This window comes from Patagioenas fasciata, chromosome 1 (assembly GCF_037038585.1).
Source record: "Patagioenas fasciata isolate bPatFas1 chromosome 1, bPatFas1.hap1, whole genome shotgun sequence".
Taxonomy (NCBI): Eukaryota; Metazoa; Chordata; class Aves; order Columbiformes; family Columbidae; genus Patagioenas; species Patagioenas fasciata.
This window is the reverse complement of record NC_092520.1, coordinates 33,943,739-34,015,827: the sequence shown is the minus strand read 5'-3', so window position 1 is coordinate 34,015,827 and position 72,089 is coordinate 33,943,739. Positions and strand designations below refer to the sequence as shown.

The following is a 72,089-nucleotide window of genomic DNA, read 5'->3' as shown; positions in this document are numbered from 1 at the left end:
TTTCTCAAATCAAATATGCATATTTCTTGTTCTATTCATCTGCATTCGGAAGCATCACGTCATTTCACTTTGCCAAAATAAGAAAACAAAGGAGAATTGAGTGACCTGGCATACCTATATTGGCAAAGTAGTAACATATTCTAAAAATGAAAAGAAACCTGTTCCAAAGTCAGCACCTGCTGCTTTGGTATTATTGTTTTTGCTGGTACTTCCATTTCTCATGGTTTGTAGAAGCAGATGTTGCTATTTGGGAATGTGTCTAGTTAACAAGACCACTCGTAATCAATCACAGCATTTTCCAACAGATTTATTCCTTATGGTAAGGTATGCACTTGCACAGAAAACTCAGTATGTGCAGGATATGAGCTGAGCGAGTATAATGTAGTTCCCCAGCCCTTCAAGCAATAATAGCAAATGACACAGTTAATGCAGCTCCTCATTAAGGGAATGCAATGACTGATTAACACTTCACTCCTTTCACATCTGAGACCAAGACATCCACATTCCCCCAGGACATAAGAATATTTCCTTTTATCCTTGTTAGACTGTACAGTCAGAATGTAATATGGCTGCCTCCCACGGGCTACTCCGCTACGTTGGCAATGTTTTTACAAGAGAAGCCATGCTATGATGACTCAGCCTGCAGAACTGGTCTGTTCGTATTGTGGGATTGTGCTGCTCATTTTTGCCTGGACAAAGCGAGCTGGAGTACTCACTGTTTACAAACAGCACATCAAATCCACGCTTTTACCAATGGAGGCTGAAATTGAGGGAGCTCACGATGTCAAACAGTGTTGTGGGATTTTAGGACAGCTTGAACAGGCTGCAGACAAAGCTGCTGAGCTTGTCTGGAAAATCTATCACTACATGGAGGAAATTAAACCCAAAGAGTTATTTGTGGTTCTCACTGCTCTAGTTAAGCATGGCATTCAATTAATTTATTAAAAATTGTGCTTTGCCCTAATAATCGCTATTCAGGCATGACATTCATCAGACTAGATTCATGGCCAGATAATGTACTCTGAGGCAGTGATCCAGGTACTCTATGTCTTCTCCCATAGCCAAGCTCTTACACTACGGTTTTGTAGTAGCTAAATCTCACGTAAGGTGAAGATGATGTGCCCCGAATGTCCATTGCCGTTCTTTTCCAGTGCTGCTACTAGTGAGTGTAAACATGTAGCAAGTAATTCAGGAAGCTGATATAGCTAAAATTTGAGCTGTAAAACAAACAAACAAAACCCCAATAAACCAACCCCAAATTTATTTGTCTTAGACAGATACATCTCATGAACCAGCACACCCTGTGATCACAGAGATCGCAGCCTGGGACACAGCAGGGAAAGCTTGTGGGGAGTCAGTCCCAGAATGGAATCTCCAAAACAAGGCGGAGAGGCAATTGCCCATGAGTCTAATCAATAAGAACATTTGGGATATGCTGTTTGATTCCTTTTGTGATTCCAGCTATTTCCAGTATAGCAGGATGGGCCTGATTTTACATGTAGGCAGAGAAGACAACTGTCTTGGGCAGTTTTCTCCCTATTTTTGTCTCTGATAGGGTCCTGGAATGGTAGATATGCTGCTGAGGCGTGTTGTGTGGCAACTTCTGCTGGTGCTGAACTCCCTACATGTTATTACTTTATGGCTTGTTTCTCCTAAGCAGTAGCACAAGCCACAGACTTGTGCAAGACTATGCCAGACTTCACCCACCTCTGCCTCTTCAACACGAGTCCTCCTTGCCCTTGGGGTGACTGGACTGTCATGACAATATCCTGGTCCTAGTTTTAGCCACATTATCATCTCACAACTCCCAAACCTCAATTTTCCCTATTCTGCTGAAAGACTTAAGTTGACATTGAAGTAAATGTGTGGCCATCCTAAAAAGGAGCATAAAAACAAGAAAATAAAAATTATCTTGATGAATGCAAGGACATGAGAGACAGTGGTAAGTTGCTTGTGATAACTGTCTATATCAAATTAGTTTCTTCTTACTGAACCTATCAATTTCAAATTACTCTTCTTTGTATGGTGGTAGGAAACCTGCGCTTTTCCCGTTGATTCTAACTTTTCACAACCACTCTTCTTTCTTTCTTTTTTTTTTTTTAATATTATTTTATTCAAGACAACACTGTCCATCTTAAACCCAAAGTTAAAATCAAATGTTCTAAAACAGTTTGCTACCTTTGGCCATCCTTCACCAGACATTAGCATGATCTAACTGTAGGACAAGGAATAACTCTTCACTGAGAGGGTGGTAGGTCACTGGAACAGGCTCCCCAGGGAAGTGGTCATGGCACCAGCCTGTCAGAATTCAAGGAGTGTCTGGATGATGCTCTCAGTCATACCATTTAGTAATTTCATCTGAATATGAGGAGAAACTTCTTTACTTTGAGGGTGCCAGAGCACTGGCACAGGCTACCCAGACAGGCTGTGGAGTCTCCTTCTCTGGAGACATTCAAAACCCACTTGGACACCTTCCTGTGTGATCTGCTCTCGTGAACCTGCTCTAGCAGGTGGGTTGGACTAGGTGATCTCCAGAGGCCCCTTCCAACCCCAGCCATTCTGTGATTCTGTGATTTAGTTTTAGACAGTCCTGTGAGGAGCAGGGAGTTGAACTCTATGCTCCTTCGGGATCCCTTCTATCTAGAGATATTTTATGGACTTTGGTTCGGGATTTTGTGGACAAAGTTGGAAAATATTAAAAACCAGACAATCAAATACAGTTTTAAATAACTAAGGGATGGACACATATTATGCTGATGGGAACAAATGGTCCTCATGGACAGAGACAGACCAACAAAGAGCACTCTGCCAACCTGTATTGACAGGACTGCTGGGCTGGATCAACATTTTTTTCTGTTGAAAGGATGCATTTCCCCCCACCCTCATTTTGTTACCTGACAACTTTCAATCTCAGCCCTGGACAAAACAAGTCAGACTTTGTCTTGTTCTGGTTTATGCATTCCCATCAAGACTGAAGACTGCATGCCTGGGACTTGGCAATAACAGTATCCAGCAAGAGGAGAAGCAATAAACTAATTATGTATGTCAATAAAGTCAGCAAGTAAAACTTGGAACACACACATGGAGCAAAACTGCTGAGTAAGGGAGAGTGACTTTTCCAATTACAACAACCCATTAACATGCAGGTCAGAGGTTGAAATATTAAAAAGTAGTTAACAGGTCTCTTGAGAAGCACTGGTAATGCACAGCAGCTCTGCATACTTGCAGACAATGTAAAAAGCCACAACATTATCCCTTAAAACCAAACACTTATGTGCAAATCTCTGTTCATATAAGCTGTTCAGTAACTGAAATGTTGGTTCTGCTGGGAGATGCCCTACGCAGGAGCAGAACTAACAGCACTGTGACACCCTTTGGGACCCAAAAGTGCCCTGCAAGGCAAGGAGCCTGCTGAAGGCTGAAGTAATATCTGTCAGAAAGTCATCAGCTGAAGAAAAAATTAATGGTGATGATGCCTTTTAACACAGACAACCAACCTTTTTATGACTGGCCTTTGCTTTTTTATTGCAACAACAGCTTGAAGTAGCAACACTTTGGTCTTGAGAATCTTGAACCCGATTTCAAGCATGTTGTGCACCTCCAATTACACCTAGGTTTTGTTTTTTTTTTTTTTCTTCTATAGGGTTTTACTTTCATTTATTTATTAAAAGTGAGTATCTCTTATGGCTCTGATGTAATTCATTACTCTCTTTTAATTTACAGACAGCTGGACTGAGCGTCACTGGGAAACACAGTATGTGTCCTTCACAACCTATAGCTGACGGGTTCTTATGAAATATGTTTCGTAACACAGATGATTTGGTGTAACGGGGTGCAGGAGCTGTAAAATTATCCCAGGGTCCATGCATGACCTGCCTGTGTTCAGGTGTCCCATCTATCTCACAGCCCCATAGCCAGCTTCTCTGCCCTATATTGTTTTATGATTTTGACATCTGCCCTAGGAGACACATGCTTATGGACTAAGGTCAGTATGGAAATCTGTGATTGTTTCCAGTTTATTCAATCTGCTGTCCACATAGAGGAAGAAGGAGCTCAAATTTTCTGCGTTGTGCTCTGAAATTGTTTGAGTAGCGGCTTAATTTCAGTGAGTCTGAACACAGACTGACTTTGAGATCACTGCTGTACTGCATCCATGCTTGGCCTGCACTTAGGCACACATGTGAAGTCACAGTCTTCCTAGCTATGCCCTCCCTGCCTTAGGAGAGGAACTAAGTCCCTGTTAAAACATGTTTGGTTGCTTAGCATTATACTATAACTGCATCTAAGCCACTGAAGAAGAGGCTTTAGTTCATCTGTGAACTTCGTGGTTTTTGTGAGTTTGTTATGATGATTTCATGTCTTGAATGTAAATAAATTAGGAAACAAGAGTCTGTTCTACAGCCTACCCAAAAGACTGGTGGTCTTCGCAGAGCTCTGATCAGGCAACACAAAGGGAATGCAAAACCTACATATGATCAGATCAATATGTAACCAAAGTTTCTGTATGCACAGTGCCAAACAAGCAAATGCTGAGCCTAGTTATGTTTGCAGTCTATATGCTCCATCATACACATGATAACCAGGTAGATGCAGTTAGATCAAAGGTTTCCTTTCAGTCCCAAAGCAGCGGATGTTCTATTGTGAAATCATGACAATTGTTTCTGCTAAGCAAAAGCACTGCCTGGCCCTGTTTGAGATAAAGCTCTGTCTCTTGGAAGGAAAATCTCAGTCACTCTGTGGCTATGTTACCCTTGCTCTGGGTGGAAGCTGTTTTGATGGGTAACATTTGTTATTTTCACTGAAATCTGAAAGACCTGTCTGCATGTTTTGGTGTTTTTTTTTTTCTTCCTCAGTATAGGATGTGAGGGAGGGAAAAATAACTAAATTGACCTTTCAGTTGACTGAGATGCAGTGTAAAAAGTCTCAAAGAAATGAATATCCTTACAATTATGCATAGTAAGGCATTCTTACTCAGTTTTTCTCATGTAAAGAAAACCAAGAAAAACAGAGCTATTATGACTTTACCCACCTACAGACAGAGCCTGAGAAGATCCTATTTCTCAGACCTTTGTCAATTTTTCAGTCTATCTAGTGGGAATTCTTTTTCCTCCCTTAAAAGATAAATATGTTAAGAAGTCTGAAAGGATAACAACTTTTCATCTGAGAAAACAAATGTCGTCACTCTTTCTCATTCCCCAATCTTGTCTTCCTTCCCCTTCTCCATCTTTTATCCCTATCTCTCTGGCCATGGGAATATATATTCTCTTTCGCCATTAATTTCTCTTTTCATGGGATCTTATAACATTTCGAAACAATATATACTGAGACAAAAATTGCACTTTTGGAAAATTGGTACAAATGTAACCTATCTTTGTATTTGATTTTAAGTAAAATGTAGGAGAAAACATAAAAAGAATGAGGTACTTGTAGACATTTAAATAAAGAAGGCACTGACATTGAAAAAGTATTTACATTTGTCATTGCAACCTCCTGAGTCTGCCAACAAATTCACATTTGACCCTGAACGGGGTCATGGGGAGGAGAAAAGAAAGGAAAGAAAGGGAAAGGTAAGGCGAATTACATTTCAAAGTGATGCTTAAAATTATGAAAATTAATATTACAACCCCAAATTTCTGCTCATAGAAATTGTACAGCAGGTAGTTAGTATCTTCAGTCCCTGGCATGGGAGCTAGTGTTTGCTTTAAGACTCTGCTATTAGTACCAGAAACCATCTTACAGTCCTTATACATAAGCATTCCCATCTATTGGTTCACTACCTCTTGCTTTTTGATGACCCATAGCAGGGCTGGATCATGAGTCTTCTGCTGGGATTTTAGGCCATGAGATCAGCAGCTGCTGGTAACCCAAATCCCCACCTCTGGGGAAAAAGCAACCTGGCAGGGGCTGTTATTGACTGATGGTCACCCTGTTTCAAGGGTGCAGCCCCAGCCTGACTGATCCCCCAGTGTTGTAGCTGGGAAGTCATTTCACCTCTCGCCTGTGAATGACTCCTGCAACCATCTATGGTTCATATACTGTGGCTCTTGTGCATATGATGTTGGTGTATGGCAGATAACGTCAGGCACATTGGCCAGTTTGCTTGGTCCTATGCACCATATGAATGGCTCCTACAGCTCATTTGCAAGCTGATGGGCTTGCCATCTTCACAAGCAGGTACTGGGGCAAGAGCATAAAAGTGTGAAAGTTTCTACTGTAGCCAGCTGTGTCACAAAACTGTGGCAGCAGGTTGTCCTTGATTGCTGCTGCAGATGCACAACCACTACAGTTGGGATTGATAATACTCCTGACCCTGTGTAGAACCACACAGCAAAATCTTCGTCATGTTGATAGCCACAGGAGGTTTACCACAGATGTTGGAGTGACAGATACAACAGGACATCTAGGAGTTCAAAGCCAGGAGATATTAATGGATCTCTCATCACACTATAAATCGGACTCAGTGCACAGCTGAGTCCCACTGGTTTTGGGCTAAAAAAGTTCAGGGATGTATATTTCTGCCCGCTTCCATGGGGGGTCACACAGCACTTTTTTGTTGTGGGAGCCATTCTTTAATTGCTTGAGGCTTTAGAGAGTTTGTCCAGCTCTGCAGGGAACTCTATATTTTGATGCCTTCCCCCAAACACTGATATCTCCAAATATGGCTTGCCAGGAAATAAACAACTAAAAAATGCTCAAACAATGAAAATAGTGTATGATTCTGAAATGTACAGAAAGTGCTATAATATGCATACAAGTGACATGTTTCCTAACTCCCTTTGCAATGTTTTTTATACTCATCAGATTTCTGTATCTCCTTTCTAGATTTTCAAAAAAGGAAACAGAAAGGATAGAAATCCCAGTGCTCAGCAGCATTGTGCAACATGAATTTGAGAGACTGGAACATTTCGATCCAGTACATGGGGTTCTGCCATTTGAACTAAGGGAGAAACTGAGTTCGTGGGTAATTTAACATAATTGAGGGAAAATCCCTTCAAAGCCAGATACTGCAACATCTGTAGTGGCAAAAGACGACTTCTCTGTCAGCTGTCAGTATCTGACTAGCCATGTCCAAAATAAATAGTTTTGGCTAGATTTTTTTATTTTCAAGTTACCCTTAAGTTGAGGTATCCAATATCAACAATTTCAACCTGGAGAATGAAAGATCTGCTGACCAACAAGAAGCTAAATCAGCATGTTATAACAAAAAGTGTTAAGCAAGACTGGAGATAGGCAGAACCACTTTCAGCATCCAGCTAGGTGAGAAAACAAACCCCAATACACTTCCAAATTCAGAATTAAGTCACAAGGATGTTGCTTTGTGCAAAATCTCAATGAGCCTGTTTATTTTTCCTCTCCTGACCTTTCTCCCTTCTGTTCTCTTGGATTCTTTGGTATTCGTTGCAAGGTCTCTAGAACTGGATTCCAAAGCTGGTGTTGGTGAGGCTGGAGCATATTCAGATCTCTTGCTATAGCTGCCTTACTTTGGTGTTGCAGTTTACGAGTTCAGGACAATGAGATTTATGGCCTCACGTTGTGCCAGGGAAAGTTCAGATTCGATATTAGAAAAAATTTATCCACAGAAAGGGTTGTGAAGCACTGGAACAGGCTGCCCAGGGAAGTGCTCGAATCACCATCCCTGGAGGTGTTTAAAAGATGTATAGATGAGGTTCTTATGGACATGGTTTAGTGCTAGAGTTAGGTCATGGTTGGACTTGATGATCTTAGGGGTCTCTTCCAATCAAAATGATTCTATGAGATTTGACTTAGGCTACCCGTTACCTGAGAAAGACAAAATATGACTTTGTATTCAAGAAACAGAGAGAAGGTGCTAATGATGCACAGACCCCAGCTGGCATTGACTTCACACTGAGAGTCAGAAAAATGCAAGCCAGACTTCATGTATCGTTCTTTGGCTCTTAGTGTGTGCTTGCACGCTCTGCTATAGACAAAGCTGATTTCTCCCTGCTGCCTTATAAACCAGCAAGCTCAACGAGAGATTGAGAAGAAAAGCTACATATGAGTATTCTAGGTAATCAGCTCTCCTCCCACCATCCCTTCTTTGCCCTCTGGCTTGTGCTTGGAAAATGGGAGCTTTCCTCCACACAGTTACACAGAATCACAGAATGGCTGGGGTTGGAAGGGGCCTCTGGAGATCATCCAGTCCAACCCACCTGCTAGAGCAGGTTCACCAGAGCAGATCACACAGGAAGGTGTCCAGGTGGGTTTTGAATGTCTCCAGAGAAGGAGGTTCCACAGCCTCTCTGGGCAGCCTGTTCCAGTGCTCTGGCACCCTCAAAGTAAAGAAGTTTCTCCTCATATTCAGATGGAACCTTCTGTACTTCAGTCGGTGACCATTGCCCCTCATCCTAGTGCTGGGCACCACTGAGAAGAGTCTGGTCACATCCTCTTGACACCCACCCTTGAGATATTTATAACCATTGATGAGATCCCCTCTCAGCCTTCTCTTCTCCAGGCTGAACAGACCCAGCTCTCTCTGTCTCTCCTCATAAGAAAGATGTTTCAGGCCCTTCATCATCTTTGTAGCCCACCACTGCACTCCCTCCAGTAATTCCTTGTCCTTCTTAAACTGGGGAGCCCAGAACTGGACACAGTGCTCCAGATGCAGCCTCACCAGGGCAGAGTAGTCCTCCCCATTGTCAACTGTCTCTAAACTGACTCCTGCAACTGTACTGCGAGACACGCTGGGTTGCAGACTCATCGAAACTATGCAAATTTAAGCAGAATACCTGTTACTGTGGGAACTGACTAACCTGCATCTGCCACATTGCTTTCACTTTTACTGGACCAGGTCAATTATGAAAATAAGGTTAATCTAGTAGAAGGTTAAGCAATTAGTTACAGAATAGGAACTTGAGTTATAAAGAACTAAAACAATAAAACATTATGCTATTGTCTTTATTTATGTTGTTCTGTCAGGTTTGTTGCTCAGCATTTTAAATTTCGTTACCACTTGGTGCTTCAGGAAAGTTATCTTTCCTCACATTAAAATAATATCTCCTCTTATTGACAGATGGATATTCAGTACTAGTGAAAAAGGTTGGGTTCTGTGATAAGTGTCAGTATGTTTAACATGGAAAAATAAATATCTTCAAAGCAGGCATTTGGTATCTAACCCTATATATTCTTGGCCAAATTAATTGACTTCTCAATACTAACAAAAGGATGGAGAGCAAACATTCATTTGCCACTATAAACTAGCTATGCACAGGACTTTACAAATATCAGAAGGTAAATCCTGCAAAAAAGTACTTTCTTTTTTTGCCTTCAAACTTGTCTGGTTTGAAGATTTCTAAAATGTCTCCTGGGGATTACCAGTTATCTGCAACCTGGTGATTAAAAATGTGTCAGAGAATGTGAATTGCCCACTCTTCCTCGTGTGGTGTGATGTATATATATTTGTTTTTAAATACATTGATTTTACCTTGCAAAACTACTTTCAGGTTAATTTAAGGCTTGACTCACCTCTTCCCCCCAAAATTTCAACCAATAGTGACACCCATCCAGACCATATAATGCAACCTTTAAAAATCATACCTGAAACTTAAATTATAGCACAGTTTCAGAGTGAACAACACTAGACCTTTGGGAAACTCTTGCCAGAATGGAGAGCTACACTTGTTTTGTGATAACTAACTCCGCAGGTATTGAGGTCTAATACTGAAAATGGTGTATTGCAAGCAAGCGAAAAGAGCAAATGGAAACTGCACAAACCAATTTGCTGTTTTCACTTATGCTTCAGAGCTCCGAATGTCATCTTGGGTAGAAAATGCCTTAGCAGTTTTCTCTAGCCATCTGAAACCACTCTAATATATTGAAAAATGGCAGTGACATTTCCCCAGTATATTTTTATGTGCAATACTTGGTCAGTCCTAAGTGAGAAGAGAAAAAAAGGCTCTGATTATAAACAACTGAAACAGTGTCCTCAGTAGAACTGCTCTTCCCCCCTGCCCCCATATATAGTGTGTTGGTTTTTTTTTTCTAGAAGAATTCTAATTTTCATTAAAATGCTGTATTTTTAATCTAGAAATATAACTCTGAAGTAAAATAACCTCTCCTCTCCTGTTTTCCTTATAAAATGTAGACAAAACACCAGCCACACTTATAATCCATTCAATTGCTATTCTCCAAATACAAGCTCTTCAATATCAGCAAAGGCATTTGGACTGGCAGGTGAAGAGTCGCATGACTTTTAAATCGATATTTCCTCTCTCCCCGTATGGTGGTGACTTAGCCGCAAACAAGCTAGTGCACTTCAGGTGAATTATAAACTTTAGGTGCATATAGAAACTGGGAAATAGATCCAAATCAGCCCTGGAGTAGAAGTTTCCACATATATCAGGTTTTATAATATCTTATGGGTGTTGCCTTGCAGGAACTGTGGAAGGATTTTTTACCTAGCACCAGATTTGACTAAGAAAAGCCTCTTTTTCAGGTTTGGGCTTCTCCTGGAGTAGCTGGAGCAATGCTGGATATATCAGAATATGCTGTTCATGTTGTCACAGTTAAACAAGCAACAGATAGTGACACAAGGTGCAATAAATATTTTTCAAGCTGTAAAGATCCACACATGTCCCTTAGAATCAAGGTAGATTTAGAGTAAAACATGTCCTGGAGGAGCCGGAGGCAAAGATGCATCTCTTCTGGTAGAGTAAGATGACTCCACAGTCCCACTGGCACCACGTGCCAACTCCCTCATTTCTGAAGACAGAAACGATTTAGGATGAAACATTGACTAACTCAGTAAGAATTTTTGTCACTACTTCTCAGGTGATGTAAGCTAACACGTTTGCTGAATTAAACTACAACCCTTGTGCCTTTTTCTGTGCATATATTCTAAGACAATAAAGGAATCATTTCTACTGTCAAAAGGAGTCTTCAAGGATTATCTTCCAAATGATATTTTATTTTGGACTGGGATCAAGTGGGAGTTACTATTATTTGTGCATTTCTCACATAGAATCAGAGATAGGCTTGGACCTTTACTGAACAAGTCAGAGGATTTACTACATAGCCAGGAAAGCCTGTGATCTACAACCAGCAGTGCTGCTCATGGATGTCCCATTTCTCATGTGTGTTTATGAGTCCAACTCTGCAATGGGCAGAAAAGCAGGTGTGAGAGGAGCAGGATGAAGAAAAATCTGTTGTTTATCACTTCAGAGGGTGAATTAGTGCCTTGATGGTTTATTAATAACTGTATACATATTCTCGATGCATTGTATTGAGGTAGCATTGGCTTGGCTCTCAAATGCTTACATGGGCAGAGGGCACTGCCAAATGGGATGGCAGTGGAAATCTCATTTCCTTTCATTTAATTTCTCAACTTCTTGGTAGCAATGGTGTCCCAGCCATCCCTCAAGTGACCATGCCTCAGTTTCCCTGTCTGTTAGATGACTACAGTGACTCTGATGCATTTATAAATGTACTTGAAGATTCATGGGAGACAGAAGAGTGCCAGCTAAGAAATGGGAACCAACATCTTTAGTGTTTTTATTACCTGTATTACCTTATATACATTATGTCCTGGCACCATATTGTCTGTAGGATGAAGTAATCATGGATACAAAGTGATGTCAGCAGGAAGGAGAATGCAAAAAAAACCCAGTTCAGGCACAGAAGTACCCAAATATAAGTTATGTGCAGCCTTGTCTGAAAGTACCAGTGAGAGCTGTGAGGCCAAGCAGCCTTCTTTGAAAAACTTAGATGAGAGGTTGTTGCCTTTTATTTTTATATTTTTTTTCCTTCAGAGATGTGCATGATGGCTGGTGTTTATTCAGATAATCAGCTTCACAAACAAGATTGGGAACGTGAGCTGGATTTTATCCCAGCTGGCACATTTTCAAGAGAGTCACTAAAGTAATTGTAAGAAAGCACTGGAAACACGATTTCTGGAAGTAATCCCCTGCTGTCATGTTGAATTATAGAGAGACTTAGAGCTGGTAAGTTTTCCATGTCTCTGTTTAATCCTCTGTAAATTGAGTAAAGTAAAACATATCTCAGAAGGATGTAGTGAGTTACCAAAATGATATTGTGAAAGATTTTCTGCCTCTTCGGAAGAGGTGAGCTGTCTAGTTCAAGGTGTTAGTGTTCTGCTGTGATGAAGCAATTATCTGTTCTAGATAAAATGAGCCCAAATCCTGTAACTTGGTGCTTCATTACTGATGGCTGACAGCTCACTTTGAATTCATAATTATAGTCAAAACCCACATCCATTTCTTCATAAGTGTTTGGATTTGTGTAATTGTGATGTAAGAAGAAAATGTTTAGACCACTTCTTTAATTTCTGTAAAGAGGAATAAGGGAAGAGCAAGAGAAAATGCTTTGGCTTCAAAAAAGCACCTTAAAAAAAAAAGTATTTTGCTTTCCTATATGTTACACATTTTCCAGGTTATGTTAGAAATACATATTCACTTCATATGTAATGTATTTGTTATTTTCTGGTTTTCCTCCAAGACATTTTGCCATTATCCTGCCAGGACTGTATGTTGTCTGACCACTTCCCCATTGCAATTAAGGATTGAAACCACTTGCTTACGCACAACGGAGACCATCATACCTAACCCCAAAGGAGGCCAGAAACTCCTAGAACACTGCATTTCCCAGACCAACCAGGAGGCCCAGGGCACAGAAGGACAGTGTGCTATTTGCAACAAGGGCTGGCACACTGACAATCCACATGAGTTGAACACTTCGAAATAAAGAAAAAACAAAACAAAACAACAACCAAAAACTATGTGGGGGGGATTTAATGTATCTCAAAGGGAGGTGCTCACTGAAGTTTGACAATAAAATTAGATAAACTACTTCGAAATAAGTTTTTAAGAGCATGCTACTAAAGAGCCTGCCTCAAGGAGTGATGTTTAATCAGAAGCTTTTTGACAAATCATGCAGTATATATTAGACAGCTACTGTGAAGAATCACGGGCTTGATCTGAACAGACATCAGAACATGAAACTTGCATGAGTGACAGCCTTCCCCAGGAATTTCACTTTGTCCCTCCTCCACTTCCCTGCTATTCCTCCCTTTTTTCTCCAGTGACAGAGCCAAAGAAGGAGGAGAGACAATGCTGTGGAGCGTAAAAGAGAAGGAGGCAGACTCTGACTGTAATCAGAAATATTTCTTTGGCTTCAGTGTGTTTTGAATCAGTCCTGTTACACTTAACAAACTTAAAAGTGACCAGCATACAATAAAGTAGGACTCAGAATCATACAGTCAGGAAGATGAAAGTGATCGCTGAGTCCAGACTACAATTTTCATATGTGTGTGCATGCATGGGTTGGGGACAGTACAAATCAATCATGATTATCAACCTATTGAATTCATCTTTAGTTTATTATAAGGCAAATCTTGTCATATTACAGAGCTGCAGCTGATCTGTGTGAATCTGGTAACCTGTGCTGAAAACAACCTTTGCAGTCATTCATTCCTTTTCTTCCTCAAGGCTGATGTTTAAGGACTTTAAACTGAAAATCAGCTTGTATTGCCAGATAATATAAAAAAAACCTGAGCAGGATCAAATTGTATTGGATATCTAAGAAGTCCACGTGGCAAAACTTTGAAATGCTCTTATGCAGTTATAACATGAGGACATGATGTTTTCTTAGGATGAAGAAACACTGAGAGAGGAAGAAGCCTCTCAAATGACACACTGGCACAGACACGCGTACATATGTACAGAGAACTTAGGTGTGGGGGTGCTCTGTCTACGTGCATATTTAATTTGAAAGTGGTTCTGTCAGAAAGATCCAATTCGATAGTTAAGAGGAAAGAAATGACTAGGTTACCTTTTTTTCCCTCTAAATTTTCGTATCAGTTTGAAGCGAGCCACGTTTCAAAAATAAGCAGCTGCTTGGATTTATTGTGTTCTGGAGCCATTAATTACAGTGTGTCCCGTTTCTGTTTGTTTGTCTTAGTTCTTCTTGGTGTTGAAAGACTGACCCTCATGGACATGAAAAAGATCATCCAGCTTCATCTGTCTCACCATCCTCTGTGGCTCAAGTCCTTGTGGTAGGGCACTTCCCCAGACTACATGACACAGCCAGATGTAGCAACTGGATACCAGGGGATGAAACAGAACTAATTTCAGATGTCAGCCTTCACACTTCATAAAACAGAGAGCTCATTACAGCGTATGTTAAAATCTAGAACAAATAATACCAAACGTCTATGCGGATGTGTTGTAGATTCGAATAATCTGGCAGACTGTATTTGGAAATATTCTCTAAATTTCCTCAGTCCCTGCCCTGAGACTGTGGTAAGTAGCACAGAGACCAGCTGTCCAGCCTTGTTTTTCTAAGCCATTGACTAAACAGTGAGTTCATGTTCAAGATAGCTGTGGGGAACCAGTTCATGAACTTCTTGAACTCTGCTGTCCATAAGTGTGGCGATGAGATTGAAAAAGTACCATTTAATTAATGGTGAGTCTTGTAACTAGAAATGAACCTTGGACCAAGTGTTTTGTTTTGTTTTTTTAAATTTAAAAATGTCTGAAGAGCAAAAATAAGTAAAAGTGCTAAGCTGGCAAAGTTGTTGCCTTTTGCCAGAGAAAGATGTTGCTTTATCAAAGGGGAGATAACCATATACATATGCATATACAGTCCAAGACTTGCAGTGCATATTGGCTCCAATGCCAGAGCACTTGCACGGAACAGATTTGTCCCTGTGCTCCTTTCCAGATTCACTTCCCAATTTGCAGAATGATTAACCTGGAGGTCTTTCCGCCAGTGGTGTTTATTTTACTGCAAGAGTCTTAAACTTCTCCATTTCTTCGTGGGATTCAGTTCTGTGCCATTTATAGGCAGATTAGGGACTGATCTCTGAGGAAAAAAAGCTGCATAGAGCTCGAAGTTGCAGTCTTGTATTGCCATTTCAGCCTCCAAACCTCTCCATTCATATTGATAACAATGCTTAGATGTTGAGCCTTTGTCCAATACAAACTCTTTCCTATTATACTTTTTAAAATCACAAGAAACACAGTTGTTGTGTAAATCCACATACTCTGCTCCCCTAAGCTAGAAACCATATGATTCCACTGTGCTTCAAGGTGTGTGCACCTCGCACAAATATGACAGCATCTTCCCTTTAGTATTAGAAAGTGTTTAACATACATATGCAGAACTCAACACAGAAGAAGGACCTTCTTAGATAGACCCCCGCTAGTGCAAGATTTATAAACTACTTAAACAATCTCTTTCACAGACAAAGTCTATCTAGTGAGGTTTCAGAGAGGTTCCCTGCCCTCTCTACCTGGAAGTTTAGTCCAGAACTTCACTCTTTACGCGGATAAAAGAAGAACAATGAAGCTGGTGAAGGGTCTAGAGAACAAGTCTGATGAGGAGCAGCTGAGGCAACTGGGGCTGTTTAGTCTGAAAAAAAGGAGGCTTAGGGGAGACCTTATTGCTCTCTACAACTACCTAAAAGGAGGTTGTAATAAGGTGGATGTTGGTCAGTTTTTCCAAATAACAGGTGACAGAACAAGATGAAATGGACTCAAGTTGCACCAGGGGAGGTTTAGATTGTATATCAGGAAAAATTTCTTCACTGAAAGCGTTGTCAAGCACTGGAACAGGCTTCCCAGGGAAGTGGTGGAGTTACCATCCCTGGAGGTGTTTAAAAGATGTGTAGATGTGGCACTTAGGGACACAATTTGGTGATGGAGCTGGTCGTGTTAGTTTTACAGCTGGACTAAATGATCTTAAGAGTGTTCTTCAATCTAAATGTTTCTGTGATTCTATAACAGCCTTTTTCTGATTTCCTGCTTAAATATATTCCTTGCCAGTTTATATTCATCTGCCTGTAGACCTTTAATTTAAATAAGCTCTTTTTCCTCTCTTATTCCCCACTGTATTTATGGCTAGCAATTATACACCTTCAGCCTTGACTTCGAAAGCTCTTTGTTCCTCTCGTATTCTGGTAGCATTTCTCTGTTCTGCTTCCAGTTTGAAATTGTCTGTCTTGAATGTGTATACCAGACTGAGAAAGATTGTGAGATGTCACTAGGGCCCTAACCGTGCAAATAGTTATTAGGGAAGAAATGATCCTGTTTCTTTAGGCTCCATGCTATATGATGCTGAGGGAGTTGGTTTCTACTTCCATTGCTCCTGAAACCATGATTGATTCTGTGCACTCTTGGTACACTTGTTGAAGAGGTTATACAAGTTTTAACACTACTGACCTACTGATAATTAATTATTACAAATAATAGGTAACAAGTATAAATGTTTTTCTTTGCTATTGACTATGCTAGAGTGTTAGGTGGTCTCATTCTGTAAATCCTGCTGCTTTGTAGTGCTCCTGAGCAGACTTTGCCATGGTCTTTATTTGACCTGGCAAGTGGCACTGGTTGCAGGATCAAATGAAGTGATGAAGGAGGAAAAAAGCAGTGGATGTATTTTTCGGCACATTACTCTGGCTACCACATGGGCTTTGATCATCCACAGTGCATTGGGGCTGCCATGTTGAGCAATGTGACATGAAACTTCATGTGATCCTTGCCAAAGCACTGGCAGATACTGTCAAACTGAGTCTGTAGCCTGTGTTCTCCACAGCAGGTACTTGGAATAAAACTTTCATGGACTGGTGCTGAGTGGCGAGTTCCCTTGTGTTGTGGGGGAAAAGCAGAAAAAGAGAGAGAGGCTGATAATATGGGCAAGCATCTACGAAGAAGAGACACTTCAGCCCTGCATCCCTGCTTTCAGGATGTACATTCAACATCACGTCATGACTCCGTTTTGCACTGAGCATCCTACCTAGTCAGAAAGCCCCAATTTTCTTTCCCTCGAATTATCCCAAGTGATGTGGAATGGCTCTGACAGGTGGTCTTAAAGCAAATCCCTTAGCTCCCACGTCAGAAGAACAGATGATTGTACCACGTTCCAGGGAAGTGGGACATGCTACTGTGCCTTTCTTCATGGAGACAGAATTGAATCCAGATGCTCTTGTCCCTTGCTTTAACCACTGAAATATGTGGAGACAAGAGGAAGTGAGAGATGAAGATGGATGCTTTAGATAGATAGATATTATCTGTAAGGCAGATTGTGCTATTTATGGGAACACACCACACCCACACACACACATACACACACATATTCTCCTCCCTGTTCCTTTCCTCTTTGAAATCTCTAAACTGCCACACAAACTGGGAGATCCCATCCTTCAGTCAGCACACAGATGTGTGGTTAGGATTTCTTCTCTATGGTCCTGGAATATGTGTGGGCTTGAATCCCACTGGCAAAAGAGGAATGTGAAGGCAGACCTCCCACATCCTGTGGAGGGCTCTAATCCATGACCTAGTAGATAAAACCGTGTGCCTGCGGGAGAGTCCAGCATCTCCTCCCCAGGGGCTGTTCTGTGCCAAGCTCAATCCAGTGCTCTGAGAGCACCTACCAATATGACTGGTGCCAGCGTGATGAATGGAAAAAACATAATTTCTGGAATTTGATGAGAGCACTGTCAAAATTTAAATGAGAAGAACCGAGGCACAGCCATTTCTCTTCCAAAAGATCCTCTTACCTCCTCTTACATGCCCTGGGAATGCCATGTCCTGTTCGTAAGATAAAGATTTGTTTACATCAAGTGGACAGTTAATTTATCTCAATCAGCCTCCTTTCAAATATCACTTTGTACTTAGTACTAACAATGGCAGACATATTTGCAGATGTCACTTTTAAAGAAGAAGCTTCTCTATTGTGTTGGTCTCCAATGTTTCAGTCTTGTTCTGTTCCCATAGGTCTTCATCCACTACTCAATGTTTCCAGGTCCACTATTTAATGTTTCCAGATCTTCCCTGTCCAGTATTGTCTCTAAGGAATATTTGCCACATCATCTGGTACTCTGTGTCCCCTCCTGTGAGCCACAAGCACTGCTGGGGATGTCTGACAGCTTCTGACTCATACTCTCTGTTGTAATCACTGCTGTGTTGTGTCTTTTTTTGTGTCACATTCACTTGCCTGTGTCCCATTCAAGACTCAGCTCCCACTGAGGCTCCATCACATGTACACACACCATTAGAATCCTCAAGCATCTTCAAGCATAGTCCTACACACAAAAAATACCACCGCTGGCTTAGGACACAGTTGCTAGAGTGTACTGGGAAGTCTAATTACATGCTTGCCCTGTTCTTTTATTTTTTCCTGGGCATAGACTATTGGCCACTTCTACTTCTGAAATCAGAACATTATTCTCTTGTCATAGTTGGGTTTACTCACTATTGATTTTGCGGCTATTGGTTTCTTGGGCAGCAAGAGAGCCTGGATGTCGAATGAGCATGCAACCGTTTTATGCCCTGTTACTCTGGATGGTGAACTGCAGGTTCTAGGGCATGATCCTGGGACTGTTTGGTTTTTTGTTGTTGTTTTTTTTTTTTTTTTTTGGCTTGAACCACTTTTCCAGCAAGGTCGAGAGTCTCAGACCCAAAAATTCCAGCGTGGTGGCTGGAGTTTCCAGACTCCACTTGATTAACAAAGCTGTCCCTGTGAAAAACAGTCCCCAGAGAAGCTGCAGTCTGGTTTCCAAGGAGCAGGGCTTGGGCTAGCCACACTGCTTGCCACAGCTGGACATGGCTACTCCTATTCTGCAGCAGCTGCCACCCACACAGGCGAGAGGGAGCTGGATGGATCTCCATCTGACTCAGTACCGTGCTTCTTATCCTCCTGTGTGAGAAAACTGCTTCTGCACAAACGCTATCAACAAGTTATTTGGTTTCAATTGTATGTATCTGAACTAAATCTGACTAGTAATAAGGTTCTTCCTTGGCATCAAAGCAATTCCACTACTTCCATGCAGTGCTGAAAGCAGTGGACATGTAGCAGTTGCTCGGAAGATGGACACAATAAGGTGAAGTTATACAGCTCCTAACTGGATTGCAATTTCAATAAATTCTAGGCAGATGACCTTACTAAAATGTGTCTCCAATATCCAATATTACTCTCCCGATCAAAGTGCTTCAGTGCCTGTGCTCCTGGGATGGATTATAATCACCAGGATGGACTCTTGCCTGGGGTCCTCCATGGGCTGCAGGTGGACATCTGCTTCACTGTGGACCTCCCTGAGCTGCAGAGGACAGCTGGCCTCACCATGGTCTGTACCATGGGCTGCAGGGGAATCTCTGCTCCAGCACCTCCTGCCTCACCTTCACTGACCTTGGTGTCTGCAGAGATGTTTCTCTCACATATTCTCACTCCTCTCTTCTGGCTGCTCCTGCATCACAGATTTTTCTCCTCCTTAACCATGTTATCACAGAGGCACTTCCATTTTTGCTGATGGGCTCAGCCTTGGCCAGGGATGGGTCTGTCTTGGAGGTGGCTGGTATTGGCTCTATGGGACAGAAGCCACCCCAGTAGCCTCCCTGCCACCAAAACTTTCCCATGCAAACGTAACACAGGATGCTTGGAACTTCAGCACTATAAGGAGATGCAATATGATGATCAAGTAATGCTAAAGAAATCTTTTCTGTTCAGAAATGTTTCAGCATATCTGGCTTAAAGAAATATCCAGAAAGTCCCTCTTCTGCAAGAGGCTGGTTTCCAAGGAGCAGGCCTTGAGCCCAATGTGTTAAGCCTGTACAATGCAGAAATAAATTGTACAAATTCATATAAGGTGACTTCGAGCCTCCCAACCACAGAAACCTGATCCAAAACCTATTAAAATCCTCAAAAATACATTCAACAACTCCTCTGAGCTTTTTAACAGGTCCTGAGGACTCTAATTACTAATAAGCAATGTGGGGGTTTCTCGAGGTTTTGAATGCAGGGTGACAATAAAACTGTGGCAGATGTATTGTTAACTCCCTCTCCCCACTCTTCCCCCTTCAGCCCCTCCCTCTCCCCCCTTCCCACAGGCGATCAGGAGGGAAAGAAGGACAGAGAGAAGAGAGTTAGAAAAATTAAAAATGTTTTACTAATGCTACTGATAAGAATAGAGGAAATAATACAAAATATACAAAACCAATCTTGAAAGTCCCAGCAACTGCAGAGCTGGCATCTGAAGTTCTAGACTCTGCAGCCGACCAGAGCTGGATTCAGTCTCTCACTAGGCCTCAGTTCGCAGGGATGACTCACAAGGTCCTCTCCTAATGTTGGCCATAAGGAAAAAGGGACAAGAATCTCGTGATCTCCCACTTTTATGTGAAGTGTTCACACGAATGGGATGTTATACTCAGTTGGTCAGTTTCTTGGTCACCTGTTTCTCGTTGCCCCTCTCACGAGATATGCATCAATTCATTATCAGTAACCTCGCATTCCATTGCTATGTTTACCAAAACATGACAGGCAAATTCACTAAAAGAGAAACTTGGTTTTAACAAAACCAGGACAGGGTTTTTTTGGTTTTAACTAATGTAGACAGACATAAGCTGTTCTCTTATTGCCTACTATTTTTCCCCAAATCCCATTGCTGACTTCAGTTCTAAAACAATGTAAGAATATTCCTACAATTTTGTTTCAAGTAATTTTTTCCTGAACAGGGAAAAAACCTATTTCTACAAGCTTGATTTAAGAGTTTTTACAGAATTATGAAAGACTTTAATATACTAATTATTTCTGTCAAGATTTCAAAATCAGCTTCATTGTTTTGACCTCCATCATACCCACTAGACTAGAAAGAAGCTGAATGGCAGTTCACTGGGAAATTTAAGTGACATATTAATGCGTTTTTCCACTATTTTCAAATATAGCAATTATTTCCTGGTATATCAATTGCTGTTTCCCAGCCTTTTCTAGAACACTATTTAAAAAAAAAATAAAATGTAAGTTTTCAGTGAGGCATTCTGTGGTATTGGCCATATTTTGCCACCCTTCTTTTTACACTTACAAATTTACTTAATCACTGTATAATGTGTGGAGAAGTGAAAAGAATGGTAAGTCCATTTCATGACAATTTTGGAGGCTGTAGAATTTCATTTCCTCTTAACATGCATGGAAAAGAGCTCTCTGCATATTTTCATCGATTGCATTGAAATGTTCCTATTCATACTCAGTAGATCAGTTTCAGTACAGGATTCTCTTTACATCCCTTAAAGAGTCTGTTCTGTTCCTTGGAAACATTACTGTCCAAAATATGCTCAAAACAGATACATCTCAATGAAATATTTGCACGAGGTGTGAATCAACCTTTTGTTGATAAAATAAATTTGCCAACAATATTCCAATCAATAGTAATAGCAGAAGAGTTAGTTATGAACATATTTCCACAGAATAAAATCTTGCTGATGTAAGAATACCATGCTTGTTCAGTGAAGCATGATAAAAAAAGATGCAGTTGGAAGGATGCACTTACTGCTTTACTGAAATGGAATATTTCAGCTGCATTATCTCTCTTGAGTTAATAAATTGCTGTCTCAGTTGAAGTGTAGGTCAGAAGAAGAACTTTTAGTGATTTTCTCTATTTTGAAGAACAAACTAAAATAAAAAAGGGACTTTTCCCCCTCATGTTTTACTTTGAACTGCAGCCTTGCTGCTCTTTGACATTTTCAGATTTTTCAAGACTTTCGACTTTGCAATGAGAATTGACTTTGCAGTGAGAACTTACTTTCAACACAGTCTTTTATGTAAACACAATGTTTCCTGTTTTGCTTCAAAGCAAAATGATGAAAAAATCCTTGCAGTTAAGCAGTCTTATCACAACAGGTACTACATTCATGAGCAAGTCTCCTGCAACACAAATATTTTGTAGACAATAGCAAAGAGCCATTTTCCTCTCGGGGGCTGAGAGTTCACATCACAGAGCCAGGACTTTGTTCACAGGAACTGCTACCTATGTTATTAGTCCTTACATAATCCAAAGAAAGCCACATTTTTTAGGAAGAGAATATCTTTTATTAGGCCAACAGATACAGCTGGCTAAGGCGGTTATTAGATGAGTCAGATTCACTTCCAGGTAGATAAACTACTCTTTGGGTCCAAAGCATAGAGAGAATATGAAGGTACTTGTAATTAATTGCTCTGAATTGCACTTTAACCGTTTCAGTCAGATATTTGAGAGAAAGTGTTTGCTACTTCGGGAGCAGAGTGTGATCTTGATCCTGCAAAAAGCATAAGAGGTGACAGAAGCTAAAAGATCAGAGGAAACAGTAATTCCCAACAAAGATCAGCAAGACTTGAGATGTGGGGAAACTCAGAGGTCTGTCTCGAATCCGTCTGGTATAGTGTCTGGTGTCTGAAAGAGTTACACTTTTTAGTTTTCTGGCTCATCTTTGATCTTGCAGTGTCAGGACTGCAAGATTAGAGATGGAGGGGATGTTTGCAAAATACAGTTTTCCAACTGGTAACTGGGTGTCTCTGTTCTTTCCTAATTAGGTAGCACATGCCAGTTGGTCGGTTTCACCCACAAAGATCCCTAAGAGCAGCGAATGTATCCTGTGATTCCTGTGACATTTTGGGATGCACATGTGTAGGATCTGTGGATTTTGGTGGTTCTGGTGTAGCAGGCATTTATCATGAGGGTTGTGGCAAGACTCGGATGTGATTTTCTTGAGCTATCTGGTTCTAGCCAGCATATGCTGGTCTGATGGAAATTTGCTTTCAATGATGTAGCTAATGATGACGAGTGTTGTTTGAAGGGAAGGAGGGGTGTTTCTAGGAAAAATAATTACAAGGTATGATTTTCTTCCAATATAAGTTGCAACTTGTTAACATTTTCCAGTATACATTTCTTGCATATTGTGGTACATGACACCCACTACGGGATTTTCTCCCTGTATTGTATTAAGTTTGTACAAGGTTTAGGAGGCTTCTTCAACTATGCAATCTGACAGGCGTGTCACTGTTGGATGAACATCATCTGTAGCTTTGTGAGAGCGTGTCATGAATGTTCTCCTCAGAGCAAATGAGGTGATGTCTGTGGGCTGGTTGCATATCAGTTTTTCTGCTGTGTTTTGGATAGCTGATGGTTTGTGGAAGGAGGTGTGTTGGTCTGTGGATTTTCTGCATATGGTAGTTTGAAGGTTGCTATTTTTTATGTTGACCTTGGTGTCTAGAAAGTTGATGCTGATGTAAGTTTTCCAGAGATAGTTTGATGGACAATTCCGGTTGCTGAATTGGTGGTAGAAATTAGTGAGGGAATCCAAATTTTCGGTACAGATGTCATCTATGTATCCTTGTGTATCCTAGGAACCCAAGCTGGCTTTGTTTTGTGGGAAGGTTAAAGTCTTCGGGTTTTTTTGAGGTAACTCCTGAAAAGCCTGATATCCTGGTGCTTGGATACAAGTACCTGGCTGCTCATAGTTGCATCTGTGATTTTGTGAGGATGAAATTGTTGTGGACAAAGATGAAATAGATGAGTTTGAAATATATAAGATGCCAGTTAGAGGCTGGTAACACTTAGGCATGCAAGTCAGGTGTAATGCTTGCCCAGTGTGGCATAGTGATGATAACATGAAAGAAGGTGCCAGCCAGAAGATAGTTTATGAAGCAGTGCTCCTGGAGGAAGGATGTTTTCCTGGAGAAAGCAGCTTTCGTATATAACACAGTACTTAGAGATGGTGTCTGCAGATCCTTATAGCTCTTCAGCGATAGTCTCCTTGGGTTTCTCTCTGTAAGAATCTAAAAGAGCACATTAAAGCCTTAAGGTGGCAAAAGAGTTTACACTTTTTTTTTTTTTTTTCTTCTTCTTTAGGAGATTCGAACTCCAAGGTGAAAAGAACAGATGTCTTTCCTGAGTTCCTTCTCATATGAAAGCATCAAAAATAATCTGCTAGCATCACTGATGTGATCTGAACTTCTTTATCAGTTGTTTAATAACTAATTATTGACTGGATTTTAAAAACTATGTAGACTCTTAAAAATAAACAGTTGTATCTTTCAAAAAATATTTCACTGTTACTTCTGTTCTTAAAAAAATTGTTATTGTAGATCAATGTAAAATTCATTTAGGGATGTCCAGCTAAGTATAATGTGAGATTATTTTCATAGTTATTTTACAGAAAACGGCGGCTACCTTACTTTCATTTTGTTTTCATAAAAGTTGAGACACACTTAGAGAAACGATTCCTCCAACTCTCTACAGATCACATTACCCATCTTTGCAAGCATAAATGTAAGCATTTGGACAGAAGAGACAGATTGCCATTCAAGATCAGGGTATTGCTCCATGACTTCCTGGTGGGTAATGTTGGGAAGCAGGTGCTCTCATCATCATTTCTCAGATATGTCTCATTGTTGGTGAAGTAATTGTTATTTCACTATTTGAGTCTAGTGTTAAATGATATCAGCTTATTTTGATAGTAATTTGTTGCATGGTGGTTTGGCGTATTTCAGACAGTTTCCTTTAATTTGCTGGAGCACGTAATCATGTCTGGGTCAGTCAACCTCTTTGGGAGGTAAAGTTACTCAGTTTCTTACCTTAGGCAGACCTAAACAGGATATTCTGTCATGTATGAAGAGTTAAAAATCAGACTGTTTTTCTACAGTCAAAATTATCTACATGGATCTGTGCCATTCTCCAATGTTCTTCAAAGTCTGAGCTCAACTTCAACTCACTTGCTTTTATATCTTGACCATTTCCCCCACTGCATTTTACCAGGTTGCAGATGTGTAGAAGATGCCTTTGCAACAAGCACTTTCATAGGATTTAGGAGAATGCTTTCCACACAGTGGACAGGTCAGGCCCATAAGATGGACCTACCGAAGAGATAGTCACATCTCCAAAAGTGTAGATAATCTGATGAGCGAAACTCCAGAGAGAAGAAAGGCTACATGGAGGCAGGAAAGGTTATAAACAGACAAACACTACATGAGCAAATATACAAAGGGGAGATTTGATCTAAACGAGACCTCCAGAGGACCATGCAAAATAAAGTACCTACAAACTGTGGCATGACTTTACAAGCAAGAGGTTTCTGTGTTGAATGCACACTGAGGCATGGGGAGTGCAAGAAGATGCTGCTCCTAACCAAGTGTTGGGAAATGCCTCTGTAGCAGATCGGCTGTGTGAGGGGAGATGGGGAGGCTCTGATCTGGTTTCAGCAGCAGCTGTCAACACAGCTTTCTGCTACTTCTTGACCCCAGTCCTTTAAAAAGACTCTGAACTGTGTTGCCTGTTTTGAACAGTGCAAGTCAACACCATTTGTGCTCATTTTAAACTGGCCTGAGCGAAGAGAGACCTCATTAATGTTTATAAATATATAAAGAGTGAGTGTAATGAGGATGGAGCCAGGTTCTTCTCGGTGACGACCAATGATAGGACAAGGGGCAATGGGTACAAACTGGAACACAAGAGGTTCCATTTAAATTTGAGAAGAAACTTCTTCACAGTGAGGGTGCCAGAGCACTGGAACAGGCTGCCCAGGGAGGTTGTGGAGTCTCCTCTGCAGACATTCAAGAGCCACCTGGACGCCTTCCTGTGTAACCTCATCTGGGTGTTCCTGCTCTGGCGGGGGGATTGGACTGGATGATTTTTCGAGGTCCCTTCCAATCCCTGACATCCTGTGATTCTGTGAAGACACTGATGGGTTGACATTCCCTCCGTCCGCTGTGGCCCTGGACTCGCCAAAGCGCCCAGGGGATGACCGAGAGGTCCCACTGCTTCCAGGTACCCCGGGATCTGGGGGACAAGGACCCTCCAGACACGACCACCTCTCAGAGAGGCTTTGGTTGCCCGGGTGCACCGCAAACGTGAGCGGGGGCAAGGGCGAGCAAGGGGCAAGAAGGTGACGGCGGCCGGCAAGAGCCAGCCGAGGCAGGGCTGCCCATGCCCTGTTCCCTTATGGTGGAGGGGAGGGGAAGAGTTTCGCTCCGCCAGGAGGAGCAGCCCTGACCGCGACCGCTGGGCGGGCGGCCTGGTGTTGGAGGCCGGGGCTCCGGGGGCAGGGGCGGGCCCGACCCGACCCCAACCGACCCGGCCCGACCCTCCCGCCGCGGGCCGGCGGGGGCCGGTCCCTGCTCGGAGAGGGAAGGCGAGGAGGGGGCGGTGGTGATGTGTGTGGCGGCGGCGGGGAGGGGGGGCAGAGGCACGCCGCCTGGGGCTGATTGGCCGCCCAGTTTATAAGGGGTGCCCCGGCCGGGGCGGCGGGGTTGTTTGTCGAGGCCGGGGAGCTGCTCGGAGCCGCTTGGCCGCCTGTGGAGCCGTCCGAGCGGAGCGGTGCCCCCAGCTTGCCCGCGGCGCGATGCGACGCGCCAGCCGAGACTACACCAAGTACTTGCGCGGCTCCGAGGAGCTGGGCAGCGGCGCCGCCCACGAGAGCGCCCCGCCGCCGCCGCCACCGCCGCCGCTGCCAGCCCACCCGCACCCGCCCGCCGCCTCCCGCTCCCTCCTCGCCGCCCTCGTCCTCCTGGGGCTGGGGCAGGTGGTCTGCAGCGTCGCTCTCTTCCTCTACTTCCGAGCTCAGGTAAGCGGCGCCTCCGCCCGCGCCCGGAGGCGGTGGCGGGGTGAGGGAGGCAGTGCGGCCCCTTCGCTCCTTGGTGGCGGGCGCAGTGAGGGAGCGGCCGGGCCGCCGCCTCGCACCTTTCAGGAGCGGGAAAGGCCCTCGCGTCTGTGGGATTGAGGCGATTAATTAAAAAAAAAAAAAAAGTGAGAGAACACCTTTATTTGGCTCTGAAGCTGACCCAGCTTCGAGAGGGGGTCGGGCTGGATGCTCCCCGTGCCCTGTCTGGCCTGTGCTGCCCGCTGGAGCTGCTCAGTCCGAGGTGCTGCAGGTGCTGCTCTGGCCTGCGGGTGCATAATGGGGTGCAGGGTTTCTCAGCGAGGTCGGACATGAGGGGTCTCTGACTCGGGGGGCAGCTTAGTGATCCTTCACCCCAAGTCTTGCAGGGCTTTGGGTTTCAGTGATCAGTTTTTGGTTATTCACTGGAGGGGGTTTTTACGTGGCTGAGGTCTTTGGCTGCCATGAATGTCTCAGCAGTGCGAGAAACGTCTTTAAGGAGGAAACAAAAAGCCGCCACATGTCGCCACTTGGGACTGTTTGCCCTTCAGAGTGCGCAGGGGCACTGCGGAGCACGGCATGGGCTATGGTGCCCGCTGTGCCTCAGGAGCTGGGTTCTGAGAGCTGCTCCTCACCTGCCCGGGCATGCTTCAGGAGGCCAGGGTGTGCGCAGAAAGGAACACGGCGAGGTATCGCTGTGAGGGAGAGGAGGTGACGAGTGGTTAGGCTTTCGGAGAGAAGAGGAGCCTGCTTCTTGGAAATGGCTCATCTGGCTGGCTGGATTCACTCGCTACTGTGTTTCTCACCCCACACGGCTGAGCCTTCTTGGAGGAAGTGGGGGGCTGTGGGCTGGTGGCTTCTTGGCGCTCAGTGTTGGCTTTCATCAGATGCCGATCAGTTCTGTTAACATGGGTCTCACTGCCGTCATGGCAGTGGTACTTCTGTTGTGTGCACTTTTCATTTGAAGTCAGCAGGGAGTGGAAACACGTTTCTTTCGGTTTGCTTTCTAGGCAGATGCACTTGATCTTGAGGTAGCAGACTGGATTTCTTAACAAAGTGCACTCTGAAACCAGATGTTGCACAAATGTATACCCACTTAAACAGATGAATGCCTGTCAAATATACAGTAATGCTGCCGATGGTTTATTATGCAGACTGATAAGTATTTTCTCACCGACAGTGGCTTTGTGTTTGCCATTTTTAGAAAAATAAAATGGAGCAGCAATACAGTACTTAGGTGATCATATCCTGTATGCTTCCAAAGAGTGACATTTAATTTCTGGGGCTCACTGTAGAGTAGCTTAAAGCTACTTGTTTGCCTGACAGTGAAATAAATTAATGCCTACTTCAGCTTGTGGCAGAGAAATGTTTTTCACTCCAGATCTGCATGAGCTTGAGAAGACATCCTTGTCAAAACAAAATTCATAGAAATGCATAGTTATACATTGGTTAGTAGGCTAGAGAGCCATTGCAATCAAAACAACTAATCGAAGTATACTTTGTGGAAAAGCTATTTTTGCATTCTCTTTACCTTCCTCCGCCGTTATTAACGGTTCTTTCTGATAGGTTTGTGTCAGTGCTTTACACATGCCTAACAAACGGTAAGAAGAGCTTTCTTACCATAATGACTACTTTTCTTCTTCCTTGATTTAAAAAATTATAGGCCGGGTCTAATTTGGCATTTGGCAGCTTAATTCTCTTGCCAGTTTCCTGTTCCTGTAGATTTGGAATAATGCTGTTGGATGGAGTCCTTTCTAACCTTGAACTTCTGAAACATCTAGAAGAGGCAATGTAGCCAGATGTAGACTTGACTGAAGTCATTGCCTGAAAAATTTCTGATGGAGAAAATGCCTTTTTTTGCTATCACTGAAAAATCGAGTAATAAGTATATTTTGGAAATAGGGACGTAATTCACAATAATAAGATTTAGTAGTCCATATTTGTTTACCAATTTCTTATTGTGAATAAGACAGATGGAAAAATATAATAGTTCCTGGAGAAGTTAAGTCTCATTTAACTGTCTTGCAAATTGTTTTTATTTGTAGGGGACATGATCCAACATCTTTCCTTTGAAAAGACTGCTGCCCAATTTAGTTGTATTATATTAAGCTATCTCAATTTCTACTCTTCAGTACAAATTTCAGCTAAATTTGTACTTTAATAACAGAACTTAAATATTGTGGTGTATTTCAATAAATAATGAAACGTTAGTAGCAGAAGCTGTGCATCAAAATATTTGAATTGTTTTGTTGGTGAACTAGCAAGACTGACTATATAGGCTGATATTAAGAAATTATATGTTTTACAAGGTCTTTAAAAGTTTACATAAGAGATCAAGTAAACTCTGACTCAGTTTTACCATACACATTTTATCTGTATTTGCATAAAATCATTTGGGCTGGATTATGACACAGTATGAGCTGAGACAATAGTTGAGGTTTTGGTTTTTCCTTAGTCTTGTTTATTTTGTGGCTTGAGCATTTGGAATTTCACAAGACACATAACTAAGACTGACACTAGATTTTCATAGATAAACATATGTTGTGGCCGAGAAATAATGCAGCACAATGCAAATGAGACAATGAACTGGTATATCTGAAAGGAAAGAAAAAGCTAAAAATTGAATTTTACCAATATTCTGGTAATATTGTTCTGACATGTAAAAACATTAAAATGTGCTGGCTTTTCTTTCTGGACTGTCTTGTGCAATGTACTGAATCCAAGAAAGAAAACAATAACAAAATGTATTGGTCTTATGTGTTTATTTTACTTATCCTTCATGAGGAATATTTGCTCATGGTCAATGAAAATGCCATGAAAATGTAGTTAGATACTTGAGCAGCTGGAGATCATCATGTAATAGCACAAGGTGACAGAGTGAATTATTTTATGTAACTTTCACTGGTAAGTGCTGAAGTACAGTCTCCAAAAGCTTTGCTTTTAAAGTTTTATTTTGGACTAATTTCCTTAATGTAGTTTGATCGTAAAAGAGTAGGAATTTGGTGCAACACTGACTGGAGGGCAGTAGAACAAAATGTAAGTGCTCAAATCCAGATGTGGGGGTTGGATGTCTAACTCTCATAGTTCAACCTGGAGCTCCAAGCTCCATTTTTCCCATTTAAAAAAATGTTTGTACAAATGTTAAGTATTCTACCACACTGAAGAATTCACACTTGGATAAATGGACACCTGGAAGACAGATTTTTGTCATAATTTCATGCATTTGGGGAACTCTGACTTTAATGAAAATATGTGTTTAAACAAGTGCCTTTCAGACTTAATGTAAAGTTTTGCGAGTGTGCTAGAGCAGTGATTAATAGAAAACTCTTTGCTGGGGTCATTAGCACTTTTTGGAAGCCTGGAAGAAGCCCTTGGAGGTTAAGAAAGATTGTGGAGTGCAAAGTGGTGTTTGATAATCTGGAAGTTCGTTTAAGTTTGAAAACAAGTACAACCATAAATGGGAAACATTTATTGTAAAGAGTAAGTACAAAATATTATATTGTAACACTGCATAACTGAGATAACATTTAATGGGTAAAGTTGGCTGGAATGTGTTGTATCTTTTAAAATCAAAATGTATCTTTTTAAAATCAGAAAATTGTCTCATAATTCTGTGAATTCAGCTGGTCTCACCCACAATGCTGGAGTTAGCTCATTTTGACTGCCCTGATTTAGGTGAAAGGAGTCTGGAGATGCAACTAAATGATTAGATGTGCTGAAAATCACAGGCGACCAAAATATTTCATCTGATTACAAGGTCAGAAACAATGGGTGTATATACAACAGTAACAGAGGAAAAATAAGATAGACATCCCTCTATTTAAATAGGTTAATTCCTCTAGGATATTTAGCTTTCTTAATGTGTTATGAAGTTTTCACCAATATTTTTGGTTGCATTTCGATGTTTCTTCCAGGTATTAAATATGCAGGATTTCATGCTGAAGGTCTCTGTTTATTCAAAGGCTCACCCTCTGTGCTTTGCAAGTTAGCAAGCTGATTCCGGTAGACCATTCTGGTATTTCATCTGGCTCTTTAGAAGTTCTTCTCAAAACACTTCAAAGTTTTTCTGTGCATCACTTCTTGTTCTCAGGTTTGGTCTCAGTACTCAGTAATATCGGTTTACAACCATGGCAGTTCAGTGCATGTTCTTTATAAAGAAGATCTGAGATGCAGGATTTCTGAGAATGTCTTTTCAGACAAGTGAGCTTATTTCCATGGTTAAATGTGGTGAAGACTAGGTATGCTGTGGAAAAGGCAAGGGCAATCAAGTAGCTTAGCTAGCCCAAAGATCAGAGCTTTACCTTATCAAATGCTAGATCTCTAGAGACCTGCAGTTTCTCAGGATGAGCTGCACAGCTCTAAGTTGCTGAAGCTACCAGTTACAGTGTTTCCATTAAGCCTTCAATCTTTTAACTGTAGGTGTAGACACTTCAGTTTTCTGTCTTAAGCCTTCAGCAGATAAACTGTAATCCGAGTAAGTGCTTCTGTACAATCGGCTGCTACTGTTCTAGCAGAGTGTTCTGTGACACATTTGACTGATTGCTGATGGGTGATAGCTCAAAGTCTATGCTGTGGATAATCTGTCATGCTGGATGCCCAGGCTTTTATAAATGTTATGATCTTTATGTTGTAAAACCTTGATTTCTTGTCTACTTTTCAGAAGATATGTTTAAAGAAATCCCAAACTGAGGTAATAGTCTCTCACTAGTAGAATTACTGATAAAAAATTAGTATTTACTGGCAATTATTTGCTGTGGCTTTCTATCTTCCATCTTGTGATATGTGTGGAGGGGGCAGAGACATCCAGATCCTATTGAAGACCCTAGTTGCCTCAGGTCTCTGATAATCCCAATTTAAGAGGCTGCATCTGGAATTATGTGTCCTGTTGTGGATCCCTCAGTGCCAGAAGCATATCAACAAACTGGAGAGAATCCAGCAGAAGTCTCCAGTGATAGGTAGGGACTATAGTGTGTTGGAGATGGAGAACTGGATCTTTGGAACCTAAAGAAGAACAGACTAAGGTGAGGGCATCAAATCACCATTTTTAGCTACCTAAAGATGGAGCCAGGCTCTTCAGGAGTGTCCAGTAAAAACAAGAGGCGCAGTCATAAATTGCAGCAAGAACTGCATCTGGACATCAAAACCAGTGTTTTTACACAATAAAGGTGGTTAAGTTGTAGACCAGTTTGCCTGGAGAGGTTGAAACTTTCCATTGATGGAAATTCCACAAAGCTAGCCTAGATGAGGTCTTGACCAACCTGACTTAAGTTACAAGTTGGCCCTGCTTTAAGCAGGGGTCTGGACCAGAAACATCCAACCTAGGTTATTCTGTATTAACTGCTGTTTGGCAGCTCTTGGTAAATTTTTTGTGCTTTCAGTTTACAGTTGATTTTCTGAGTTCTGGATACTAGTGAAAGATACTGGAAGAGATGCTTTTAGGATGCAGTTTTACAGTCATTAAAGCTAGTGCTGCCTTCCTGCTCTTTCATTCCTGTGCCTGTCCCTGTACTGGCTCTGCTTATCTGGTACCTGAAGTGAGTTGATTTCAGGGGGCTAATTTTTCAGGAAACTAGATCAGCAAAAATTCCTCCCAGGGTATTGATTTAGAAGGGGAGATTGAGAACCAGAGATGACGTTTTGTGGTGAGAAGGTGAGAGCACAGAGATGCTAGTTTAGATCAGCTTAAACAGTTAATGGGGCTACACTGCTCTACCTGACTTCAGAAGTCATTAGAGTAGTTTTAAGTACTTAATTCATAGAGCTGTAGTGGCTATACACAGGTAATTTTGGATTCACCTGTGTCAGGCCACCCTAGGAAGATGTTACTTCCTCCAAGCTATTCTGTAACTCATCTCTACCCCTCTGCTCAAAGCTGTGACATCTTTTGATCTTCAGGTGAACCTTTTTTGACCTGTTCCATTCCAAATGTTCAGGGATAACTGAGGCAGCTAAACCAGGTCACAGGGTCTGGCGTTGGTCTGAATGAACTGGGCAAACAGGTCTCATCTGGAGACTCCAGCAGAAGGATGGTGATGGAGGAGCAGCATCTGGTGTTGCTGTCTGTGCAACAAATGTTCTCTGCAGTGTGTGATTGTTGGATGGCTGCCTGGCTGGTGTGGACTTAAATTCACCTTTGTAATCTTAACCTTATGCTTTTAAGTTAACTCAGTTCTTTCTTGGGGTTATGGAGTCAAGTTTATGTTAATGTGAACAAACGATATAACATATTTGATTCACTCTGGCTGTTTTGTGTTCTGCAAAAATTCCTTTTTATGATCTGTTTTGTTCAGTGCTATGTTAAAGGAAGCTGAACATGGTCAGGCGCTATTCACAACGTCTTGGCATTCCCTCATTGTGATTACGAATGATGTATTACCTTTTGTAATTCTCAGATAAAATGGTTCCTTCCATCTTATGCAGAAAAATAGATGTAAATGTATTTTATTAGACCAGCTGATACAGTTAGAGAATTTAAACAAGGTTTTGAGTGCACAAGCCCTTCTCCAAGCCTGAATAAAAGTGGAATAAATACAAGTTGGGAACAATCACTGAGACTCTTAAGCCATCTCTGAAAGAAAGTGTAAAGTGTGGGGAGAGAGGGTGAAATGGTTTAAATAATGTTTATGCAATTAACTCTGCCAAGGCACAATCCTAATTCTTGTAATATCCTTCCAATTTATCTAACTGATGAGATTCAGGAGTGTTCTAAACTTACAGTTTAACAGTATATTTGATTCAATCACGAAGACTGCTAAAAATATCTTGCAGATATTCTAAATTTTCCAGTCTTTGTCCCATGAAGTAAAGGAATTTATGGTATGGTTTTATCATCTTTTTGTTATTCTGAATTTGTGCTGTCTTACTTAATGACTGTTACACATAGCAATATGTCTTGCCCACAAAATAATTTCAGTGATAACTGGCTTCTGTTCCTTGGTGTCTCCTCTTGGAAATAATGTGCTAGATGTTGTACAAACTTTTCCCAAGTTCCTCTACTTGGCATTTGTGTGTCAACTTGAAAACCATAGTTTTTACAGATATGATGGCTGTGTATGTTGCCTGCTAAAATAATTGTGATATTGCACAGACTGATCAAACAATTGAATAAAGGATTATTGATTTTACCATAAGAGTGGGGTTTATCTTTAACTTTTGAAAGTCAGATATCCAGTCTAAGCTAATATACTGGCCAGTTCCAGAAGATAATTCGTTCTCCTATCTCATACACTTGTTGGATGAAATAAACCTCCATGTGGGTAACTTTTTCTCCTCATCATTTACAATGAATATTTAGATAATAAACTTAGCTAGGTGCCAGACATTTAGGTGGTTGAAAATTCTTCCCTGACTTAAATGCTTGTAATGTCTCTTGGACAGACGCTTAAAACTATGATTGTACTTTTATATTTGTTTCAGATGGACCCTACTAGAATTTCAAAAGAACATGCACACTGTGTCAGAACACTTTTTGGACATCAAGAAGATACGGATTTGCATGAGGCATCCTTTGAAAATCAAGAAGTGAAGTTAATGCCAGAATCATGTAGAAGCATGAAACAGGCTCTCCAAAGAGCTGTGCAGAAGGTAAGTGGCAAACAGACTGTGTGTTCCTCTGTTTTGTGCTACTGTTGAACTTGCAACAGTTTTTCCAACATCTATATTCAGAGGTAAGTTCTAGAAAGTATTTTATAGTGTTTGAATAATACCTGAAGTTGCGTCCAAGATCGTATTGTGCTTGTTCATGAACCTGGTAGTGGTTAACCAGTTCTGTATTCAAATACTTTTTTTTTCCTCTTTTTAGCTCACTGTCCCAGTTCTCTGTTCTGTGCAGACCATTCCCATCCTGGCAGAAGAGCTGCTTTGCCAGGTGATAACCAGGCAGTCTTTGCCAAGCAGTTGAGAATGACAGCTTGTTCGCAAACACAAATAACAAAAGTAGTCAGATGAAGAAGTCTGCCATAATGAAGAAGTGTAGGCAAGCTGGATGTATGTCATAATCACCTCTAACAGCAGTTACTGCCTTTGATCTTTTTGCATGTTCATGATAGTGTTTAGTGCTAATTATGGGCTATTTAAAAGCTGAATGTCTGCTGTGGTATTTTTCCTGGCTTACTAGGTCCATTACTGCCTCTTCACATCTGCATAAGACTGTCAGTTTTTGATAAAGGATACTGTATTAGATTAGAGCTGAACTTGTGTAGACTTTACAGAGTTAATTGTACTTGAGTTAATTATAGGGTAGTTTAATTCTGCTAATGCTTGCTTTTGATGGAGTACCCTGAGTGACAGATCTTTTTGTGAACAAAACATGAAGAAACCTAGAAGTACATGTCTTGTCCCGTTTGCTATCCACCTCCTTGAACAGCTTAAAAAAAAGAAAAATAAAAAGGTTAACTCTGTAGGATTAGTTCCATCTTCCAGCATTTTATAGGCATTACACCTCTTTCTGTGTTCTGAGTTCTGTGTGCTGGTGCTAGACTGCTTGTTCATACAGCTCCCATGACAGGGTAAGGAGCTGGTTACAGTAAGTGAATGGGAAGCCCTGTATTCTGGTCACTTGCTGCTGGTTACTCAACAAAGGCATTGGCTGAAGTTGAGGCTGCATATCCTGCCATTCTGGATGGAGGTTAAATGCTGCAATGTCCGTGGCCAAGATAAGTAGTGAGTAGGGATAACTTTTTTGCCTGATGACCGTTAGTTTGAGAACAATAAAATTTCCCTTGCCAAAGTAATCAGAATCTGAATTTCCTTTGGATGCAACAGAATGTATTAAGCAGCTGGATCAGTGTTCTGGATGCTTTGTCATCATATATTGATGACACAGAGAAAAAGAGAAAAATAGAAAAATGCTTTTGCATTTGCATCTTTCTGGTATATCAGAGATGTGAAATAAACAGTGTAAAGGCAAAAATATACTTCTGCAAGCTCTGCCTTTCATCGGCTTTGGTACAATGGAGGGCAGAGATGCATCTGAATTTACTTTTAGTTGTGCTAATTCTTTATGTGTGGGAATGCAGCTAATGGGACTTGAAAGAGGTTTTCCATCTTCTGTATGTTCTTTGCTTTTCTGAAGGAGATTCTAACCTGTGTGTTTTAAGAACCAGTATCCTTATTTGAATTGGCAGCATACTAAGTGGCTGAAGTGAAACACTAAAATACCGTTTAAGTTTAATGATTTTTCAATATTTTGTCTTTTGCAAAACAAGCCATTCAGGAAGTGAAAATAGACAAGTTGTTTTTGCTCAAGTGTATGGTCTGGTTACAGCTTTTAGCTTACTGCACTGGTTCTCATCTGTTTTCTTTGCACACCTGTAGACCTAGTGCTTAAATCTAAAACAGGGATTAATGTTGAAAGTGAAAGTGCTCTTACGAAAACCAGAGTAGTAGGGCTGCAAAGTCAGTTGTAGAAACATTTGTCTTCTGGAAAAATAGTAATTAAAGATTTTCTTTTCATCAAAATCTAATAGTGAACTCCTTAACATATTCCAGGATAAAAATACTGCTTAGGGAGCAGCTTACTCAGTAGAAAGCACATTTTCAATGTTATTGCATATAAACTTTCAAACAGACAAATAATATACTTTCCTAGCCTGTCTGTTTGCTTAATTTTTTTGCATGTAACCCTAAAAACCTTTTGGCAGTCCAGATGCACTAACCACAGTTTTTATGAAGTCTGTTATGAGCCTGAAGTAGAAAGGACTTGGGTCAATTCATAAGCAACTTTCCTTGGCAATACTCCCAGCTTCTAGCAGCTTGTGGAGTTCAGGCGTAAACTAGTTTCCCACATGGCAACAGAGTACTTTTCTAGACCTCCAGGAAAGTGCTTATAAAGAGATCTATATACTTAGCAGACATTTCAAGTTGACACAGTTATGGACAAAGTCAAGGTTTCATGGATGATTGCTGTAAGCGGTTAAAATTTCACAGTTTCCATCCTACAACCTTGCATACTTATTTTTTTTTTCTGCAAACAATAGACTACTCATTTGAGCAGAGATTGTAGTGCTGTCTCTAAACCGTCTTCTGATGAATATTGGTTCATGTACTTTTTATTTCACTTCCTTCCTGATTGGCATTCTTCAAATTGCTGAATTTCCGGCAAGATAATCAGATACTTCTTCCTGGTATTAGTTGGACTTAAAGCACACAGATAGTAGAAACAACTGCATAAAGGACCTTTAAGGTCACAGCTGAAGCAACACATGAATGTCCAGAGGAGTTATCTTCTAATTGGTCTCAAAAGGCTGCTTATAGCTGCTCCAAGTAGATACTGAGATATTGTAAAGCCAAAGGAGAGGAAAAACTGTTCACAAATGTCACATGTTCAAATGTAGCCTTGTCTCTGCATCCTCAACATTGAACATAACTTGAAGAGCAAGAGTTGTTTTTGTTTTGAAGGTGCTGAGATACTAAGGGTTAAAACCTGCAGCCTGCTGTGGATGAGGAAAGAGCAGTTCCCAACTTTTCAGGCACTTAAAGCATGATATTAGCTTTTAAAATGTGTAAGTTTTTCAGCTTCCTAATGGGCTCTTAAGTATTTTGGATGAAGGAAGACACATTTTTCATTTTTGTGACTGGCTGCTTGTCTGTTGTTTAAACAGTGACTGTATGAAGGAGGTTGGAATGTGGGAAGCAGACCAGCAGAGTTGAGTTGGTGGGCAGGGTGCAAATGATGCAAAGGTGTAGAAGTGCAGCTTGTAAGACTAACAGAGTGGTGTGATTTTTGGTGTACAGTTTTTCTAAAAATAACTCAACAACTTGGTAGCACATGTTTCTGTGAGTGAAAGTAGTAAGAGAAGTGATTGATAATATTTTGTCAGCAGTTCTCATGCCATTATAGCAGTGTCTTAGTGACAGGCTCTGTTGAGCTGTTTCTGCTTTCTTAATGATAGTGTACATTGTGGTTAAGTATGAGATAATTGAAGACATTCAGGTGCTAAAGGGTGCAGTTGATACTTTAAAGATTTGGAAAATCCTAGCTCTTAATCCCTTATCTTAAAAGATACCAGGGGGTTTTATAATCCCAATAAGAGGCCATCTTTAGACATTTGGATATCTTCAGACATCCACTGAAAAATGTGGTCCTTGAGTACAAGTACATGCTAAAATGCTTTTCTAAGGTAGGTCGTGTATCACCAGCACCTTGGAGCTGTAGAAACATGAAGTAAAAAAAAAATCAAGAGAAGTGTTGAAATACTCTTCAGGAGGAGACTTACAGCTCCATCTCTGTTATCTAGGGACTAGTTCATGTATTTCAGCTTCCTTTTGGAAGCCTGGGCAACAGAGCAGAAAAGAATGTAAAAGTTTTGTGGGGCTTGTCAAAATCAAGTAAAGAACTTGACACTAGTCCAGTGTTTGAAGAGCTCTGCTGATGTTTTCCGGCCACAGGCTAGCCACTTCTAATTCAGTGACAAGCACGCAGAAGAGTCAATGAACATAAGCCAGCCTCCAGCTTTTCTCAGTGTGTTAGTGTTGGGGTCATGCTTATTATCTCTTTTGTTGTAATGACCCTTGCATTCCTAATTGCATAGTAGCATAGCTTGAAGAGGCGTACAAGAAAGTGGTTGTGTCAGACAGATGCTCCTAGGAAACAGGAAAGTAGGCTTAAGACTATTAGGACAAAGGAGAGCTGGGGACCAGAGTATTCCTGGGTAGCTGTTCTGCTTACCAAGCGGTGACGTTGCAGATGAACAGCACCACCAAGGGTTAGAAAGAAAGCAGCTCAGACTGCATTTCGTGAGGACCACAGCCTTTCTGCATGGAAGGTGAGCTGAGTCAGGCTGCTAGTTCTCAGAAGGGGAGGTACCCAGCTGCTCAAGCTAGAGCATCTTTGTAAATGTGCAGAAGCAGAACACCATACGCCTAAAAAAAATGTAGGTTAAGAGGAGGATAACGATTTACCAGTTCAGAGACTTCAAGGGCTGCACAGTTAGCAACCATGGGATATTTTTTTAGTATAAGTTTAGACAATAGACAGATTAAAATGTACATTAAAATGCTCTTTATGGATCTGCCCAGTAGGCTCTCCAGGAAAGTACTGTATCGCATCCTCCAGAAGGAAAGGATCTGAAAACAGGCTCTACCTCTGAGAGGTTTCCATTAAGAAAGCAAGAAAATAAGAGTTGCCCCTTTCTAAGGAAAGGGTTGGGAGTAGATATGGTGCAGTAATCTCTGAGAGTGGTCCATCCCCCAGTTTCTTTCACCTTATGTGCTCTTCTCTTCAGAGGCTTTTGCCACTTTTTGCAGTATCTAGTACTTGCGATTGTTTTTTTTTTCATCTTCCTACTTCTGGTGAAGTTAAAAGAGCTCAAGTGTGGCTAGAGGCTGATGTTGGTGTGCAGCTCCTAGAATTGAGCTTCGTTTTCATGCTCTTAGAACTGATGTTGAAGTAGGAAGATCAGAGAGGGGAAGTGAATGTAAAGGGGGGAGGTGGACATGAGTTTTACTTCTTCTGAAGTTGCAATTCTTCTGCTTTTCTTCTCGTCTCTACAGCAGAAAGCACCTTAATGATTCTTATCTACAAAATCAGCATATCTCTGCTAAGTATTATGCTTTGATAGTCATACTACAACTTCCATACTGCTGTGGCTTTTCATTTTAGTTTAACATTTAAACACCTACTGAAAGAGGAAAGTGAGAGTAATAAATGCACCAACTGAGGCGTTACAGATTTCACTGTGACTGCAAAATTGCATAAAAGCAGGACTTCAGGTGTTTGCAAAGCAGGTTTTCACATTCTAAAACACCGCAGTGATTGAAAACACAGTGGAACATTGCTGATCTGGCCAAATCTGAAGCATATTGTATATACACGGTATTGAACCAGATGACCAGCAATATGTATGACATAAAGACAAAACAAAGGACCACTGTTAGGTTTCAAAGATGAGATAGGATTTTCTATCTTCAACAACATGATCTGTTTTACTAAATGTCTTCTTGATGGCTCCATGGTATGAGATATTCTGAATAGCAAGTAGAATATTAGCCCTGTGTTTTAGAAAACAGAGATGAAGAGAGTCACAGGGGAAGAGGAGACAGAACAGAAGATTGAACCTAACATTACCAAGATTAAGTCCAGGCTTGTAAAAGGAACAGGCTGCTTAGGTTTTTGAAAACTGCTGTTTGTATGTTTTCTCAACAAAACATGAGTGGATTATTAAAGGCAAGGATTTTTGTGGTGCCTGATGTCTGTTACTTGTGGTGTTCTTGGTTTTGGGTAACATGGGGTTTCAATCATGTTAAAATCAATCTGCAGTTTAAAGAATGCATACTTCCAGACTCTGGTACCCAGTCCATTTGGCCCAGTACAGATGTGGAAAATGCTTAATTCTTCAGCTCCTGCGTACATGTTAGAAGTAAGCCATGATTATAAAGTTTTGTAGTCTTGCAACCTCTCCCTGTTAGTGGTCAAGTGTGAAGGTAGAGGTTTTTATTTACATCATCATGAATGAAATTCAGGGTTTAACTTTCCTTAGTGTTAAGTGTGATTACACACTAGTCCCTTTGTACAACTGCCTCTTTCATAACCTTTTAACTCCAAGCAGTTAAATCAGTTTACAAACTCTATTGTTTTATGTGATGTGTTTTTAGCAGTCATTGTTCCTTTATACTTAAACAAATATTCCAAGTGCTATAAGTAGGCGAGGTTGTAAATGTCCTGTTACCACCTCTTCAATAAATAGTGCAGTGCTCATACACACTATCATTCCTATCCACCCTTACCTGAAGTATTGGACAGAGGAAGTAATTTGATTGTGGCAGCTAAACTGTGTGATCATATTAAACATCATGTAAATAAGAGAACATGTGTCCCAGGCACCTGAATATGCTGTAAATAGAACAACTCCCACATATACACAAAATGTTGTAATTGTGCAAACTACCTGCAATACGTAATATTACAAAAACACGACAACATCAGAGCAATGGCTCTTTCTCATTTTAGGAAGTCCAGCGTGTCATGGGAAGAACACCGCCAAGACCAGAAAAAGGTAGGTGCTGGTTTATGATTAAGAAATATTTTAGTTCTGCTAAACTTTTGTCTTTCTGAGGTAACGTGATTGTTTTATCTCTAGCTGCACTGGAGGCATTAGGAATGGATCTGTATAGGAGAAACAAACCTGAGAAGCAGCCTTTTGCCCATCTCATTATTGACGATAGGAATATTCCATCTGGTAAGTTCAGTTTTAAGTGAATACTTTCACAGAATCACAGAATCACAGAATGTTAGGGATTGGAAGGGACCTCGAAAGATCAATGCAACTATAAATATATTAAACAGTGAAGTATATGAAAATAGTTCAGCAATACCAGCAACAGACTGGGATTTCAGAAGTGGCTTTTTTTTAATGAGAATAAATGGGATGCATTAAAGGATTTGAGAGGCAGCAGGGGTAATGTTAAGAAGACGATAGCTCCCTTTTGTCTTAGGTAGCTTACATCTGTCTGTTATGGGCTGAATAGGTGCCATTTCAAATTACCAGTTTTTGTGATGAAGCTCTGAGGGCTTGGTCTGCCTCTTCATGGTGTCTTCAGGTGAGAAATGATGATGAGCATTAAATACTCTCCTCTGGAGTTTCTTATTTTCTTTGACTGATAGGGCCCATCTGGAGTTCTTCACTCATACTGGACATAACTATAGATATACATACACACAGATGTATGCATACATACATACAAAGATATACAAGCACAAAGATTGGCCAGAATCCAGATCTCGCAGGCTGGAAGATGTTTCCCTTCCACTGAGTCTAGTATTTTTTTTGTTCTGTTGTCAGATGAAGAAATGTGTTGGTTTTCCTTTGTAAAGTTCAAGAATATCTTATGTCCACCTATTCAACCCTTCACACCAGCACTTCCTTTGTGTGCTGAAGTGTAATTGAGTCTGTACTGGGTGACACAGTATTTGTCTTCAGAGTGGATCTGGGAGCTGAGAATTTTATATGGATACACAACACATGTCAGGTGCCCATCAGTGTAAGAACTTGCCGTAAAGGAAGGGCATCTTTCATTTTGAGGTGTCAAAAACCTAGCACTGCAGTCCCAATGTCACCATTGTAACTTGCCCACTAGTTCCCTGCCCTCTTTGGGTGTATTGCACTCTCATAGCATAGGGCTGAATTTATAGCAAGAGTTTCCTTTTGCGAATGTAATGTTGAAAAGTGTTTGTCTTATTCCATTCATTATTATGCTGCAGGACTGGTACAGACTTTTTCACAACAAGGCTCCCAGGACCTTCCTGACGTTCAAACATGCCAAAGCTTCACAAGGATCTGTCTTAATCCATCTAGTTCAGTTGCAGGAAGATCAACGATCATAACATTGTACTTTGAGTCACAAGGTTTCTGGTCAGTGTGTGGACTGGGATGCAGTGTGTTTCTGAGCTACTGAGTAGGGGAAAAAATGTTCCTGTGGCTTTTATCTGCCACTGTTGTAAGAGGATGGGATTCTTTTATCAGAGCTCTTATTCTCTACCCATGAGTATCTTTGGATGCCTTTGGGGATATCCACACTAGTACAATATGAGGGAATAAAATATGAGTCTGCCTTGGAACACTCTCCAGAGGAAAAGATTCACTCTTACAGTTTTAAGATATCTTAGTGCTGTTTCCTTTTTTTTTGCCCTGGGGTGCTGTCAGTTGAGATTTTTCTCTCTGTATTCTCAACACAACAATCATCATTGGTGTGGTAGAAGTAAAGCAGAATTTATTCTGAAAATATCAGATGGAGGATCTTGAGATAGGAGGGGACAGTGATCACCACTGTTTTCCTCTGAAGATCTATATGTTCTGCAGTGCTGAACTCCTTGCTAATTAAGCTATCTGCATTGCTTTTCTGTTTTATATAACCAAACCAAAAGGGGATGCTGTGTTGAGGCTTGAAATCTGAGATTTCAGCAGCCTGCATAGTAATACCTTGCTCTTACTCTATTTAAAGACAAAGCACTTCTGTACACAAGAGATTAGCTTCTTGCCTGGAGGAATAAGATGCTTTCTCCCTTCAAATGCATTGGCACTGCCGAGCTACAAAACTTTATAAGCAGAGAGTTAAAGCAGTTTGTCCAATGACAGTCAGAACTTTTACAGGCTTACTTATTAGCTCAGATGCCTCCTGACAAGCTTCTATTTCAATCATATTTTGGCTTTCGACATAGGTCAGTAGTAGAAGATGCAATATCAGTAAATTTGTCTTAGCATTTTGTCTTTGGAAAGATTCAATTAATTTACTAATCGTAGAGACAAATAACTTACATCTACAGAAGTGTAGCGTGTTAGTGTCACACTTTGTGAAATCCACCTTTTCCTTTGGGGAATTTATTTTCTGTGTGCCTGGTGTTGCTGTAAACTGGATATTTATCAGGGCTGAAGCTGATAATGTTTACTGTTGTGCATCACTGCATTAACCTTCTAGGGTGTGATGTAGCACATCTGTGGGTAATGGCAAGGGAGACATTGTTCTTGCTTGCTCTCTTCACTTTTTGTTTTTAATAGTACAGGCTACGGGAACTCTCAGAAATACAGTGCCTGGGACAAAAAGCTGCTTTGTTTCTCCTTGGAGTAGATCAACCCCTTTCCAATGCAATGAGTTGGACCTAGTGTCTCCTGATCTGGCACATGTGCCTTCTGCCTCCTTTGGAAGAGCGTTGCAGGATGTTAATCATGAGCTCAGTGTTTGCAGTCCTTGAGGGCATTGCAGTGAGGGGCTACATCCTTATGGGTAGCTGGAAGCATCAGCCTACTGCTTGTGAGGCACTCCAGTATCATACTCACTGGTTTGAAGCAGTATTCCTCTTGGTTGGGTGACACAAAGGTTAATGACAGGCATAAAGGATTAAGAATTTACCTGAAGGTCACTGACAATTTTTCTCTCCTATCCTGTTTCTTCTGACTGCAAATGGCAATTTCTCTTTTCTGGTTCCTCACCCTGCATGCCTGAAATCCTTTTAAATTGTTTTATGCCATCCATGAGTCTGGACAGATCTGTTCTTAGTATTTTAAGGTTCTCTACTGTCATCGCTCTGACCCAGAATAAACAATGTCAGGATAAAAACATCTGTCTTCATCACTGTCAAACAGGATTTTATTTTAAGTAGTTTGCCACTGAGCACCCTTCATGAAGGGGCACTGAGCAGTGTCTGTGAGGGAATATTTTCCTTTTACCTGGTTCACAATAATATCAAGCCCCAAATGGACTTTTGCAGCTGGGGGCAGTGCAATGGAGGGGGAAAATAACCCTTCCCAGATCTTGGTGTCCCCACCCATCATTTGGCTACAGAAGCCATAGTGGTTTGGCTTGCTGTGTGTAATTTTTAGGTTTGCTGCCTTAGGTTAAAAGCTGGATGCTTACTGGTTGGTTTTTACCAGAGCTCACTATAAATGCTACCTAGGTTTTAAATGAAAACAGTGAATTTTGGTTTATAAATTGATTATAGAAATTACTCACAGTTTAAAGGAGAAAATCACTAACAGAAATAAGTATAAATGTTAAATATATCGTTTGGGATGTGAATTGATACCTTTAGCTGTCTAACGAAACACTGTAGCATTCTGAGCTATTTACAGCTGCAGGTTCAGCTTAGTTGCCCTTTTCCTCTAGAAACAGTTTTTCAGAGCGAACAGTGCTTTGGTTCTTCCCCCAGGTCTATTTTTTAATACCTGAAAGCTATGAGGATGCAAAAAAATTGTCAATACAGGGCTACTTTCTCCTCTGTTTCCCTCCTATCATATTCCTTCTTAATAATTAATTTTATTGAAACTCATTTGTATTAGTCTTAGTTCATGCTCACAAATATCCAAGACATTGTTTTGGTTTGTTTTCGCTTACCAGAAAGACTGTGTATTTTCTTGGCGCTTTTTTTTATAATGCTTTTTACCTTATCTGGAAGGTTGTCATACTCATTATCTCTCTGACCTCTTCCTTCTCTGTCAGTGTGACTTGTGCTATTTTTTTCATATCTCCATAGTAAATTTTATCACAGCATTTTGACTCTCCTATGGCTTGGGTGATGTTTGAGTTTCTTATATATGTATGGCTGATTTGGCACTTATGCTCTAGTTTTCTCCTCTGCCTTTGTTTTTGGGCTACTGATTGTTTTGGTGCCTCCCCATTTGAATGTGTTACCACCAGAAGTGCTGAAAGCCTCCCGGTTTGCATGGCATAACTCCTAGCAATGCATCTTTGTGCCATGCTGCTGGCTGGGGCATGCCCATCTGCCTCAGTTAATACAATCACAGCACTATAATTTAGGTTGGAAGGGCCTTCCAGAAGTTATCTAGGCTAATCCCCTGCTCAAAACAGATCTGATCATCTTCCATAATCTCTTGGCCTCTCCTTCCATCTGACCATGGCTGAATGATGCATATTCCCTTCAACACCAAAACAGTGTGAACAAACTTCACCCACAGTGCCTCTCAGCATCTCAATTAGAAGAAACTGTGGCACCTATTTTCTCTCTTCCCCCTTCTTCAACAGACAATCATGCATTCCCAGTAAGGATTTCTTCAAAATTGCTACTTGATTAAGAATGGGAACTAAAAAGTTTACTCACCAGGTAAATAAAATCTGCCTAGCAACTACCCAGTGTGCTGTCAGTCAGTCACAGCACACCAGTATGCCTTTCTTTTCTGTCATGTGTATATATTCCTGTCCCATATCTCGGATGTGCCTCTCCTCCAATCCAGGCAGTGATTTCTTGCCTATCGTCCTCATCCTGAAGGTAGCCAAGCCTCCCTGGGCAGTATTTCTGGCAGACTTAATACCGTGCATGAGAAGTTCTACAACTTTCTTAGCTATCCCCAGTGCTTCAGAGATGCACTCTGGTACCCAATCTCAGCATCTCTTGCAGGTGAATAATTGCAGGCTAAGAGACTTAAGATCTTAGTATTACTTCACTTAATTTATGTTTTCCAGAAGGTTTTTTTGAGGCACTGCGCAGAAGATGGCTTCTCTGTATGATTTTGCTTGTATAATATCTGGCTGTACTGGAGCCATAGGGGAGCAACTATTCATGATCTGCCTTTGACAGCCTGTGGTTTGCACAGGTCTTTGTGCAAGAACACCAGAAGCTTTTTTGTTCTGGACTATTAAAGTATTCCTCTCACATGCAGAAGCTGCTTGCCCTTGGCAGTTAGGGAAGACTCATAGCTCTCAAGTTCCCTTGTCCCTACTTCCCCTCACATCTTTCTGCACTAACAAATCCAGGAAGTGTTCTTTTAACTAATCCAATATACCTGTGGCTCTCCCCAAGCATACTTGTGAGCATTGGTGGTTCTCAGGCATGCCTTGATACGTGCTTGGAGGAGGGGGAAGTGGGCCCTGCCATGTGCCGTGGAAGTTTTGGTGGGGATAGACTTTTGATCTGATGTTGGGAGAATAAGGTACTGAACATTCCAAGCAGGCGTTTAGATGCACTGGAAGCCCAAGGTGTAAGGTCTTCTGGTGGCTGTGTGGACCCACTGCCCTGAGTGCCTCCAAGAGAGCAAATTGAGTGAGTCTTGTGTGCTGAAGATGGCTAGTGGTTAGGAGGACAAGTTGGCCAACTCTCCTCGGTTGTGCTGTGCCCTGCGTATTACACTGAAAAAATGGTAGAGTGTTAGTGTCTTGGGCCCACCAGGAGGGGTCAGGGCCTGTGTGGATTTCTCAGGACGGTGCTCTTTCCTCTGTGTGGGCATTCTCGTGGGCCTTGGCTGGACCTTCTCTTCCCACTGTTGCCTATTCCTCTATGTTTGCAGGCAGAGGCTGCAAAATGAGGTGGGTGCTGTAGTGGGATGGTGGTGAAGCTGGGGGGTGGGTCTGCAGGATGTGTGCTGCAGGGCATTCCCCTCAACAAAAATGCTGTTGATAAACCTCTACACAATACATGTGCTGTAGTAGCAACGCGATCTGGGCTGGTGTTGCAGGCTGCTTCTTGACACTGTGCCACCAAAACAAAATGGAGGTGTCAAATGTGACCAGGTTTGGAAGGAAGACTTAAATGCTCTCTCTCACTGCCTTTCTGACCTCCTGCCAGGCCATCTCTTAGCACAGCCTCAATAGTAGAATCATAAAACATGTCGAGCTGGAAGGGACCCATAAGGATCATGGAGTCCAACTCCCTGCTTCTCACAGGACTACCTAAAACTAACCCATATAACTAAGAACGTTATACAGACACTCCTTGAACTCTGACAGGCTGGTGCCATGACCACTTCACTGAAACAGTCTCCCCGGGGACTGACCATCCTCTCAGTGAAGAACTTTTTTCTTATCTCCACAAAACCCAATTTTTCTAATGTCCAGGATCTACATGAAACGACATCTTGAGATTTGACCAGCTTGAAACATCCAAGAGATGATACGATGTGGCTATTCGATGGTAGCACCCAGGAGGTGCCTTTCAGGCCAGAGTTCCTGGAGGACATTTATAGCTATTTCTGTGGTTAGATTTCAGTGACAGCACTGAGCTGACAAACTAATCAAAACATCTCCAGTCTCTCAGTTCCTTTTTGTTCTCTTCACAGAGCATTCAGTCACCTTAGCAGATAAGGGACAGCTTCCTGTTTACCAGGCCACCGTCATGCAGGCAGAGCTGAAAAGGCTTATATCTAACTGTTAGAAGGAATTTAATAATGCTTGTTTACATCTGTTAATTCTATTAATGCATCCTTTTTGGTAGTGAGAGTTGGTAACTGTTATACATGTATTTTGATTCCTATGGAGAGACAGAGACAATGTTATAATTTTCTTTCATAATTTGTGGATCTCCAGCTTAAGACAACTTGAGGGTGACTGTTCTCCTTCCAGCATGGGATATCAGCTCGTTGTTTCTTGTTTGAAACTTAGGATCCTTTAAAATAAATAATTAAAAATAGGAAAAGGAGAAAATATAACAATGCATTGAGAATTATGTGTCTTCCTAAAGCTCTTTTTCCAAGACCTTCCACTAGATATTAGACAAAGAATCTGGGTTAACCTCCCACATAGCTGTAACTGCCCAGCCAAAACTTGTACAATTATAAAATAATTAGGATTGTGCTGTGGGCCACTCTTTTAGATATCTGGGATGTGACTGAACCCAATTGTGGAGCCTTGTTTCTGGTATATGCAAGCGCTGCATTAAGTCAAAACATTGTTTTTGCACGAAAAAGTTTATCATAAATACTTGAAGTGCAATCTGAAATCTAGTCAGCTTACTGTGTAGTGCTACAGATGCACAATTGTACTGATCTTTTTTGCCTCCTTTTTTTTTTGTGTGTGTTCTCAAATGAAAAAAACCAAGGACATAAAATACAGGAAGGTTTCATAAACTTTCTCTTTGGGGAATTATCAGTTTAACTTGTTTTCAGATTTTGTTTAGTTATTCCTTTCAAATGCTTACCGGTTGAAGACTGATAACAAGATTTACTGTTTTTTTCATCATTAATACCTTTGCTTTTCAACTCCTCTCAAGTATTTGTTACTTGAAGAGATTTTTTTAGGTGGGACACTAATTCTATACAGAGCTTGTTGCACAGTTGCTTAACATAATCAAACTATTGGCCAAGTAAATGTTTTGTACCATGGTCCAGTAGCTGTTGTGGTGGGAGGGCAGACAGTTATAAATAGCAAGCCAAATATGGCATTACATGATGAAAAAAGGAAATTTCTCATTTTTTTTTTTTTTAGTAATTGTCTAATATTCACTTTAACCTATATAATTATAATTGCTGTTGATTCTAAAAACCTGGGGATTGCTTTCTAAATGTTGAATTTTGTTAAATGTTTATAAATAATTGTGGTGGTTTTTTTTTTCTCTCCCCTCTCTTCAGGAACACGCAAAGTGAACCTCACATCCTGGCATCATGACAAAGGCCAAGCAAACTTGTCAAATATGACGTTCAATGATGGAAAGCTAATTGTTAATCAAGATGGATTTTACTACCTTTATGCCAACATTTGTTTTCGACATCATGAAACCTCAGGAAACCTGACCAAAAGAGGGCTCCAGCTGATGGTGTATATGACTAAGACAAACCTTAAAATGAGGCGCTCTGATGTGTTGATGAAGGGAGGAAGCACCAAATACTGGTCGGGGAATTCAGAATTTCATTTTTATTCTGTAAATGTAGGAGGGTTTTTTAAATTAAAATCTGGTGAAATGATAAGTATCCAGGTATCAAACCCATTGCTACTGGATTCATCGCAAGAAGCGACTTATTTTGGGGCGTTTAAAGTAAGGGATTTAGACTGAATATTTCTTTGGTGTGCTGAAAATTTGGGGGTGGGGGTTTAGTGGTCCAGAAACAACTTGATGACAGAACTGAAAATCTTCTGCAACCCAATTGCATCTGTATAAGCAACATATCTCTAAAGACACGTTTTTGCCCTGTGCTGACTCCAGAAAGAGTCCCACAAATGCACAGAAGGGCAAAATTACATAGTTCTCCTGATTCAGTCTTATAGTGGTTTTATATCACGTGTCTCCACTGGCTTCATTAGAGTCATTATGACTTTTACATTGGTGTAGTAGAAATCAGAGCAATTAATATTGTTGAACTTCTGTTTCCAGGTTCTGCCCGACTTTTTAGCCAGTACTACTCTTACTAGTTTTGGCTCAAACGTAGGGCAGGACAGAACTTCGCTCCCAATTTGCATTTAGGGTTCAATTTTTTTTGAGGTTGAGCGTTCTGACCCTAGAGATGGCAAAGACTGAAAGTATGACTAATCCCATTGCATTTGATGTGGCTTTTCACAGGCTTAGTTAAGCCCATTCTTGCCTTGCTGGATTAGGGTTGGAGGGCTCAGGCTGTGGCAAAAATGAGTTGCAGAGCACCTAAACTTAAGTTTTAACCCGATTAAGAGGGCTGTTCCAGGAAGGAGGGAGGTCATCTGGCCTTGCAGTTCTAAAAAGTAAATTACAGGTCATTTTTATTATTGTTGCACAGTTAATTGCAAATCTAGATTGCCAAAATATCATGTGCCTTTAAAGTATTACCTTGTGCCAGAACCTGCAAAGACGTTTTTTAGACAAAAAGTATGTATTTTTATATTCTGTAATATCTAAAGTTTTATTTCAGGTGTAATGTTTTGTGTAAAAAATATGTAAATTATATTGTCCTATAGTATTTGATACAAAATATTTAAAATCTCTTGCTGTTTGTATATTTAATGTTTTAAACTGTTTTTAATGTACAGACGTGTCAAACTGGTGCACTTTTTAATCCCAATGGGAAAAATTGCAGCTAAAAGAGGTTGTTTGCAATTAGCAAATGTAATATATATCTTTGTTCTTTTTAACTTAATAGATTTCTGTTAAACATGTCAGTATTATTGTGAGGTGGGGGGAAATCACACCAATGTCATGAATATTACACCAGAATGCTGGTCACTGGGTGCCTTTCAAATCTGGAGGGTCATTGACATTACCAAACTGACATTACCTAGGAAAATCCCCCATGAAATGAAAATAAATACATAATAAGCCACAGAAATGTATTAGGGGTATTTATAGTGGTTGAACAGGCATATTTTCCTACAACAGAATCTGCAAGTTGTGAATTCTGCAATTGAGTAATGACTGTTTTAGCTTAGTTTCCTGAAAAAGTGGAGTTCATGTCATCGCGTTGCCTTGTCCCCGTCTCCCCTTTGAGCTTGTAAAGCTCTGCATGCTTCCGCCAGCTTTGGCAGATGAATGGCAGCGCTAAGAGATGTTTGTAGACATTTTATGAGACCAGACAGCTGAGAACAACTCAGGCATCACACGTTATTTGACAGTGGCTGGCCACTGTCCATGTTAGCCAACAAATTAATATGGGGAGGCTCCTTGCTAGCTGCAACGCGCGTTGTCGCTTGTGTAGTTGCTTGGCCAAAAGAGGGAGGTGGATGGAATCTGAGGGCGGAGCTGCAAATCCTGTGGGTGAGGGTTAGAGCACATCTGGGCAGGGAACAGCTGGGGAAGGGCTGAGGGAGGTTTTAGGAGCGTTTCTCTGGGTGCTCTAAGGGTAATGTGGGGAAAACCTGCTCTTTAATGCAGTAGGAATCACAGAGAGTGAAAGACTCAAACCTGTAGGAATTGAGGCTTCATACAAATCCTCAGGCCTTTTTTTTTTTTAATAAGGAACTGAGTTGAATTCAAGCAATTATTTTATACTGTATAATAAGCATTTCTTTTTAATGTTAATATTGTTTTCTTATAAAATATATTTCTAAGAAAAAATCAACTTTGTGATTTCTTCATCTTTCTGTATCCCTGTATTTCTTATGCAGCTTCAATGATTTTGTTCAGATTTCAGAACCCTCGGACTGGGTATGTTATAACTCACACAAGAAAACTGAGGCACAAATCATCTATTTTGAGATAACTACAATGATTTTTACGGAGGTTTGATTTGGCTCTAAACGTGCATCCATCATTTTCACGTAGGATTATACCATCAGGGATTGGAAATTTAGGTTCTAATTTATGTTTTACACCAAACAGTTGTCAGTTCAAACCCAGAAATGATTATTTTCTGGGTAAATTGTTTCAAAATTTCAACAGCTACAGGTCGCAGTGAGATAATTTTCTTTTTCTCCACTGTGGAGATGTCCACGGCAGTCTGGGAGAAAAACATCTACTCTATATGTCTGTTCTGAGGGTTAAGTCACCATCTGAGGAGGTGGAGATGGGTGTTTGGATGATTTGAAAGTCCAGTTAGACTTAGCATGTAGCAGTTGACCTCAGCAAGTGCTCTGCTTATGGCATTATATGCAGGAGGGGAACCTCCAGCACTAAATGTTGCCTGAATGGCAGTGGCTATGGGCTCAGTGTGTGCTGGAGAAGATCACAGCACTTGGAGCATGTGTTGAGCCCCTCTGAAGACACTTGTTGGTTACCTACACATCCCAAGCTACCAGAGGTTAGAAGAGGGCTCCCGAGGCTCAGAAACTCAGCTGAATTTCGTCATGCAATGTGGGCCTTTAAATTTGTGTGATGGCTTTGGGGCCTAAATGATTTGAGGTTATCTTTTTTACTTTTTGCCAGTGTCCACTGGATGCAAACTGCCTAGCCATGTGATAGACTAGGTGGGAGGGATGTGATAAAATAGGCCCCATGGGGCCATGTAGGTAATCCTGGGGGTTATAATTAGGAGCTGTGCTCTGGGTGGTGTCTCTACAAAATAGAAAGCCCATGACAGGTCCTGTTCTGCCTGTCTGGCCCTGGTCCCTTCTCACTCTTATGTGCATTCAAAAGGAAGCAGGAAACTCCATGAGTAGCTGCTCGTGCAGTTTGATTTTGTTTTATACCAGAGCAGCCACAGGTTAAAAAGCTTCAGCAGCATCATTTCAGTTGGAAGAGACCCTCAGGATCATCAAATCCAACAATAACCTAACTCTAGCACTAAACCATGTCCTTAAGAACCTTTGTCTAGATGCCTTTTAAACCCCTCCAGGGATGGTGACTCCGCCACTTCCTTGGGCAGCCTGTTCCAATGCCTGTATTTTTTTCCTAATATGCAATCTAAACCTCCCCTAGCATAACATGAGGCCATTTCCTCTTGTCCCATTACTTGCTACTTGGGAGAAGAGACCAACACCCTCCATGCTACAACTTCCTTTCAGATAGTAGTTTGAGGCAGCCTGGGCATGTTTGCCAAGATGGTGAAGTAAAACCACCTGTTCTAGCACTGAGCTTCCTAAAACCAAATCTTCCCCTAGAAGCCTCCATCCTTTTTCTGTCTGCTTCATTTGATTTCTTCATCAGGACACGATTAATGAAAAGAGTGGGCTAATCAATTAATGAAGAGAGTTACCTTGAGAAGAAGGTAATGCTTTCTTGGCTAAGAAAGGTACATGTGACTCTTATTTCATAATCTTCCAAAGATAATTTTGGTCTGTGGACAGAAGATGATTATTTGCTGAAATTTGGAGTTAAAAAAATCCTACTTGGAGACGGTTTATGTGGAATTCAGTGTATTTGTGTGCATGTAAACACCCGTATATTCTTACTGTGTTCTTACTAAAAAAGTAGATTTTCATACATGGGGTTACAGTTGCATATTTTGGCACCTGGGTACTCCTCCCCCCTCCTTCCCAAGCTCTTCCCAGCCAGTGAGTGTTTCTGTTTCTGTCTATCCCACTTCCTTTTCTCTGGCTCCTTCCAGCTGCCAGTGTCTCCTGCTCACCCCGCTCTCGCTGACTTACAGCTCTTTTTCCTGCTGGCAGCGACAGCCTTGGGTCAGACCTAGGTATACTTCCCCTGATTTGGCCCCAGTTCAGGTGGCTTTGCCATGCCTTTGGTTGAAAAACAGTAAGAATTATGTTTGTCAAGAAGATTTTTGAAGTGTTGATGCAAGGGCTGAGCTGGATAGGAACAGAGAAAAGTAGCTGGGGAATAAGGAACCAGCAGATCAGACATATGGACCATCCATGATGCCTTTTGCTTTGATGTACCAGCTTTGGAGGGCTCCAAACAGTTATCGCATGCTTAGACTTCTGCTGTCATGAGTCTCCAGCAAAACTTCACAAACACAACCACATGCAGCATTTTGCTGCAATGCCTTGAGAAAACTCACATCAAAGCAGAAAGTGTTCGTACACATATACACAGGCAATTTCTTGTTCTTTCTCTCTCTTTTCATATTGATTTCTTGTCCAGGATTTCCCGGTTGCTGGTATTTGGGATCACAACCTGGGGACTTTGCCAGCTGTCGTGTTTTGTTGTTTTGAGGTCTGACCCTGTAGATCCCATACCTTTGCCTAATGTTATGGTTTGTGATTAGCTCCAAGGCAAAGCTTGGTCATGAAGAGCTGATTAATCTGTGTCAGCTTGAGGATATCTGAATCAGGTTTCACAAATTTCTAGGCAGCTTTGTATGTTTTGTTTTTCTACATTTTTTTTTTTTAACCTGAAGTCTGAATGTTTTGAGGTTTCTAGCAGTGTTTCCACAGAAGTATTTATGCTGGTGTGGAGGTGAGTGGCTGGGTATCTTTGAATTACTGCTGTCTGTTCACAATCCATTTAATGAAGTTTAGGGAGGGCATATTTTCCTGCCGCTCATTCAACATTGAGCCACATGCTCTCTTATTCCCTGCCCTCTTGCGTGAAACACATCGCTTTTCCCCAGACCACACATCACCAAATTCCCATCAATTTATGTTTGGCTATGACAGAAGAAAAGCAGGAATTCCAGTTGTTTTCAGCTCCTTACATGCTGCAAGTCACAAGATAATAGATTCATTTGTCCAGCCTTCTGGTTCTTGATTTATTCATCACGTGAGAGATCCCTGGTAGTTCTTTTAGCAGAGGATGGCAGATGCCTTCTTTGAGTTCACCTTTTAGGTGCTATCATGCCTTCATAACTGTGATGCAGCTGCTGCCTCATCCCGTAGGTCCCAAAATCCCTGGTCCATAAGTCTGGACTGCCAGGTAGGTGTGAGTAAGGCTGCCTGGGGCGCAGTTTTGGAGACCCTTGCTCCATAAGGGAAGGATTCACAAAGAGGATCTCCTCCACCTGTCCTCTTCCCAGCAGGTCATGGATTTTGGAACACTGGAACATGACCATATGGAAGTTAACTGCTTGGGAAGTTCAGATACTCTCTTGTACACAATATTTTTACTTCATGTCCCACCAGTTTGAAGGATTTTAACCTAGTCTTTGCTATTAATTGGACTGAAGGAGTTAAATTTTTGGAATTATTTTTTCCTTACTGTGTCAGAGACAACCACCAGATGCCAGAATTGCAACTTTCCATGGAGGGAGATAAAATCAGTTTGCCACAGATGTTGGCTGTGAAGTCGTAGCGGGGAGCAGAGCTTCGTTGCTGGCCCATGGTTTATTGCTGGCCTGGTACAGGTTCTTGTGCCTGCTCTGACCCCAATGCGGGTTCTCCACCCTACTGACTGATGCACGACAAATGGCGTAACCTGGACATACTTATTTTTCCCTCTGGGAACTAATAACTAATGACACTGCTTTATTTAGCAACAATTTGCAGATTCTTTACCTTTTTTTTTTTTTAATAAACATCTTCCAGATATAATGGTTTCTGTATTACACAGCAGTTTGAGCAGCTCCCTGGTTACCTGCAACATTTTGCCATGTGAGCTTCGCTAATTATGTTTTTTTTCTGCAGCACAATATCACATGCAGTAACACAGCTTAAACGAAACAAGATCCATCTGGTTTAATGGTTTATCACTCGTCATGGCTCCAGATCTTTGCTCTGGAAAAACAACTGCAGTTCTGGAAATGGATAGTTAGGTTATTTCTGTCCTGCTAACTGGAAGAGGGCTGGAGTTTCGAGGCACTGAATGGCACCCAGCCTTGCAGCTTCAGCCAGCCTCCCTCTTCAGCAGGAGATACTACCAAGTTGCAACCCACTAAGTTGTGTTTTTATCGCATGAAGCTGAGCGTATGTGCTGCCCGCCCTGAGAGGGCTCCTCCAAGGAGGTCAGAACAGAGCTAAAATAAACCCATGTGGGCAACAAATGTCCAGGCCTGAGCTTCTGCCTTTTTCTTCGTTGAGTTGTCACTGCTGACAGAGAGTAATAAATTAGAGAATAATCTGTCAGTATAAAACATTTTTAGTTTGTTTACCATTTCCTGAAAGCAGCTGTTTTACCATCTATTGTCACCTGTAAATATGTGGTTGAATTACTCCTCATGTGAATCTGCATTTTCTCTCAAATCTAACAATCCTATTATACCACTATGAATAAGAAGAGATAATTCTGTTTAAACCTCATTAGCCTTAATATAAATATAAAAAGTAATATCGTAAATGAATATCAAGTGTGTTGGACTGCAGTCCAGCATTCTGCTGCTTGTGGATTCGTAGCAGTTTATTCGATTTCTGGTTTTATTTCTGGCTATTTTTCTTCTTTTAAATTTGACTGAAAATTAATTTAATTTTTTTTTTTTTTCCAAAACTACTAACCAAATAGAAATGCTCCCATGATTTATTTGAAATAATCCAAACAAATTTCCTCAAGTTTACTTTTGTTCTGTGGTAAAAGCCATCTGTACACTTGCAGAATTTTGCTGATCTGTGAGACTGTGAAACAAAGCAGCTCACATAAAAAAAGCTAATTGAGAACTCTATTGGCCCAGCTGTGCTGTGAGACTTGCTGAATGCGAAAATTTCCCGCCAAATACATAAATTGCGTGTTACAATTCATTCGGTTTTATTAATCTTGGTTAATATTGCACTGGTACAAAAGGACTTAGCTTCTCACTTTGAAATCGGTGGATATTTTCCTGCTGACATCAATAAGATTAGTATTATAAATAGTTTATATGAGACAGTTTCTTTTCAAGTGTTTTTTAGGAGGTGGCTATTTTAATGTATGTTGGTATTTGTCACTCCGTGCAGTATAAACTGCTTTAAAACATAGCAACAATGCAAGTAATATTTCTTCTACATAAGATCCATAACTTGTATCTGTTTCAAATACAGCGTACGTAATCTACATGTAATTGCGAATAATGTTAATATAGCTCTGGGAATAATTTTTGCTCACTGGTGACACATCTTTGTGTCTCTTGTGAGATCTGCCATGAAGGAGATTATAACTTGCTTTGTCATTTCTGTGCCTATTTTAAAAGGATGACACCACATTACTTTGGCAGCATCAATAACAAATGAACAGGTGATGGAAGGGCTATATTTGCCCACCAAATGTCCAGACTGACCATGTTTTGTCAGCACCTCAGCCAGGAACAGGCCAAGAACAGGAACAAGGGCACATAGTTGCTCCATCCTAACTCTTGAGGCCATAATCTGGTGAAGGAGAAGTGACATGACACACCTGACTTGCCGAAGACTTTCATGTTGCCTTAGCAACTCTGCTTGTGCAATGTGTGTAAAATATGACCCAAGCAGAAATTCTGGCTTAGTGGTAGCAAGGTTTTTTGGGTTTATTTTTGTTGGTTTTGCCCAGGTATCAATGACGCTCAGGAAACTGAAAGGCGGACAGCAGAGGAGGCTCCAGTCAGCATCTGCTGTCCTCTGCTTGTGAGCCAAGCGCCCAGGAGCACAGATGGCCTTTATGGCCATTATGGGCTGGAGTCACATTCAGTGAAAAGTAATTTAAGTTCTTGCAGAAAAAAAAAAAAGTATATGAATGTGGGTTTGCTCCCAACACGAGACAGTCTGAATCAACAATGGGAATGGGCCGCTTACCAAAGAGTCTGCTGGAGCAAGCTCCCACTGCCAGGGCAGGATCTCCTCTCCCTCTTGGCCATTAGAGGGAGGAAAAAATAACAAACTATACGAGCCACTAAAATAAGGACCAACACCAGGAATGTACCATGGGTTTAATACCAGCTCCTCCTCTCGAAGTAATTATAGCTGATGTTGCCCAATGGTTACCGATGAACTATCTTTCGTCGTGGTCTTTTGTTTGGAGTCAGTAGTTTGGGTTGAACATCAAGACCAGCACACGCCAGTCAGCTTCACATGGAGAGTAAAATAGGAGTGAAGGTGACAGTGAGTGTTGTGCTGCTTCAGCCATAAAAACAGGCAGCTGAGTTTGGGCTAGACCCAAGCTCTTCCTACGTGTTTGTTTCGCATCATATAAACTTTACCCAAAAGTTCACCACAGCACTAATTTTAAAGTGAGAAAAGGCCAGGCTAAACGAAATACCGGTATTTCTCATATTATCAACTCCTGCGTACTCGGAAATGTGGTACTTGCTAAAAATACTCAGAAATTTTCTTTGAATCTCTTGATGTGACCTAGATTTAGGTGGCGCACGTAACCCTTGCAATACAATGTTCACCTAACCCATTCCTAATTATGTGCAAAGAAGATGACATGTAACTATCACTAGACTCCCCCATACTCATGTTTGTAGAGCAATTATTTTTCTAAGAGGAAAATTAACTCAGTATATGCCTCTGAATGCTCAAGTTCTGGATCTCTCCTAAATTGCAGTGCCACATGTTTTGATGTTTCTTCTGCTAAGGAAATGAGCTGTTCATTAGATGCCTGGCTCATCGCTCCAAAGACCTGATGTGGTAGATATGATCAGGTATAGCTTTCCACGTAGAGGAACCTCCATTTTAATCACACCAGTGCTTCCCTTTGTTATTCAATACTAACTTTTCTCTCAAATATTATTCCTCTTCTTGTTCACATCTTTAGATGTGACAATGAACAGTGCTCTCAGTTATTTCCAGTGATTAAGGCAGGAGCTTATTTAATGCAGTGAAAAGTTTGGAAAAGTGGTAGGAGACCATGTGGAGATGTCTGCAAATGGTAGCTCACAGTTAAGACATACTCATTAAGGTTTTGATGCCTTTGCTAGAGCTCTGATGTGCTCTGCCAGCATCAAAGCATTTAAGAAGAAAACTGCTTCCAGAAAATGCTCCAGACCATTTCTATGTAGAAGGACCCACCATCACCATCTGTCTTTGCTTTTAAGGATGCAAATTTTTTGATTTTGCACATGGTCAGAACTTCCTCCATCTGAGCGACTCCTGCCTTATCCAGCTAGAATTGTAGAATCATAGACCCATACAATTATTTTGGTTGGAAAATACCTTTAAGATCATGGAGTCCAACCATTAATGTAGCACTGCCAAGTCCACCACTAAACCGTGTCCCTAAGAACCTAATCTATGCGTCTTTCAAACACCTTCAGGGATGGTGACTCCACCACTTCCCTGAGCAGCCTGTTCCAATGCCTGACAACCCTTTCCATTAAGGAGTTTTTCTGAATATCCAGTCTAAGCCTCCCCTGGCACAATCTGAGGCCATTTCCTCTCATCCTATCACTTATTACTTGGGAGAAGAGACCAACCCACTCCATGCTACAACCTCCTTTCAGGTAGTTGTAGACAGCGATCAGGTCTCCCCTCAGCCTCCTTTTCTCCAGGCTAAACAGCCCCAGTTCCCTCAGATGCTCCTCATCAGACTTGTCCCTCAGACCCTTCACCAGCTTCATTGTTCTTCTCTGAACCCTCTCCAGCACCTCAATGTCTTTCTTGTGGTGAGGGGCCCAAAACTGAAAAGAGGATTCAAGGTAGGGCCTCCCCAGTGCTGAATATAGGGGGACAGTCACTGCCCTAGTCCTGCTGGCCACACTATTACTGGTACAACCCAGGATGCTGTTGGCCTTTTTGGCCACCTGGGCACACTGCTGGCTCATGTTCAGCCACCTGTCAACCAACACACCCAGATCCCTTTCTGTCAGGCAGCTTTTCCAGCCACTCTTCCCCGAGCCTGCAGCGCTGCCTGGAGTTGTTGTGACCCAAGTGCAGGACCCTGCACTAGGCCTTCTTGTACCTCATACAATTGGCCTCGGCTCATCAATCCAGCTGTTCCAGATGTCTCTGTATGGCCTTCCTACCCTCAAGCACATCAACACTCCCACTGTAGAGAGAAAGCACGCTGGTGCTCTTTGCCCCAGAGGAAATAAGCCCACTGCTGTACCAAGACAACACCAAAACCGTGAGTAAGTCCAGGCCTTTTCTAAAACACTGTGTTTGTTCAGCATTTAGAGGAGCTTGAACACTCAGCCATGAAGTAGGGAGACCAGACAACCAAGGAGCATTTTCCTTCATAATTGTATACTGTTTGTGTGAGAAGGAAAAAAAATGGCAGCTGTTCTCTCCCCATGTCCCTCTGTGTTTGTCCCAGGTTGTTTCCTTGTCAGCGGTGCCAGCCATTCATTGTGCCTGAGCTCCTCAACTACTGCCAACCCAGCCATGTCTTCTGTGGTGAAGCGCTCTTCAGGTGTGGTCCCAGATGAGCATCCTTTGCAGGGGTTTAGAGAAGAGCCCCCCAGGCCTTATTTCACTGGGGCTGGGCAGCAAAGTATTTCTGAGGACCTGAATCTAGGAGATCTAAAAAATTTTTGCCCCACTCTTTCTAAATGAGGCAATACTGTCAACTTTTCAGGGGCTAGATAAAAAGGAGCAACGATTAAAGGTGACAGTCCAGCTCACTTTTGATGAAGAGAAGGTTTCCAAATTTTACAATGCTGAGCTGAGCACAGTGGATGCAGGCTACCTGTAAAACTAGGTCACATCTTCAAGCTGTAACTTAAACTAGGTCATACTTTCTGACTAGTGAAGAGGGGGAGTATGAGTTTCAAAAGCTCGTAAATGATCACTTTCTGGAAAAGACCCAACATGATTAAGTGCTATCCAAAAAAATCAACCAAACCAGCTTGACACATAAGAGGAAGTTCATAAAACATCACTTTATCTTCCTCCACTTCATGAAAATGGAAATGTATTTCCTTTTCAAAATAATTGGTGGTGCAAACACTGATGCTGCCTGTGGTTTAAGCTGCTACTGAGTCATTTAAAGTTTCGTGAGCAGGAACATTCAACACAGACTTTTCTGGGTCCATTCCTATAAATTGCATAAATAAGGGGGAGGTTTGCTTTGCTAAGCTCGAAACTCACTTGCATTTGCAGAGGTCAGAGAATAAATTTAGAACTTCACTTCCTAAAATCGTCAATAAATCATTTTAACGTTAATAATCCTCACAATACCATGCAAAGTAGGTAGCTCTAAGAAATTATAAATCAAAATGCAGAATATTCTATAGGTTCTTTAAACTCACTAATGGGAAAAACAGCCTCAGATGCCCACCACGTCCATGGAATCAATTGAGCAAAACTAACTCTTCTGACACCTTGACATCTCTCTGCTTATTCCTGCAAGCATTGATTTCTGTGCAAGAAAGAGTTTATATCTGCAGGTTCCTCTTAACATTCCTGTTGTGTCCTAACTTGGTGTCATAGCAAACTAACTGGGACATTGTTTAGCATCATAAATAATACAGCTGGCCAAAAGTATATGAATACAGAATAACAACAACAATGGATAATCTGACTGATATTTTTTAAGCTGAACTCAAGGGTTTAGCTGCTAATTTTGCTGTGAGCTGAGAACTGAAATTCCTTCACTGGCTCGGAAAAAAACAGGCTAAGCTTTTCTCCTCTGAATCTTCCTGCCTGCTGTGTGGAAGAGGAGTCTAGTGTCTGTAAGGGAAGATGAGAAATGCTGGAGTGGCTGTTGGGGAGAGATAAAACAGGGCCACATTTTCCCAAAATGGTACCTTCCCTGCTGCCACCCCAGGCTGGTGGTGGGGGGACCTTCCTTGACTCAAAATCCTCTCTGACTTGCATGTCAACACTCATCTTACTTCTGTCCTGGATTCTGGGGAAATCCTGCAGTCTTGAGAAAGCATGCCAGGGACTTTTCCCACCTTCATTTTCCTCTCCCTATGCTGGTGGTCGCTTGCTCGCATCCTGCTCCTTATGGCGTCTCTGCCACCCAATCACTTCACCTCTGCTCAGATAGGGTCCTCCTCCCCTCTGTACCATGTCCCTCTCTCTCACCCTTTCTTAGCTCACCTGTCCCACTACAATGCCCTTCCCACCCTGCAGAAGCTCTGCGTCCATTTGGCACTGATATGGTTGTTGCCTTGATGACTTGTTTTGCATATGCTGTGAGTCCTACCTGCCCTCACCACTGCCCATTTTGGGTATAGGCTTTAAGGACAGGGACTGCTTTCTCATGTCAGTGCAGCCCATAGTCTGCTGGGGTCCTTAGTTAATCCTCAGGTATCACCATAATAAATTGTGATTAAAGCTAAAATATTTTTTTACACAGAGCTGAAGTAACTTACTTGCCCCAATGGATCAGTAGAGGAGACAAGTTTTGGGGTTTTTTGTTTGTTTGGTTTGGTTTGGTTTGGTTTGGTTTTTTTTTTGTCATTTTGTTTTGTTTTGTTTGTTTTTGTTTGTTTTGTTTTATTATTGTTGTTGACTCCTGTATCTATGCACTGGAGTGCTTGCTTTCTTCAGGACAGCACACAACCCTCCAAGGGAGACTGAGGGGTATTTATTCTCCCCTCTTCTCCCCCAGCACTAGTGCAGTGGTTTAGATGACTAAGAAGGGACCTGTGTCCTCCCAGAGTCCCCCTATCTCCCATGGTTAGGGAAATGTTAGCCCCACTCCTCCAGTGACTGTCCTTGGGAAGACCTTGCCTCTTTCTGTTCTTTTGTCTCCAAAATGTAAATACCTCCAAGATCCAAGCAGACTTCTATTTCCTGCCAATCTCCTCCTCACCCCAAAACACATAAAGTTCGCTAAATGTGATGTACCACAAAGGGCCCATATTAATGGACGTTCTCTGTGTAGTGTGTTGGCAGCTGCTTCTTGTCAAGCAAGGTGTAAATACTGAGATATTCGCAGTATCTGATTTGGCCTCAGTTGCAGAACTCAAGGAAGTATCTGCACTAAGCAGGACCTATGCTGCTTATTGCACTGCAAACCATGGCATCCACAGCGCTAAAACTGCACCAGAAATCAGCCATTGGCAGGCTGGAGTCACATAACACAGCTAGGCAGCTGCACTACCTAGAATTTCCTCTTCGTTTGAAATACATAATAAAAATCTGAAGCAGGAAACGGGTTATCTGGTAAAGTTTCAAATGATGCTGTTATCTGGTATAACCTCAGCGCATGCTAGAATGTCTCATCACCTGCCTTTTAGTCCTTGAAATCAACTCAGTTGTGATAAGCTGTTATTCATTTAAATTCTCCTGGTAAAGGTAGAGACGTGCACACTCTGCTCTACTTTATTATCTGTGGGTTATTTCTCCAAAAAGCCATTTTCAGTTTTCATCTAGGAGCTGAATTCACAGTGTCAATGTAAATTAGGTAGCAGGGTTATGATGAAATACACATATATACATGGATGTCCTTATATATTTTCTAGATACAGACTCACAAATTGAAATTTTCACTTTTGAACTAAATGTTCAGTTTGTTTCCCTGGAATCACATCAACAAGAATGGGTCCAAGAAAGTTCTTGTGCTGTCTGATAAAACACATCCCTTATAAAAGTGTTTAAACATACAGATGCCAGAGAAACACTGCCATTAACTGACTAGAAAAGATGGACTTCTGTCTGTAGGGCACAACGGTCCTTGGCCTTTCAAGCCCCAGTCACATAATGATTGGGTTTTTGACACATTTTTAAAAACTCATTTAAAAGCATAAACCAGACCAGAAGATGTAAAGAGGAGGTATGGGTGAGACTCAAGAGGTAAATAGGCCTCAGGCTATCCCTTTAGAAAGAGGTGAATTTTAACACAAATCAGAGTAAAGAACACTATATGACACTGATTTAGTATCGAAGCCACCTCAGTTTCAGCCATCTAAATGAGGCCTATATCCAGGCTCTCCAAACAGTCAGTCGAGACAGCTGATGTCCTAGATGGGGACCAAATTCTCTATAAAAGAGGTGGTGGGAAAGGTGAGAGGATGCTCCTTGTGGAGTTGTCCATCTTGCTGACTTATGGAGGCTCCATGGTTAGTTTGGCATTAACTGTTACATATCAAATTTTTAGATACTTCCAAGAGACTTGGCCACCCCACCAGAGCTATCAAGATGGACCTGTTTGCTCCTGGTGAGCACAGCTTTTGGTATCACTGGCAAATCCTAGATTCCACAGAAGCCTTCCAGAACAGTCAAACAGTTCCCTGGGCAGGGTGACAGGGAAAATGTGCTGCTGCTGAGCTCCCCAGAAGATGAGAACCCAGAGGGAGAGATCCCCTCCATCAGTGTTGAAAGGATCAGGGAGAGCTCCAAAGCTGCTGCAGGATCCCTGCTCTGCACAGGTCATATGTCTCTGCAGGATGGCCAGGAGCCATGAGACTGTTGTGTAAGAGCGTAGATGTGGCCTGAAGTACTCGGCAGAAGCAACTTGTGGTCATTCTGGCCTGGAGACTGGTGGTTCCTTAGAAGGAAAGCCTTTGCATTTAAAAACAAGCAAACAAACAGACAGAACAACCAACAAAACATGCTAAGTAGAGGTGAAAATTACAAAAGGGATGTCAAAAACCAAAGTAACCTCAGGGGGAATTTTTCTGGCTGCTCACCTGGAGGTTCTTGGTAGTGGGTGCCAGGTGAAATCAGTTGGTGGTTTCCACAACCTTTGGGTGTAAGGAGGAGCAAGGACTTGGCCCCCAGAGCTCCAGCAGCTGCCACTAGGGCTGCCCACCTTCCCCTCCTGCCCTGCTCACTGTTCCCTGATGGACACTCATAAATGAGGGACATGAGCAAACTGAAAACCAAAGAGGATGAATGTGGCCTTTAGCTTCCCCCTTGGCAGGCTTTGGTCAATTTGACTTTTTGCCACTATGAAGCACAGCTGAAAGAGCTTTCCAAGCCTGCAGCTGGGCTGCTGTCTGCTCAATTTGCTTGACAGAAAATTAAAACATTTTTGAGCTAAATTGAAAATTTTCTCATGGAAAATTGCCTTTTTGTGAGAACAATGTTCTTTTACCACTAAAATAATTCCAGCTATCTCTGTGTTATTGGTGCAAGGCTGACACAATAATCTGTGATGCAACAACTCAGTGTGGGGTGAATCTCTCAAGAATGTAGATGTCCAGAGAGTCATGACCATCCAAGCTGTTTTGTTCTTTTTTGCCTTTTATATTCCTCACCAGTTGCAACTGTACTTCCCTCCGGCGTGCTCTGGCTAAGTCTTTATATTATTTTCTGTCTCTGGTCCCCCCTTCCCTATATACCTTTTTGTCATGTGCATTCATTTCCCTATTCAACCAAGCTGGCCTCTTGCTATCATATATCTCCTGCTCCATCTTGCACATTGAGGTGGACTATTCTTGTGCAGTGGGGTGGTTGCTCAGCCAGCTCTCCTGCGATTTTTAAACGGCCTCCCATGGCATCCTGCCTACTTTGGCCCTGAAAAAAAATGAAGTCCACACTCCTGAAATTCATAATAATATTGCATGAGTTGCAATCCTCACTTTGCTCAGGATCTTAGGCTCTACCATCTCCTGGGCCCCACAGCCAAGGCTGCTATCCACTACCATGTCCTTGATTAGCTTTTCATTATCCCTGAGCAGCTGAATTGGCCAAGCACCTCCCTAGTTGTCCTGTCCAGTACCCGTATAAAAAATTGCCCTCAACACATCCCAGAAATCTCCTGGTTTGCTTGAGCCCTACACACTGCCCTTCCAGCAGATACTGGAGTGGGTAAATCCTCTCATTGAGAACCAGAGCCTGCGACCAGGAGACTTCTTCCAGTTGTTTAAAGAAATCATTACACACTCCCTCTTATTGATCAGGTAATCTGTAGCAGATGCCCATTGTGGCATTCTCCCTTGCTGTTCCTGTACCGTCAACATGATGATAATATAGATTAGAACAACCTGAAAATGTATCTGAGCTCATCTCCCTCATTTATGACTGTCAAGCAGGGAAGAGTAGGCTCTTCAGCTCCTGCACATCTCCAGCTAGCAGGGCAGGAGGGGAAGGTGGGCAGCCCCAGCAGTGACTGCTGGAGCTCAGGAGGCCAAGTCCTTGCTCCTCCTACAGTGTCAAACAATGTCTTCTCATCACTGAAAAGTAACTGGATACAGTGTTTATTATTGAGGACCAATTCAAATAAAGGACTCTGCACACAGAAACAATGCATGTAAGACAGTGAAGAGTCTGCAGATGAAAAAGATAATGATTTATTCTTGAGTGTACACTTCAGTTCTAATGAGATTTTGATTCCTCTGACTACGACCTCAAGCCAGCTTGGCAAACACACAAAACCTGAATTTAATCAAGCCTTTCACTGTTTGCAGAGCAGCAAACAATATGCTTGGTAAGCAGAGTAGACAGATCTATATGCTGATCTCCCTGCTATGTGCAATGTGTGCCATGCACAACTGGGCTGTGGCTACTGCTGCCAAACTCCTCTGAGTAAGCAACAGAGCATAACAATTTATAGAAATGAAGAGAGTACATCAGGCTTCAAACATTTCTGTGTTCTTGGGGAAATATTAACAAATTCAGCATCTGGGCATGCCAAGAAGAATAATGCAGAGCAGAACAGTGTTAGCTGGAGAAAGCTAATCTAAAGAGGGAAATATCACCCAGGTCACAGCTCAGGTAAAGAACTGCAGTGAGAACCCAGAGATGTCAAAATTCAATGGAATAGTTTTGGACTCCTGCCCAAGTCATGGTGCTTTATAGTCTAATTCTCCTTTCCCCAAAAAATTGCTTTCTGTGTAGGTCTTCCTGAGACAGATGTTAAGGAATTGTATCTTTCTTTGGGAATGCAATGCAGTGCAACTGCCTTTCCACCACAGAGCTGGGCAGGTGAAAGAAAGGAGAGACAGCACAGAGACAGGAGATGAACAGAAACAGGTCTGTCAAAGAAACCTTGGTTCTGTAAAACCAAATCTCAGAGGCAGCCAACCCCCACTGATTTCTCAAGATTTAGGAGCATAAAAATCTTTAAAAATCTGTGCTACAGAAGAACTTATTTTGTTTTCCTCTGCATCTTGAGCTCAGGCTTTGTCTGCCTGACTGTATTTCAGCTGGTCCTAACTGTGATATTTACTTTTTCAAAGGTCAAGATTTCTTATGTCTCTGAATACCCTGCTTTATGGCCCATAGTTACTTTGGTGGAGCTGGGGGCAGGACTCCAGTGCATGCCAGTGCCTGATAATAATTATAGACAATAATTATTTTTAAAACTTCATTCTCTACTATCCTACTCAAGTGGGAACTGCTCTTCAGGTTTTCCATAACCTCGGGGCTTTGAAGGATACCATTGCTAATGTTGTGGATGGATACTGCATGAGCCTGGAGGAGAACATTAAAAATGCTTTGGACATCAAAGTGTTGACCCAACCATCTCAGATGGTTACAAGAGGTATGATACTTATTTTATAGAGAATGTCAACTGATTTTTTTGACAGAAGTGCAGTATGTTCTCAAATGGAAGAAACTCTCACATCCGAGCTTGTTACAGGGATGTTTCCCTGCTTGCTTTAACCATTAGAAGATGGGAGCAGGCATGTCTCAGAAACCATCTAATACAAAGCCAAAATTGGATCTGTCATTATTGGGGTCAGAAGTTTTCCTTTGTTCCCCACCCTTCCTCTTTATCCTGACTTGCCCAGAAAATTGACCTCCCAACACTGTGGGATTTAACGCCATGTCTCCAGGGAGTGAGGCCAGGGAAGGAGTTCCCAGGGCTCTACCTTCTGGTCTTCATAGTGTACTCAGTTCTTGCAGAATCACTGAATATTAAGTCTTTGAGAGGTTGTGTTACTTAGGACTAAACACAACTTTGATCAAAGATGTACACACTACCCAAATCAGGAACAAATTACTATTTTGCGTTTCGCTGGTAGCAGATTGAATGGTGTCATAATTTCTTATACATTCCCTTCTTGGCCAGGGTGCTCCTGGATTCTTCAGGAGCTACTTAATCCCTTGTTCTGATCCAGGAGGTTGATTGCTCACCTACCACCAGCCATGGTGCTGTCCCTAGCAATGATGTTAACTGCTGCAATGCACGGATCACTGGCAAGTGCAATATGTTTCTAACATCCTGTAATTAGCCTTAATCTTGTATAAACTCAGTGGGTACCTTTTCAGTAAAGTGTGGCTGAACATCTACTCTTCTTTCAGGGTAGGATCATATTCTCAGAGGATTTTTGAGTACCCAGCTGCTGTTCAAATGGGCGTATGAATACACCTGAAAATCCGTGCTCGCGTTTGGAATTATTTGCCCAAGCTGTTCCTAACCAGTGGATTTTGTTGTAGCATTCAGAAAGTGTTAAGGCTGTGCCTGGGTCCCAGGGCTGGTGGTGTTTATGGTTTGGGAGACTCATTTGGGTTGGGCTGGATCTTGGTTAAGGCCCAATTTCTGCTCATGGTTGCAATGTATTGTAATAGCCAAGCCCAGCAGTGGTGGAAGTGTGGTTCACAGTGGGAAAGCCTGCATCAGTCAGGGGGACAGTTACCCACACAACTCTGGTTGGCAAACTTATTCCAGAGGTTAACAGTCTGATATTACATGTAGTCCATTTGGACTTCATGTTGGTAAAACATGGAGCTGTTCTTCCCCCATAGAAAAGTGAAAACACTGCATTTCCACCTTACTTTCACATTCCTTGTGTTTCAATACACAAAAATTCTCAAGAGATACACAGGCATCCATCTGCTTCTCGATAGGACTTAAATTCACCAGTGACATGCCATGTGCAGCTTCAGAATGAGGCATTGCTCTGCGCCCCACGCTGCAGGAGCCTGGGATGCCACAGCAGAAAAGTGATCAGCTGCAGAGACCTGAATGGAGAGTTCAAGCCTTTAGTCGCTATCACCACCTCTCAAGAGACAATAAAGTCACCTGCTGCACAGATAAGTGCATTCCTGTATAGCATTCATACATTACCTGTATCTGGAGTTTAATAAATGTGGAGTTTAAGCGGTGCCCAAAAGATGGCACTGTTTATTTGTGCTTTTTTTTCATTCTTAATTGCATACCCTCTTCTAGGCAGGCATATCCTCTGACAAAATTAAGACAGGACTTAGATACTCCATAGAGAAAAGTGGTACAAATCAAACTATTGCTGCAGTGTGGCCTTTCCTGCAACCTTTAACGTGCAATATTTTAATGGAAATGGGCATATTGATGCTGCCTAATACTTTAACTAAGAAGTAGTTGCCCTTTTATTTCCATCTAGTCTTTTCAATGTAGATGTTTCAATCTCATACATTCATTTAATGCCTGGTGATTGAATAGTGTGCTTCAGTTAGTTAAAAAGAGAAAGAATTATTGAAAAGAGATGGATCAGAACCAGAGTTCTGCTTTGAGGGTCCCTGAAAGTCAGCGTAAACATCTCTGCTTGTGCAGTAATCATTATCCATATGTGCTGAAAAAAAACCAAAAAATGCCAAATAGCATGACCGCCAAATTACAATGAATCAGTTGCCCACATTTCTGTTTGAACAGCCAAATCCCAAGCCCTACCTTGACAGCTTGCTGCAGCCATAGAACCAGAGCAAACGTGAAAATACAGTTTACCTTGCAGATATGAATTTAATGAAAGGTTTACTGGTAACCATAGCAAATGACAACATTAATCCCCATATCAGCTGTCAGGTTTCTCCAGGCAGTTCCAACTAGAAGGTGTGCCAAGTAAGCAATCATAATAATAACAACACTAGTAATAATAATAACAACAACAAAGATAATGCTTCATTTTATCAAATTAAAGCTTTTTACAATCTCAACATGGGAATCGCTTCACCTAACACTGACAGAGAGCCATTTCCAAGGTAACAGACTTCAGGTATCAGAATAATACAGTGGTTTTAACTCCATATTTTCCCCATCCAGCTCTTCATTATGTTACTAGTGACTACTACATGAAACCAGAACATGCCAGCCAGTGTGGACCCAATGGCAATACAAACTCCATTGCCTCTGTCTCTTGCCAGAACCTTCCCTAGGCCTAGTACCTCTTGCACTGGTTATAGCTGGTCAATGAAGGTAAAGACAAACAAAATGCCAGCACAGGAGGCAGCAGAACAAATAACCCTCAGACATAAAGCTTGAGACTTCACAGGTCTAAGTTGGTAACAGCTACACTTGCATACACATCTTTCTGATCCCTCAGACCTCCATGGGGCTTCATCACTAGCAGCAACCTCCTTGTCCTGAATTTATTTCTCCTCCATCTGCATCCCCCTTCTGCTCACCTCCTGTCCATAATATTTCCCGCTTGCCTTCCCTCCTGACTCTGCTCCTGCTCAGAGCCACGTGGACATGGATCTGAAGGAAGTGTCGTGGGCTCAGATGTGCAGGACTAAGACACTCTGCTGCTTAAAACCAGCCACATTTGCAGCAGTGTGTGAACACAGTGCTGGGTTGTGCCCTGGCGATTGCTTCATCGGGATGGCCCTTGCTTTTCAACATGAAGCGCCTGTTGTTGGGTTGCCTTGCATTTGCAAAGAAAAGTTGTGATCATGCTTATTTGTACTTTCAATTAAATACATAGAGGATGCCTAAAGAGACGAACTACGGGTTACCTCAGAGTGTTCAGTTATTAACTGCCTACAGTCAGGTGTGCCAAAATTTGTGCTCACAATACTGACAGTTGGCTTTGGGAATTTAGTTTCACATGGAGTTAAAATTAAAAACGACCTATTAGTTCTTCCTTATCTGATTTACTCTTGTGTTTAGATGCTCAGCAAAAATATATTCCCTTTTTTGGGATGGTGGAGGTGGGTATTTTTTGTTTCAATGACAGTTTCAAGAATGAGATGAGTATCTGGAAATAAAAACTTTTTTTTTTTTCCTTTCCATACATCTTCATTGCAATAATAAGGCATCAGAAATCAAAACTTAGCTGGCAATTTTGATGATGCTGCAAGAAGCAGATATAGCTTGCTGTTCAGCTATATTGGCTCTGCAGTGCTGAAAGCAGTAAACATTTGATTGTGTCTGTAAACTGAGCTGATGGATCTTGGAAGATACATATGGGCAAATTTTCAAAGTAATACATGGAGCTGGAGCTGTGAGATTCAGTACTATTGAGAAGTGAATGGCAGCACTGAAAACTTCAGTCACAGAGACCAGATCTGTGCAGCAGCGTGGTGGCATTTTAAAGTCACTCAAATCACTGCTATTTCTTCTTGGAATTAGTTTTTTAAGGGTTAGCGTAGCTAAGTTGCTGCAAGCTGGCTGTGTGCAGAGCAGCATGTGCAGAGGTGGTGGGTCCTCTGGCGCTGCCCCTGTCCCCATGCCTGCAAGGCAGACCTGGGAGATGAGCATGGGGAAAAACTCAGGAGGCGGCTGATTTTGGAGCTACAGACACGCACAGGCAGAAAGGCTCACTGGTAGTGGGTAGCAGCAAAAGAAAAACAAGAAGGGATGTTGGCCTGGGGAAATGCAAGCCCCAGGAGCTGGCATCTGCCCCAGCAGCAGGCCTTCCTCCGCTCTCCCAGCTGCGTCCTGCTCCTCTCAGACGCTCTGCACTTGTCGCCCCAGGGCCTAAAGATGGAAGCAGGGCTCCAACAGCAGTGGTGCGGGGGTGACTTTGACCTTGCTGTTTCACAACAAGCGCCTCAATTCCCATTTAAACACCCCCGACTGAGGAGCACTCTTGCTTGACAGGCTAAATGATATTTAAACACAGATTCTCAGCTGGTCTCTTTTCCTCATTCAGCTGACAAACGCACAGAGTGCAAAGAGCTTGATGTATATTAGCTGAATCTATGCTAAAATCTTGTCAAAGGTGTTGCCAAGCCTGAGACGAGAGTTGGCTTACTCTGGGAGAGGACACAGGAGCACGGCCAGCATGGATGAATTTGAGGCAGGGCTGACGTGTGGTTTGCCACATGTAGCCAATTTTTCTGGGCACAGCCTTCTTTTAGAGTATGTGCTTCAGTGACTCACCTCGTAAATCAGCTGTGGTCATAGACGGCTTTCTGATGAAATCCATCTTTATTTTTTTTGGGGGGGGGATTACCATGCCATGGGGGCATATAAGGTGCCCACCATACTTCACTTTCAGACAAGTGCTCTGTTTCTTTCTTTAAAGACTTTCTTTGTTGACACCAGATGCAAAAAGGACTGTTTTGTGCCCCCTTGAAACAAAGAGGGTACTCAAAATACTGCTCAGCTCGAGACAGATAGCACAACCGTTCCCTCCTGCAGCCATTTTCTCTCAGCAAAGGGAAAAACGAGGCGTAAGACCTGCATCAAGACCCCCACTAATGTCCTAGTGGCTGGCTGGCAGTAAGAAGTGACAAAACTCCCTCACCTCACCCCATTCCTGTTGAGGAAAATAATCTCACAAAAATGCCTCCAATTTTCATGCACCAGGGCATCAAGCATTCGAAAATTGCTGATAAATCTGGATTACAAAGAAAAAGAAAAAAAAAAGAAGAAAAAAAAAAGAAAAGGAGGCATTAGACTGTGTTCTCTCTCTGCTATTTAACTACTATTTAACACTTCAATCCTCCTGAGGCTTTTTTTTTTTCCTTTTTACTATAATCCCTTAATATAGTCTGCACTGTTTATAATAGTTCTCCTTTTAGATTCCCATTTAAACTACTTTCTTTACCTTAATTACTAGGCTAACTATAATCGGTCAGAAATCACAGATGTGCAAGAGGGCAAGCACTTATGCTGAGGCCGTCTTTGTGTCAAAGTAAAGCTGCTTGCTGCAGTCTATTTCATGAAGTTTTATTCAGCAGTTGAGACTTAAATGCCTGATGTCATGAAGCTTCCACCATTTTCTTTGAGATATTAGACCGCAGTAGAATAGAAGTCAGTGTTGGGAAAATTTTCTCTGAAAATATGCAAGATTGGTAGTTTTTGTCTTCACTGCATGTACTACTAGCAGGTAGCCCCAGCTGCTGGCTTGTATGTCTCAGCTCCTAGACCAGAGAGCAATCCCCATCTCCAGTAAGAACTCATGTGTCTGTGTCATATCATACCTTGGCTGAACAGCTGAGATGACAAATCACACCAGGAAGGAACAGATCATCATCCTGGAGACATGGAGACAAAGAGGAAAACTGACAACTGCCAGCAGAATGGTGGCGATGCTGCTAAGGGGATCTGCTGACTCAGTTCATGATAATTGGGGCTTGTCCTCTTAGGTGATGTGGTCTCTGACACGTGAGCGCCTTGGTGAATACTCGCTCTAGTGGCATAAGGAGTAAGAACCCCACCGTGTGCCAGCATGAGACATTATCTTCAGCATCTGCTGACTGAGCTATAGTTCGTTGTTTTGTTTACTGGCTTGCTTTAAATGATGGTTTGGATAGTCTTCATGGGATGCAGCTGTGCCTATCATTGCAAAGTCCTAGGCAGGACTAGGCAGTGTGTTTCTGTAAAAACAGAACAGAAATGAGCCTAATAACCACAAAATACCTCCCGGAGCAAATAACTCACAGAAGTTTCCATTCCAGAATAAT

General features: G+C 41.7%; 1 protein-coding gene across 1 annotated transcript; it reads left to right on the top strand.

Moving 5' to 3' along the window:
* The first annotated feature begins 25,917 nt into the window (after positions 1–25,917).
* On the top strand, positions 25,918–50,551 carry TNFSF11 (TNF superfamily member 11). Its single transcript, XM_065847458.2, has 5 exons — positions 25,918–26,339; positions 33,789–33,956; positions 40,321–40,366; positions 40,451–40,549; positions 48,161–50,551. Exons 1-5 carry the CDS (start codon positions 26,118–26,120, stop codon positions 48,580–48,582), a joined length of 957 nt encoding a protein of 318 aa, XP_065703530.1. The 5' UTR covers positions 25,918–26,117; the 3' UTR covers positions 48,583–50,551.
* The last annotated feature ends 21,538 nt before the right edge of the window (positions 50,552–72,089 follow it).

Bases quoted from the DNA above. Each gene is read 5' to 3' on its own strand.
- TNFSF11 (XM_065847458.2), top strand. From the start codon at position 26,118: ATGCGACGCGCCAGCCGAGACTACACCAAGTACTTGCGCGGCTCCGAG. The intron at 26,340-33,788 runs GTAAGCGGCGCC...TATTTGTTTCAG, and splicing joins TCCTCTACTTCCGAGCTCAG to ATGGACCCTACTAGAATTTC. The intron at 40,550-48,160 runs GTAAGTTCAGTT...CCCTCTCTTCAG, and splicing joins CGATAGGAATATTCCATCTG to GAACACGCAAAGTGAACCTC.